This window comes from Populus nigra, chromosome 18 (genome assembly GCF_951802175.1).
Source record: "Populus nigra chromosome 18, ddPopNigr1.1, whole genome shotgun sequence".
NCBI classification, from domain to species: domain Eukaryota; kingdom Viridiplantae; phylum Streptophyta; class Magnoliopsida; order Malpighiales; family Salicaceae; genus Populus; species Populus nigra.
Genome location: NC_084869.1, coordinates 2,211,942 through 2,275,858, shown reverse-complemented (window position 1 = coordinate 2,275,858; position 63,917 = coordinate 2,211,942). Strand labels below are relative to the sequence as shown.

Below are 63,917 nucleotides of genomic sequence, written 5' to 3'. Positions count from 1 at the left end.
TTACTTAACGAAAAATACTCTCCAATCAAAGAAAAATTTAACTTGATTTTCAGGTAAGTATGTTCCTTTCATTTTGAATGAAAAATACTTTCTAAAAATTATAAAAAATTTAAAAATATCATATTAATTTTTGTTTGGTTTTTAAATCGTTTTAATATGCTGATATCAAAATTAATTTTTAAAAAATAAAATAAAATATTATTTTCAAACAATTCATAATAAAATATATTTTAAAAAACAATAACTATCATATTTTTAAAATCTCCATTAAAAACTAAAGCTACTGACTTTATATATACAGTTGCCTCTACTGTGCCAGCAAATGTTTTCTACTTATCACATGCTCAGCCTCTATAAAAACCCTTGTTTACTAACAGTTAGTCCACAATCGTTGTGGAAATTGGATTTTGGCTTCGCTTCCTATATAAAGAACACGTCTATCTCAAGGATTTGATTGTCTTGTGATTGAATCTGATAAGCTTAGGAGAAATTCGATTCACTAGTTTGGAGCTTCATCATTGACATTCGCTCTTCTCTGTAGCTTCGATCATTTCTAAGTTCTACAGTACACTTTGTTGCTTGTGTGTGTGTGTGTGTGTGTGTGTGTGTGTCTAAAAGCAATACAGATTACAAACTTGACATTGGATAAAAAAAGTGATTTAGGCTAAAGTTCTGTATAAAATCCTACATTCATGTCTACCCCCACTTAAACATTAAAGTTATTAAACCGGATTTAGTCATGACTTGATTTAAAATCCAGGTTACCATTCGATTCAAGACTTGTATCACAAATTGAATAAAGTTTTGACTAAATCAGCTATATTATAAATTAACATTTTAAGTTAATTAAGTTTGACAAGAGAAAACTCCTATTTATTTTAATTTGAAATCCAGTTTAATCTTGATATGAGATCAATAGGTTGTTAAGATGATCCGTTGACCAAGTTTAGATTGCAAATCACCGATCATCAAAGTGACATGTTCTATTAATAATATTGATCTCACTTCTCCTATCTGTTATAAAATAATATAAATTATATCCTGAAACTTCACCTAACAGCTTAAGTTATTGAGTTGAGGTGGTTCTTTAACATGATATCAAAGTATTGATGACCAGGTGGTCGCGAGTTTGAATCTCACCACCCTTGTTTATTTGATAAAAATTAGATTAATATGGTTTTTTGACACTATCACCCTATAATATATCAAAGACATTTATAGCAAAAGAAAGTGACCACTCCATCAAAGACCATTATCTAAATCAAACTAGTCATTTAAAATAAAAATCAACAGTTAGAAATAACATGTATCCATAGCCTTAGTTGATAATTTAACGTTTGTGTATTCAATAGATTTTTTTTAATGAAATTTAAATTTCAAAAACTCCAATTTATCTAATTGTTATTATGCAAACGTCCCCACTCTTTATTTCCATATGGAGCTTTTTTTTTGTTTTTTTTTTATGAGTAGAACAATAGGAGTCCTTGAAAATGAAATTGGACAATTGCCTACCAAACTCATAGCAAGCTCTTTGAGAGATTGAGATCTTGAATGTGATTTGATTAAAAAATTATGTTTTTTTAACCATAAAATATCTTTACTTAAGTTTTTAATGAAATAAAACATTAGAATTAATTTGTTTTTGAATAAACTTCTTAAATATCACACAACTATCCATCCATAAAGTGTGCACTTATTAAATAAAAAATAACAAGGTGTGTTATGAAGGTGGTTCTTACGCAACAAGCACATTTCATTTTTCTACCAAAGTCAATATACATGTTTTATAAAGATTTAATGGCCATGACATAAACAAAAATAATCAAAATGACTAGAAGAATAGATAAGATGGCACAAAAGGATAAAAAAAGAGACACTGCCATAAAATTATCTAACACTAATAAAAATACAGATAAAAAAATTTTTATCAGTACTTTCCGATGATTATAACAATAGAATATTTCAGATAAAAATTCTTGATTATAATAGCGATGATATTATTTTCATCTATAAATATCAATAGAATCATTGACAAAATAAAATAATCAAAAAATAAAATATTTTCCATCAATGAATCCATCATTAAAATAACACAACATCAATAAACAACAAAATTACCAACAGTATATCTCATCACTATATTTTGCCAGTAAATCTAAAAGTGTTGTAACCTGCCACATCCTTATTCTCCTGTCCTTCTTCTTCTCCCTCTTTTTCTTCTCATCAATTCAAAACAACAGTTTCTCCCTTCTATTTTAGCACAAATCTAAATCCCTTCATTACAAATTTCAGCTATCCAACATTTGGTAGTGTCAACATCATTGTCTTAATATATTTTTTTTCTAAATATTCCCTATACCAAGTAAGCAAACCTACTTGTTTATATTTTAAGTTAATGTTTTGTTGTTTTTTAGTATGTGTAGTGTAGTTTGATTGTATATTTTAGTGTTTTACAATAATTTTTATAGAGAATTAAAGTTTGATTTCTATTTTAGAGTTTGTTTATGATTTGAAAAATTTTGAATTTGCTTGTAATTTGATGTAATTAATTTTGATTTTATAACTTAGGTGTGTTATACTGAAGAAAATATAGGTTATTTAATGTGTAATAATCATATTTTATTAATTTTATCATTAAGTTGAAAAATTTAAAGAAATTGATTTTTTTTATATAATTAGTTAAAAATGTTTGAATTCAACTAATGATAGATAATTAGTTAAAAATTCACCTCAAAAGTTATATAAAGAAATTTATTGTATAAGAGTCAAAGTTGTTATTAATTTTTCACTTTCAAATTAAAAAATTATTAATAAAGATAGAATTAGATGAACATGTATAAATTATAAAAATAAATATATTTTTAATCAGATATTATGATAATATATCCTTTTTTTTTTTTTTATGGAGACACTGTGATACTTGAGGCCCTTGAGAATGAAGAAAAATGATGATTATGTTCTTACAAATTTGTAGCCACCATCTCGATATAATGAGAAGACAGGTAAAGTACAAACAGGCCAATTCCAAGTCTCGATAAATACTTAGCAAGAGAATTCTTTCTGGGCTTCAACAATGATTGGATTTGTAGGCTTCACCAATGAATAGAGATGTACAATCCACGACAGTAGCCAGCGACATGATCACCCCCTAAAAGGCCCCTATATCAATTTAACTCTCTACTAGTACAAGACACGTGTAAAATCTTTAACTCGAGTTGGAGGGTGCGCCTGGCCCGTGCAGTAGTGCAACGCATGGGCGACGCGTGAGGATCCCAGTAGCAAGCTACTGCAGTGGAACCTCCCCTTTAAAAAATTAATTTAATATCGTGTGGACCTATGGCCCACGTATCAGATATTAAACTGATAAGAACAGATACTACACTTGATCTTAGCCAAAAGGCCGAGAAAGGTATGATTTGTACAATCGCTTCAATTGATTTTTATAGATGCAGCTCTCAACATTATCTTCTGCTTTATCGATGTGGGATACAAGCCCTAGCATCTTCTTCTGCTGCACTATTCTCATTATATCCAATCAAACGCTTTGAGGTTAAAACCTATCATCTAAATTCCTTATTTAATTTAAATTTTAAATTAAATCACTGAAAATGAATTTAAAATAAATTATTTAATTTAATAAGTTTTAAAATAATTTTTTTAAAAAAAATTTAAAACGACATGGATTATAGAATTATTGATTATAGAATTCAATAAGTTTAATAACTTTATTATTTTTATAAATTATTTTTATTTAATTTTATGATAACATTAGCTACTTTCAAAATTAAACATTAACCCTAAAAAAGATATTTATTTGAAATCATGATAACCTTATAGAAAATAAAAAAAAAATCATGAATTTTATTTTCCAACCAATCCAATATTAAAAATAAGTGAAATAAAAATAAACAATTAAAAAAATTAAAGGATTAGAAACTAAAAAACAAACATATCAAGTTCGATGAGTAAACTCATTAAACCCATGAGTTGGATAATCTGGGTCAACATGTCAAACGCACAAACCGGATAATGGACTCCATAAGGATTAATAACTTATTTTTTTTCTAAACTATTGTTTATTTAACTATATGATAACAAATATAGATGATTGTAAAATCAAGTATCAAACTAATACTAAGACTTTTTTTTTAAGACTATGATAACCTAATAGAAAATAAAACAAAATAAATTATGAAACTTAATTTTTAATCAATCTAATATAAAAAAAAATTGAATTTTTTTTTATATATATATAAAAGAAAAGTTAAACTCGTTGTACACGTTAATACGCCTATGGACTTTTTAAAATTTAATTACGTGATTTTTTTCTAAAACTATTTTTTTAACTATATGATTAAAAAAATAGATGATCATATAATCTATTTCAATTAGAAAAAAGAAAAAGAAAAGGTACCCTGATAAATCCGCAAATAGAGACAATCAGAATTATCTCACCAAACTCGCAAATCGGGTTATTGACTCCACCGTGGTTTCCCTCACATCCTTTAATTTTTGTTACTTTATAAAGTTTAATAACATGATTTTTCTTTAAAATTATTCTTTTAACAATATAAGAAAAAATAGACTAAAAAAAGCTAAGTTCAATTAAAACAAAAACTCAAACTCATGAATTAGGCAACTTGAGTTACCTCAACAAAACACTAACCTCAGATAAAAAAAATTTACAAAATTAAATTTTTGACCATCTTAATATTAAAAAATAAAATTGATAAAAATAATTTTAAAAATTATAACAAAAAAAAAAACCCATATGTTCAAGAAATACTGTAACAATTCATAAGTTAGCTTTTATATATATATATATATATATATATATATATATATATATATATAAACAAAGAAAACAACCCATGCCCATTAAAAATTGAGAAGAGCAGATGCCTAGCTAAAAATAAATAAATAAGCTTTAATTTCCATTTATCTGGTAGTTAATTATTAAAAGTTTTACTTGCGTTCGATTGTGACGAGTAGCAAAACACCAATGTCATCAAGTATTGATTTTTTGTTTAGATAAAACCTAATATAGAAAACCAAAATGTAATTGCCATTGGCATATTATTATTATTTTATATTAAAACTAAAAATTTCCTACATCTATTGTTAAATTGACAGTCTTATTTATTAGAGAATTAAATATAACCTAAAAAAAAAATCAATGGATTAATATTTATTTAAAAGAATTACGTCTTTAAATTTCAACACTCATATTTTCCACGCTAACCCTGTCATTAGAGATGAGTAAAAAAAACTAGAAAACCAATTAAACCGAGAAAACTAAAAAAAAAATTAACAAAAAAAACTGAACCATAAAAAAAAATCGATTAAACAGATTAAAATTTTGAAAAAACAAACCGGTTTGGTTTCGATTTTATAAGCCTGAAACTGAAAAAACTAAGCCGACCAAAAAAAACCGAGCCAAAACTAAGCCAAACCCAAAAACCGAGCCAAATCGGTTTGAACCGGTTTACGTTTGGTTTCAGTTTTTTTTAAAAAAAAAATTTAATTTAATTACTTTTTTATATATAAAACCAAATCAAACCAAAAATATATCACCCCTGCTTACTTATTATTGTAATGCCTAATTTACAGAAGGTTCCTCCACTTGTGCAAGGCAACGGCTATTAATTTTGACAACTCCCCTCGAAGATAGAAAAGCTTCAATTAATATATGATTGTTGAATGTTCTTTAAAATATAAATTGTTACGTAAAAGTTTTCTATCTCTTGAAATCATAGAACAACTAATAAAATTCTTATCAATAATTAAAATTGTCTAAATCATCAATCTAGTAAATGAGATTTACAACATACATATTTTTATATTTAATAAAATAATTATAATTATGAATGACATAATTAATAATTTATTAATCAAAAAATTATGTGAAAAAAAATTAATGGTGCATAAGAACTTCATTGGTTTGATATATAATCTTAAATGGTGAGCTGGATTCACCATCTAATTTCTTCAAAAAATAAATATAAAAACCACAGATATAAAATATAAATAATGTATGCAATAAAAATGCACAGCCAGTTGGATATAGCTTAATCCTTGTTGGGTTTCCGTTTCTATACTCTTGTCTTTTCTTATTTAATTCATGCTTTTACTATATTTGTGCTAATATCAATCCAACATATTTTGGTGTTGCCCTTCTGTCGTCTATGCATCAAGTTTCGTTAGAGACGCCATCAACTCATACCGTAATACCGTCCACTGTAATTGCCCTTCTACAGAATTTCGTTAGTAATTTATATTGCTCGTGACTGCCCAAAATCACTGGTCGGTGTGTAAAAAACACTACTGGTCGGTGTGTAAAAAAAATTACTGGTCGGTGTTTTTTTTTTTTTTAATAATATTGCTACATTAACATCCATTTAAAAGCTGATGACAACATACCATAAAGAAAGCACCATGTTACCTGAGCAACTAACATGGTACTGGATATAGTTATTTAGTGCTGGTTTTGTGTTAGAGAAGGACACGTCATCTTGAAAAATAAATAATTACTTTTCTAGTTAATCGAGAAGAAAAAGAAAATGTTGCAGGGAATAATAAACCAAGAAAAACTTGAAAAGTACTAGCGAGCTAGCCGATCCAAAAAGCCTATAAAAGCAGCACTTCCTCCATGCACATTTCCTTCATCACAAGTCTTTGTAACACCTTATGCTACATCGATCTTCCAATACCGTCTTTCGTATTTCGTTCTCACCTCCTTCTCCTTTGTAGACAAAAGCACACTACTTATAGCTAGATTAAATATCATGGGGAAATATGTGGAGTGGTTGGATGTGGCACATTTGGGGGTGAGAATCGCATCAAGGTTCCACTCTCGGTGTCCACAGACCGGCCGGTCGTACTACCACCCTCCATCCGGTTCTGAAGATCATCACCACCATCAAAAGGGTGCCGGGGAGAGTGATCAAGTGCCAGTGGTAGAAGATTTGACCCAAATGGCTAATTTGGGTGTCCATGTGGATAGAGAGTTTGACACTTCTCAAGAAATGCTTTTCTATTCTGTTTTGTAGGTATATCAGTGTATGTATAAATTTGTGTAGTCGTTTTCTTTTAATCTACTTTTTTTTTGTGTGTATTTTCCTGCGCAAGTTTCTTGTATTTTCTTATGCTAGTTTCATGGAGTCAGGGAATTGATAGCACTCCGTAGGAAATATCAGTAGCACTAAACTTTTAGGAATTGTCATAGGTTTTCGTGTAAAAAAAATTCTCAGAATCCTACATTTTTAAGTCAGGATTTTACATTTTTAATGCAAATTTGAAGAACTGAACCATATTTTGTATGATACATGATTAAGATTCAAGTGAATTGGCTACCAAGGATGGATTGGAAAGAGATAAATGCCAAAAGAGAAATGAGCTTTCAATTTCCTTTTACCTGATGGTAGAAAAATAGAGACATTAAATATATCTTATGCTTTGTTTATTCAAGAAATGCTCAAAACAAGCATTACATATTCGATCTCACACGAAATTTTCTTCAAATTTATGTTAGAAACCACGTATTATATTTGCAATACAAGGTAGTAATACCATTGGAACCGAGGCAAGAATCCCAATCTAAATGATCAGGTTGAGGATTTCCATGGGTGCAAACATCAGCTGGAAAGCCCAAAATAGCTGCAAAGGTCCAAACAACAGAAGAACAAGGACATTTTCAGCTACATGTTTCATGGACAAAAAAAGAAAAAAGAAAAAATGTCATCCGAATATCATGTTTAACTCATCTAACTGGCGGGTGATATTGGAAGGGTTGCACGGAATCTTAGAACCCGTTTGTCTACGCTGTAAATTAAGCGATAGCATATTGTTTGATAAATTTATTTCCCATTTTTAATATTTTAAAAGGAAAAACAAGATTTTAGGTGAAGCTGAAACTTACAGAAAGAAAAGATGTTGTTGAAGACAAGATTAGCATAGTGTTGATTAAGTAAAACTTTACAGGGGCTGCCCCTGGGTACAGTAGAGACAGCCAGTGACAAACTCTTACAGGGCCTGTCACTACGAATCCAAAGACACAAAAGTAAATTGACTCCTTAAGTTTGATATTCAAGCAAAGCTGAAAAACCAACATTTTTAGTTTAATCCTTGGAAAATTAAATTTCACCTGGAACATAAACCTTGGAATAGTCTTAAGGGTTCATTAATGTGCATGTGTAGAGACAAGCAAGAAAGTAGAAAGATCAATACCTAATCTTTTGTCTGGTTTATAACATCAACATTGTCGACAATAACTTTGGGGATATGAGCAATCTTCTCCCAATCATCACCAGTTTCTCGGTCGCATCTTTCGGCCAAACGAGGACAGCCTAAAATCCGGAGCTCTTGAAGGGCAGAAAATGTCTTCAGGCAGGCAGGCAATTCAAGGAGTGCTGGGCAAAATTCAAGTTTCAAATTCTTCAAAGTGTCAGCAGATCCTCTAATAAGCCACTCTGGCAATTCTTCCACTGCTTCTAAAAAGCACAATACCAGTTTTTTAAGTTTAAACTCACAGGCTTCTTGATTGGGGAAATTAAGAGCTACACAACCGCTAATATGTAGATCCTGTAATGAAGTTAGATACTTTATACTTGGTGGCAAGGAGTTCAAGCTTGGACAGGTAACAATAAACAATGATCGAAGGGCTGACAGGTTTTCCATGTCTTCAAACAAGCGTTCTAGTTTTTCACAGGTGGCTATCCACAAAAACCGAAGAGATTTCAAGCACCCTATTTCATCTCTTGGCAAAGAAGCCTGTCTAGTGGCTAGCCACAGAAATCTAAGGCTTTCCATGTACCTCATACCTCTAGGTAACTCTTCAATTTCATCGCATCCGCCAAGGAACAGAGTTTGCAAGTTTTGTAGCTTGCAGATAGAATTTGGCAGCCTTTTGATTCTGTGATTCCATGATAAGTCTAGATATCTTAAATGCTTCAATTTGCCAATTTTCTTTGGCAGCTCTTTGAACTGGGACCTGGACAAGTTCAATGCTCGCAAGTACTTGAATCTCGACAAACATGTTTCAAGGATTGAGTTGCTAGTAAGCACATCCTTGTCACTATGAATGAAGACAGTTCGAACCTGGTCTAAATCCTGCGACAACATAGGAAAATCTTGGCGAACTGAGTCAGGATCTGGAATGGATATATGCTGGACACTTTTTTCGATTCTTTTGCTATTTGCAGTCACTACAAAACATTCATCTTGTGCCACTGATAATGCAAGATCATGCATGACATCAAGCATTCCAAACTGAAGAGATCCATACAAATCTCTAAAATCTTGAAGAAAACATCCATACTCCAGCTCCTTCAAGTAAATAGAGCCAATGTCTTCCAATTCTGATTCTCCATCTGAGGATTGAAGTAGTCCATGTGCCATCCAGAACTGAATTAACTCATAATCATTGTACTCGTAATTCTTCGGAAACAACGAGCAATAAGCAAAGCACCTTTTCAAGCACGAAGGCAACTGTTCATAACTTACCCTTAAAGCAGGCAAAATATCATCCTCCTTTTGCTCCACTTTCCATAGCCTGCTATCTCTTATCAGATTCCAATCTCGTTCATCAGTATTCAGAAAGAGTTGTCCTGCTAGAGTCCTCACAGCCAAAGGAACCTCTCCACATTTCTTCACAATCTCTTCTCCAATTCTTAGCAAATTCGGAAGTTGTTTGTCCTGTCCTTCCTTGAATGCGTACTTAACAAACAAGGACAAGCATTCATCGTAACGAACACCTTGTAAGTTATGAACATACTTGGGGGCAGTGCCTATCATGGAAGCAACCTGGTTGCTGCGTGTAGTCACCATGATCCTACTTCCTCTTGCACCTACCCTCAAAAGATCTTTCAATTCTTCCCATTGTGCAAGGTTATCATTCCACACATCATCCAACACAAGAAAATACCTCTTATCTCTTATAGATTCTCGCAAGAGTGTTTGCATTTCTTCCACTTCCATGGCGCCATTGTCTTCACCAAATCCTACCCCACCAGTTGCAGAAATAATTAACTTCTCCATCAACCTTTTCTTGTCAAAGTCTCTGGAGACGTAAACCCACATTTTGAACTGGAAATGCTTAACCACCCTTTCATCATTGTAAGCCATTTTAGCAAGTGTTGTCTTCCCCATACCTCCAATGCCAACTATGGGAAGCACTGAAATGTTTTCCTCATCACTAGGGTGCAATAAAAGTTGAATGATCTTTTCTTTGTCTTCGTCTCTTCCAATTATGTCCGCAGAATGAACAAAGGAGTGAGTTCCCCTCTCCCTGTTAAGAGGACGCCTCTCTTCAGCACGTTCAGTGAGCCGACACTTAACATTACCAGCTGCAATTGCATCTAACCTTTTGTTTATCCGCTTTAACTTTCGGCCAATAGTTGTGCGGAATATAAGAGGGTTAGAAGATGAAAAGCATCGAAGTACCTGAAATTCGAAAATAGATAAAAAACGATTGGGATTTAACTTTTATTTATCCCAATATGATTCTACTAATATTCGTTTTTCCGCTTTAACTTTCGGCCATTAGTCTCGGTTCAGTTTGGACAGCAATCTCAAACAAAAACAAAATCTTCTAACAAGTTGGGATTTAGCAAGTTCAAGTTGTCCCCTAATCTAAAAGTTTCTAGTTTTCCCATGCTGTCTAGCCAAATTTTACAAATTGAACATATGCAGCCTATTCTCATTATTCTTGAACAATTCAAAATCTTAAAAAAAAAAAAAGAATGATTTATTTCGTCATGCTCTCATAAAAAGAAAAGAAAAGAAAAGAAAAGAAAAGAAAATGGACATACATATTTATAGAAATTAGATCGTACCAAGAAAGTTGCAAAATGGGAATCTGATGTCAAATAAATTTAGGTATAATCTATATATTGATCAGGGAAAGAAAATCAAGTACACAGCAAAGAAACTAGCAAAAGAAAATTTATGGTTGTAAGAGGTAACTCACCTTTCTTGTGTAGAAGTTCCCTCGATCAATGACTTGCCTCCTCAAATTTTCAACCTCGAGTTCATCAAGGACATCCTCTGCATCATAGAAGACATGGTTTAGCTGCTTGAGCCAAAGTCTTAGCTCTGGTGAATTTGACCGCTTCTCCTCGGCGTCTATGAGCACATCTTTAATGACTAGCATGCTGTGCTTAAGCTTCTTTAGCTCATCTTCATTGCAACATGCCAATGAAGTCTCCTCATACTCCAAGGAGCCTAACTTCTCCACAACATTTTCAGCTATGTTGAGGGAAAACTCAGTCATCTTTCTATAGGAAAAGGGGGGGAATACAATTGTTTCTCTGGTAAAGGAAGTATGTGAAAATGGTGATTGTCAGGGTCTTGGCTAGTCAATTGCAAATGCACACAAAATTAGCAAGTCAGCAGCTTGTTGCTTTTCCCTATTTTGGTCGTCGCATCGAAGTAAAGCATATTCTAAGCTTCAAAATGCAGAATAGGAAAGCTTCATTATGTGAAGGAGAAAAGTAACATGAAGTAGATGTGTTTTGGACTGTATTACTCGGATTAATACGAGTACGTATTTAACATGCATATCTATGTTGGATTTTGCCTAGTAATTAAATTGAACTAAAAGGAAAAGAAAATTATAAATCTAGAATTTTTTCTATATTTAGATTGGGTTATATATATTTATTGATTATATCAAATTTAATTTTTAATTTATTTATATATTGTTTTGATTTTTTTTAATTTAATCTTTTAGAATTTGATTTAATTTGATTTGTATATCAATTATGATCTTTATATTTTTTATTGTTATCTTTTTTTATTATTTTTTAAATTAAAATTATTTATCTATCAGATTTGGTTTTTATTATTTTAATTTTTATTTATTTTATTTAAAATAATTTATGAAAATAGATTTTTTTTAACTTCTTTTGAATTCTTTTGATATATATATATATATATATATATATATATATATATATATATATATATATAGTACTTTATAAGTTTTGTTTAATACACAATTTAGAGCAATTTTTTTTTTTGAGAATTAATATCCACTTAATTACTTTTATTACAATTAGTGTTGCTAATTATTTTGGTTGGTTAAACTAGAGTTATATATGCTCTTTTTTTACATGAAATTAATCATATCCGTAGACAATATGGCTTGTTGTATTAAATATGGTTTGTATATTTTGAATCGTTTTGATGTGCTGATATAAAAATAATTTTTTAAAAATAAAAATTATTGGCATATATTTCGGCACAAAAAATTATTTGAAAAGCAACCGATGACACACTGCTAAACACATTCTAAGTCTTCCATGCATTATGTCATCGCGTACAAATGTATACTTTTAGACCCTATTATGTGTTTTTTAGTTCATATTTATAATTTTCGACACTAAATTCTTTTCTATTTCTTATTCAGTATAAAATAATAATAATATTTTAATTTTAATAATAATGAAGTAATATTATTTTTTGAATAATAACACAACTCAACTGGATATATAAACTTTAATTTTTTTTATCAATCAAGTTGCTCAATATTAATTAAATGATGACATGAACACTAAAATCTTGTGCACATAAAAATGTGATTACTGTTGTGAGTATAAGCATGAAATATGAGTTTTATTTAATTAAATTTAACATGTCTTAATTTCTTTAAGGCATTTTGTGAGCATGAAATTTGAATTGCGAATCTATATTTCTTATCTTAATTGGTGAAGTGGCATGAATAAATGACTGTATTCCTAATTTTTTATAAGATTTTAGTATTAATTTCATCATTTAACTTGTAAATTTTCAAATTTAAAATAAAATAAAAACATCCATCATCAAAGCATAACAGATCATGAGTAAGTTAAATTATTTTTAATTATCAACTAAGTTGAAAAAAATTAAAGTTGAGAAATCCAAATATAAAATTAAAAAAAAATCATTTACTTAATATATTGTCTTAATATCTACAGATTATAATGAATAGGAAGATGGCACCATGAACTCTTTCATGACAAAGAAGTAATATCTAAAATTGAAGTAATATATATTGTATTAATATCTAAAAATTTAATGACCTAACTCCAGAATTTTTGTTCGCAAAATTGAAGTTTCCTGATAAGAATAAATGCTCCCGGTCATGATCAATATCAGTGCAAGGGATTTTTATCAATGCTAAGTCAAGGTAAATCAGAATTAAAACCTTTAAATTAATATATTGTTTTTCAAGGTTTTTTAATAAATATAATCAGATGTGGCGCTGGAAAAAATATTGTTGTAGGAGTTATATTTTGTAAAACCACTTCAACAAATAATTAAGTGGTAAGAGCTTGTTTTACTAAGCGTTTCAATTGACGCTGTATCTAGTAAAAGCAATAATAAGAATTTTGAAGGGTATAAATTAACTGATCAGGTTTTAAATTTATTTTCTAAAAATTATTAATTTGAATTTTACAAATCTTAAAGTCACTGGAGATTTACATGGTCGTTAATTTCAGGGCCCGTGAGATTAATTAAGGTGTGTGTAAGCTAATCCAAATATCTATGTTAAAAAAAAAATAAGGGAAGAATTTTGATTTGGATAAGTATATTTGCCAAAACTTTTTTTTAAAAAAAATAATTATTGGTTAATGTGGTTAAGTGATCCAATTCTAAAAAATAATTAAAAAAAAACATATTGCTGATTATTATTGCTCTTGTTTGAGTAGTTGTGAATTGCTAGCATTATTTGTAATTTTTTATTGAAACATTTCTAATTTAGGATTCTACATAAATTGATTTCTATATTTTTTTGTAATATATAAAATATGATTAATTTATTGGTTTACCATGTTAAAAAAGAAATGGCGGTGAAGGCAAAACTCAAAATCAGGATCATAATTACTATTTTTTCCTTATGAATTACTATAGCCATTAAAAACATGGCTTAATAAAGAAATACAAATAATCTGTAAAATCAAGAAATTTACAAACAAAACAAAAGACTTGTAGTCAAAGACATGAGAATTAAAACTGGATAAAAGCTATATTCAGGCTACTAGATTAGTATCTCTAAAAACACCTTACTTAGCTAAGCCGTTTTTTTTTTATTATTATTATTAACATGGATATTTGAATTAGTTTACATGTATCTTGATTAATTCTATAAACTTTAAAATTAATAATTATATAAATCTCCAATAATCATCATATTAATAATTATATTACTTAAATTTAAAACTAAAAGAAATAAACCAACATCTACTTTTTTTTAGTTTAACATGGATGTCTGGACCAGTTTGCACGCACCTCGACTAATCTCACAGGCCTTGAAGTTAACGACCATGTAAGCCTCTAGTGACCATCATATAAGTAACTACAAAGCTCAAACCTGAAACCACAAAAAAAAAAAAAATTTTAATTTTAAATTCTTACCATCAGACCACCGCCTATACTTGATTCTTATCTTTACGAACATGTTGAAAGTCAACAGTCGAAAGCCCATTACATGTACTGAAAATAACATTAAACGCACCTTGTAAGCGTCGAGGTGACATACCATTATTATTTTTAAATCCAAGAAAAAATATTATAAGAATTTAACCCCGCAATTCCTTTAAAGGAAAAAAAAAAAAACGTTGTAATAGTCAATACTTATTGATTTTTGAATTGCCAACGCCTCAGCTTCATTAGATTTTACATTACCTATAAATTAGGAGAAAATACAAAGAAATTTTCCTTTACAATCCCTTAGAACACCATTAATTCCTTAAGGTCCCGGTTTTTTTTTTTTTTGCCCAATCAACATTTCATATAAGGATACCTATTAGTGGAGATATCCTAGATGAATCTACCCTTTTTGTTTTCCTATTAGTTCATATAAGTAGACCGTTCGGTAAATATAATAAATCTGATCTATATAGTAAAAACTCTCATAATTATATTTTACCTAAATCACAACCCGATAAAAAATGAAAAAATACACATCATCCTTGTTGTTACCTATTTTTGGGTTCCTAAAAAAATGAGAAAATACAATATATATATATATATATATATATATATATATATATATATATATATAAATATTCAGAAGAAATCCAAAAAATAATAGGAGCGAGAAAAGGATGTTGGAATGCCAAAAAAATGCCAAAATTGGTTGAGGAGATTCAAAAATAAAAAAGGTTGAAATTTGACAGTGAGAGCCCTGTTGATAAGAAAAATTCAATTTGAGGAAGAGAAGTTCAAAATCAGATGTTTGTGGACTCAATTAAATTTTATCCAAGGTTTAATTGAATTTATGGAGAGTTTGATTGCAATAAAATTGATTTCTTAAGTCAATTTAGGTTTTTATTGGAAGAAATTAAAGTTATGGGGTCCAATTATAATTTTGAAGAGTTGATTTGGTCAAATCAGGGGCTTAATTGCATAATTATTGAAGTTTGATGGCCAATTAGAGACTTAATTGAAACAATCCAAAAACAAGGACTAAATCAGAAAAGGCGCTAAAATAAAGGGGTCTAATTACAATTTTTCCGGAGGGCTTGATTACAAAATTACATAAACATCCAAGGATCAAATCGGAAATATTATTTAAAATTGCAAAAACGGCGCCGTTTCGCTCAACCTTGTTCACTGTCTTCTTCAGAAGACGTTACATTGCAGCTGGCAGAAACGGTTGCAAGTTGCAACAGCGAAGGCGGTGATCAAGGGGCCATGTCCACGGCTGATATCTCTCCGGCAGTTACTCCGTCCCTGCGAAGGAAAACGCTTGCATCCTCTGGCTATAAAAGCCAGAGGATGTACTGCACCAGGGGACAGAAAAAAAGAACCAGGAGAAAAAAAGGCAGAGAGAGGAGAGGCTACACTGAAAAAAATAGAAGTGAAACAGCTTAGGGGAAAACATAGGAGGGAGCAGAGAGATATTGGGAAAGCAAAAGGGAGAGCAGAGGAATCAAACCGAACAGAAACAGAGGACACGGTGAAGCAGAGAACCCAGCACCACCATCGTCTTCGTCTTCTCAAATCAGGTATGTTCGATGCCCTTCTCCTTTTCCCTGCAAAATGAGATGATGCATGTTAGTATGTAAAATATAGAAAGAAAACATAAGGAAACCGACACCAGAAATCGCCAGTTACAATGCTCTGTTTTGTTTCTTTTTTTCATTCTCGCACTGCAACAAAGATGGTTAACAGAGCGAAGGTAATTTAATTACCTTCGCCCTGTTCATGTAAGGCTAAAAAATATTATGGTGCAGCTAGTTAAAAGTATGCCTTGCAGTCTAGATGGTCAGCTTAGCCGGCTCTCATCCGAGAGAACCGGTTTCAAGTCTTAACAAGCGAATTCTTTTTGAAGATGGTCACTGGCATGGGCCAGTGACCATGCTGGGCTGGCTGAATCCAGCCCAGCTACGCAGGTTGGCTGGGGTCCAGCCCAGCCATATGGGCCGGGTTGGGCCCAGAAAAAAAAAAAACAAAAAAAAAATATTCAAAGAAATTATTTAAATATCTGTGATTTTTCGTCAATTTTTACTACATTTTAATCAATACCGGTTTGTATTTTTATATTATAAAGATACAAATCCGGTATTAAAATACCATGTTTTCGTCCAGACATAAAAAAAAAAATGTTTTGTTTTCTTCAAAGAAATATTTAAATATCTGTGATTTTCCACCAATTTTTATTGCATTTTAATCAATATCGGTTTGTATTTTTATACTGTAAAGATACAAATCCGGTATTAAAATACCACGTTTTCGTCCAGACATTAAGACATAAAAAAAAAATGTTTTGTTTTCAGGCATACGGCCAAGTCTCTCAAAAATAAAAATCATATTGTATTTTCATACAACAAAGAAAATTCCAAAAAATATGTATTAGCATGCATTTTGGCTTTAATAACTAGTTTATTAAAGTCATGAGAACTAGGCCAATATTTCAAAAATTCTAAAAAAAAATTATTTTTTTTTCTTTTAATATCTGGGGTTATGATCTTATACGTAAGACGTGTTCCGGATATTAAATTCTCTTTGTTGGCATTAGACCGGTTAGGTTTTATTCGATAAGAAAAGGATCTCTTTACTGAAGAGAACTTTTCTTAAGTTATAGACGGACCAACAAATAAAAAACATGACATGACCTTAGATTTTATCAGACAATAAAACAATGCAGCTTACCTTAGGTAGGGCGTATTTGGGGTGCTAATACCTTCCCTTTACGCAACCAGTCTCTGTACCCGATCTCTGAGACCAGTTAGAGTTCCTAGTGACCAAAATATTAGGTGGCGACTCCCATTCCATTTTTCCACTAATAAAAGACAAGAATTCCTTGTCTCCACACATTTTTACATTTAAAATTAGATTTTGAGGGTGGATGTTTTTGCTGCGACGCCGCACCCGTGCGATAATCCTAGTTTTTTTTCCATTAAAAATTACATTATTATAAAGAGTCCAAACAAATCAAATTATACAAAAGAAGAACAAACACCCAACCTTTATTTGCATTGAGCCCCAAACCATACCATTTCATAATAAGAAAAAAAATCATTTCACTCTTATTTTTACAAAAATGACATTTTAAGTCATCATTTTGCAGCATAAGGCTTTATTAGGTAGTTTATGAATGATGTAAAGCTATAATATTATAGAATATTGAGAGTCGTCATCTAATAATTAAAAAAAATTAGAAATCCTAAAATATATATTGGTTTCAGAGATTCAAGTAAGGGGTTTGTTATACTTAAAAAAATAATGACACCATCCTTACAACATCTTTTTTTTAATGAAAGGTTATTTTTATTATACGTTTTTTTTAAATTTATTTTTTAAATTATCATTAATTATCCTAATTATTTTTTAGTTTTTTATTTAATTTTTAATGATTTTTAAAAAAGATGATATTGATTCCTAAAAATAAAAGACTTATCGATTTAGTTATTTATAAAAATCTTAACATTGATCCTTCTAAAAAGAAAACCTGTCGTTTTGGGAACTTTAAAAAATAGGCATTACTTCCCTAAAAAAAAGGCTTGTCTTTTGCAAGGTTTTGATATCGATTCTTAAAAAAAAAAAAAAAAACTTGTCACTTAATCATTTTCTAAAATGAGTATTAGACCCTGGTAAATACTAGAATTAAGCTTTGACCTATTTATTTTTGTTGGTTGTTAAAACAGGCTTGATAATTGTCATTCTCACTCAACGAGCTTAATAAATCAAGTATACAAATAATTATATATATATATATAAAATTAAGAGCTTGTTTGTTATTATGGTAGCGGTTACTTTTTAAAGTATTTTTTACTTGAAAATTTATTAAAATAATATTTTTTATTTTTAAAATTTTATTTTTAATATCATCAAATTAAAATAATAAAAAAATAATAAAAAATAATAATTTTATAACAAATAATATTTTAATTGCATTGGCAAATTATACAATATACTAAAAGGACTCAGTGTTCCTGTTACTATTTACATAGATACAAAGCACTATGTATGTATTGGAGCAGTGTAATGAAAGCTCATTTCTTGACACAAAGAGATGCAAGGACAACAGAGGAGGGGTAAGGTTGGGTCTGGATGCTTTCAAGCCCAACTACATGTGTGTTAATAAAATAATATGTGTTATAAATATTATTATTTTTACTATAACTCAAAGTATTGATATAAAAAATATTATTATTTGTGTTGTTTTAATATAATTATTTATGTTATAAACATTATTATTTTTATTATAATTCTAAATATTCATATAAAAAATAGTATTATTTGTATTATAAATATTATTATTTTTATTATAATTAATAGTATGAATATTAAAAATATTATTATTTGTGTTATAAATATTATTATATTTATTATAATTAATATTATTAATAAAAAAATTAATAAATTTGAAAAAACAATTATTATTAATATTAAAAAATATTATTTTTTATATTATAAATTTTTACAATAATTTTTATAAAAATAAAAAATAAATCCATCGCGTAGCACGAGCATCAACTAGTACCCTTTAAATAAATATCTATAATCATTGTTCGGGGGTTTTGAATTGATATTTGGAGTGGAAAAACACCAAAAATTGCTGGTAAAATATGATTGGACCACGTGGAACGCGTGTGTACACACGTTGCCTAATTATTTTTTCGGATTGGATCGCTCGTGCTCATCACACGCCTAATTAGTAAAACTGCCAGCAAAAGAAAAGAAAGACCATGAACATCGAATTGATTTGGGGCTTTTTTCTTTGTCTAGGCTTCTTGCTTTCAGGGGGCAGCTGAGAGAAGGTATATGGGTCTTTTGGGTGTTTAATCGAGAGGAGCTTTCGCGGGTTGGGGAGGAAGAGAGCTAGGCTGCCATGGGTGGACCGTGGTTGGTTGTGACCATCAGCTTCGGCAAAAATAATGGCGCTGCATTGGTAGCTTGCATGTTGTCACGGGTGGGAAGAACTGTGGTGGCGGCTGTGAGTTCTTGTCTAACGGTGGGAGGCTGGTGGCTGATGTGATTGTTGGGTTTTACGGGTCTGTGGTAGCTGTTGAAGATGTGTTTTTGAGGAAGGTAGCGGCTGAGAGAGGATAACACTGTTGTGGCTGGGGTTGCCAGCGAATAGGGTGGAAAAGCAGCTATTATTGATGATGGGAGTGGGGAGGTGTTGTTGAAGGAGAGGCTGGTGGTCTACGATGTAAGGGAAAGCCAAGGGTCACTGGGTTCTGGTTGGTCTTGTGTGTGTGAGGCCTGTGGGAAGAAAAGTGAAGCACCGACGGTTTGATGTGGCAGTGGAGAGACGAGAGAAAGGTGGAGCTTTTGATGGCGAGTGGTCTTCGATCTTGGTGGTGGTTTGAGTTGTTGGGTTATTGGCAGTGTGGGTTTTTGATAGAAACTGGTGTGGTTTGGGGATGAGGGTGGCTGGTGCGGGTGACTAGTGGAGGCAGTAAAGGTGGAGGCTGGGCTTAATTCTGTGGCTTGGCTTGTTGGCAGTAACTGTGTTTTTTTTTTTTTTTTATGAAAGGAAAATGGGTAAAGAAAGTGACAGTGGGCAGTGTTTATTGTGGTGGTGGTGGTTTGTGTTTGAGAGTATGGTTTTCGGTGATGGAGGTTTCTGGGTTTGTGATAGTGAGGAGTGATTGATTACTGTGAGAGAGCGCGGCGTGTTTTTGTGGTTCAGTGGGAGGCCATTTGCTTGAGAAGAGGCTGGTATGGATTCAACACTGCCGTGGGGGCTGCTGGTGATGAAGATGGGTTTGATATTGTGGCTTTTGGATGTTGAAGGCAGTGGTGGTTGAGAGGCTGGTCCTAGGTTCCCCCGGTGTTGTTTCAGTGGCCTAAGAGGCTGGTGGTGGTTTTTTTTGGAATTCAAGAGGCTGTTGTTCGTCCCCCGGGTAATTGAGAGGCTACTGATTTTTAAATCCAAATTGATGGGCACAAAATCCATATGTTCACTAATTTTCTTTCAAGCCTTGTGGATTCGACCTTCCCAAATCACGGATTCCACCAACATTAGATTTTGATCTTCTTGATTTTTATTTTTATTTTCACAAGTTCTCTTAATTAGTGATGCAGTTGGAAATAATATAAGAAAGAAAGGAAGTACAAAAGTAATACAAAATAATTCTAAACTTTATTTCTGATTTTTTTCTCTTTAAATAGTCTATCCCCATAAGTGATTTACAACTGCTTAAAAATCTAAAAACTGACCTAAGTAACTAGAAAATCCAAAAATAAAGGGAAATCAAGGCAATAAAAGTACTAAACAAATTAAATTCGATAATAAAAAAATAACAAAAGTGACATAAACACCACCTTATGGACTTTCAAACCGTGGTAACTGGGCCTATTGCATTTCCTGGAAAAAAAATCAGCATGCCCCTTTATAGAACGTTATAGGTTTTTTTCCAGGTCAGTCACCCTATGTGACTCAAGCCTTTTCTTAGACTTAGCACAATATTCTCTTCAATTCACAAATATCCATTTAAGGTTATTCACATACCTTAATTATAATAGATTTATAATTGACTGATCAATTGGAATCGAATGCCTTGGAGTTTGGTGTGAGCAAATTACAATTTGGTAGCTCTTGTTCACTTGGTATATTATTCATATAAATTATAGACACACACAGTAGTACAAGTAACAGAAGAGTTGTAGTCACTGTAACAGCAAAGAAATACATAAAAAAAAAAAAACCAAAATGTAACACCATACATTACATTCAAAGCTGAGATAGAAAAACTTGGAAATAAGATAACACAAGGCACGCTCTTCGACACAGTCACTCTTGCGAACATAAACTGACAGATATTAATATTGCACCAATCATATCATGCACTTGTGATCTATTTATGGCGAGAAAGAGCCACTGCAGACAATGAGATTAGCAGTATGAGCACAACTACTCCAATGAAGGATCCAATCAAGGAGCCAGAGATACGCTCGCAGAAGGAGTTGAATTGTTGGCAGATGGCAGACCAATTTGTCCTCACATTCCCTTGGTGTGCTAAGTACACAATAGCTGCCGCTGCAGAAGCTCCGGCGGACAAAAGACCAAGCATTGCCTACATGATGGTAACCTCAATTCCATTAGAAATCTCGTGATGCTTAATCTTTGTGTAGTTTGTGCCTTGACAAGCGAATATTGTTTTGTTTTCAGATAGTCCGTGGTTTAAAAGTTAATAATACATTTTATGTGCTCGCCACTGTTTGCTTGGCTATTTGAAAGCACCCATAATTGTCTATACTTTTATAGAACTTTTTTGTTCGTGCATTAGAAAATAAGTTTATCTTCAGGAATTGCATGATAACTTATAATTAAGCTTTAGTGTTATACCGTATCAAGGATGATCAAAAGAATTCTACTGTTTTGTGCTTTGCTCCTCACAATGTTGAAGATGGAAAATGGGAGAGAAAAAAGCAGATAGGCGCTTACAACGCCATTGGCAACCACAAAAAACCTGTTGACAGGGCAGTTTGAAAATATTTATCCATGCAGTAAATATAAACAAGAAAAAAAAAACTCTTATGAACAGTGAAGAACTAATTATGCATAATATCAGAATTCTTACGTGAACGTTGGAAGATCATCGTACTCGGCCCTAAACCGAATAAACTGTGTGAAGAAAGGAAGTGTTTCATTAGTTGTTGCCATGGAAATGGCACTCCCTAGGGTACCAATGAATGCAAGTATCCTCAAGATGAAGTCAAGTATAGCCACCCCTCTGTTCATCCCGGCTTTGGGGGCTGAACTCTTTCCCTCAGTACCGAGCTCAATGGGACCTGCCTTCATTTTGGCTAGAGGGAAATGAGATGTTATAGCACTTCTAGAGTGTATAAAAGGGATCGAAAGCTTTTAAGAGAGGCCTGAGCACTTGCAAATGTCTTGTATGTGCATAGTCGAGAAGACTGAATAGGGTATTTATATGCATGGCAGCAATATACAAATATAGTAATATATGGTTGGCCAGCTGTTATTGCCATAAGAGTTCCCTGGCCAAGCCAGCATTAGGGTTGTTTACAAAAGAGATACCACCTGCCGTACTTGCTCTAGCATTACTAATTAAATGTTCCTTATATTTTGAGTATATGGGGTCTGAGGTCACTACGTCCCCCTCTACCAACTCCACCAAACCACATGCTCGAAAGTGGCTTATATTCGAGAGCTTGCTTCTTTTTCTGCATTCCACCTGGTGGGAGCTACACGGAGTTTGGGGCGGTTAACATTATCAAGAACAGAGTCTAAAGGAAGCGACACTTGTAGATTTATTTAGTTATTGAATCACAAATCATTCGGTGAACCTAGCTATAGATGTTAGAACAAATCCACTGACAGCCGTACCTTTTTTTTTTGTGGGCATGATTATGTATAGTTATAATTAGATTATGAATCCCAAGTTAATTATTGTTTGCTTTTCTTGATAAGTTGTCAGGCTTTATACCTATGGCTATGGACACCCTAATGACTTGTTAACATGCAAATATCTCTAATTAATGGTAGTGACAAGTGGACATGTAGTTGGTGTTCGATTGCAAAAATCATCAACGAATCCACTTGGTTGTAAGATTAGTCACCAAAACAAAACGAGAAGAAGAAGATTTGTATTCATATATATCGTGGATTTATCTAAAAAAAAAAAGGGATGAAAATGGTAATCAAAATCGATGGTTAACTATTCAATCTGAGCTTGAATAGTTAAGATTTTTTAGTTAAAAAATGATTATGATTCAATTACGATTAATATAATCGAATTATTGATTTTTTATTATGGTTATAAATATAGTTTTCATGATAAAGAGAATAATATATATTTTTTATATTTAGTTTTGAAAAATCACAATCATGTCAATAATGATTATAAATAACTAGTCAAATAATTAAATCATGTTATTGAGACATTTTTCCATGTTGGAACAACCTCTTTATGATTGTTATTATCATGTACGGATATTCTTATATAAACCTTCAGAATATCTTTTATATGGAAAATCTATTTAGAAAAACTAACATTATCGAGCAAGGATATGCAAGTTTTTTCGTTTGTTATATACAATTAAATTACAAATATGCCCTTGGGGCAAAAGAAATAATCCATAGAATTAAAGGCGTTTGGGTCTTTTTATCTCGGGTTACATTGTTGGTTTGATTAAGGATAATAATATCATTTCACATTTAATTAATATTACTTTAATTAAAAAAGTTGTTAGTGCATATTATAAAAGAACCAATATATGAGAGGTGCCTTTTATTGGTGAATAATATTCTTTCGTTGACTCATTTGATTTTTTTTTTTGTCTTTTTCTTTTTTTAGTGGGATGTGTGAGCTTACAGTGACTAATTTATTTCCAGTGAGCCTTCCTTTCTTTCTTCATTTCTCTCTCCTACCCAAAAAAAATAAAATCTAATTCTCAATGTTATTGATGTTTCAAATTTAGTCGTCCTTCTAGTTTTGATTTTTATTTTGATCAATTTCTCTTTTATTAAAGTTTTATTTATCTTCGATTCTAATTTTTCATACATAATGTTTTTCAATTTGATCATTCTTTTGATTTTTTTTGTTTTTTTATCAAAGTTTTTATGTAATTCAATTTCACCTATAATATCAAGTTTATGATTTTTTTTTAATAATAGTGGTGGTGGTGGTAATAGTAATAGTAATAGTGATAATAATGTTAATAGATGATGATACCGCCAATAATAATGATAATAATAGTAATAATAATTGTTCTAATAATAATAATAATAATAATAATAATAATTACCATTAACATTACTACTACTACTATATATAGTAATAATAATAGTTGTGATAATAGTAATAATAATTGTAATAGTAATAATGATAGTAATAATAGTGATAATTCATCTTTCAGCGTTAGATTTATTATTTTTCCATGTATGGTGGTTCCGGTCTAATGACCTGGTTACGGTTTGAAAAGTTGATGTGGCCTAATGGCCTATTTTTTACCTTATTGTTTTTTTTTTTGATTTCATCATTTAACATTAGCTTTTTAAATAAAAAAGGCTTTGTGATTTTCTTAATTTTTTTTTATTGGATTAATCCAATCTCATCACTTGGGCTAATGTTTTGCAGGTTAACATAAATTGACTTATCCATTATTACTTACATATCTCACACTACCTCAAATTGACTTGATCTTAGTTTTTTGTGTCTATTTCTTTTTCAATAACATTTTTTTTGTAGGTTATCGTGGTCTTTTTTTTTAAATTTTATACGTTTATTGTCATTGTCAATTTTTTATCATCTAATTAAAATAAAATGAACTTACTAAACCCAATCAAGATTATAACTCAAGTCATTTGTTTTTTATTTATCTAAAATGTGTTTTACAATACTGTTCAAACATCATCTTTTCTGCAGAGAGAAATACAAACCTACAACATATAATGTGCTAGTATCTAGTATATTTCTATTGTTAATGTTCTTATTGATATTTGTTAAATTTTGTTCACTTAGATTTCTTTAAAAATAAAATGGATGTCAATATCAAATAAATAAATAAATAAAAATGGATGGTTAATGGTTAATTGGATGAATAACTATAAAATATCATGTAAGTTACATTACTTATTTTGTTTTAAATTACTATTGGTCTGTCATGTTATTCTATCAATAATCTATTTATAATACTCTTCACTTTAGTGTTAGTAAATGTTAGGTAACAACTTGTTACAAATCCACTTATCTTGACCCATTTTAAGTTGAGTTCTAAAATAAACATTGGACCAACACAAATAACAAAATTAGGTTTCAACCCTTTAATTCAAAATTAGGCACAAGAATAGATTTCAATCCTTTTATTCAAAACTCTTGTTCACCCTTTTTTTTTTTTATTATTATTGTTATCCATTTTCTTCCGTTTTAAAGGATATAACCCTAGTATTTGAGAATTATAATTTTTATTCACGCTATACATTACACGCCACAAACTCCAAAACCTTCGAGAGTATTTGAAAACATGATCCAAATTATATTTTTTAAATTTTGAATTTTATTTTTATTTAAAATAAATTTTTTTATATTTTCAGATTATGTACCGAGGTTAGAATTGATTTTTAAAAACATAAAAAAAATATATTTTAATATATTTTTAAATAAAAAATATTTTAAATCATAATTGGTACATTCTGAAACACACCCTCACATACTCAGTGGAAGCGCAACGATTTTGGATTGATTTTCTCATCCGGGAAGCTTGGAGGTATGCTTTCTTTTTTATCCATTTAGCAGGACAGAGAGCTCGCTTTTCGTGAGGACTGAAGATGAACGAGAACGGCTGTCGAGGAAAAGTTTTTAAGAGAATAGACCTAGAACATATGTTGGACACGAGGAGATTTTGAAGTGGCCGACATGGAATCTAACATGTGTTCTTTGGACATTTTCACAGGTTTTTAGCTCCCTGTTTCCATTCCGGACAATAGAGTTGTTAAAACTTGGAGTTTTGAATTTGTCACTTTCTATCATAGGTGCCAACCCCCTGAGCGCATGTTTGGTTATTTTTAAAAAAAAAAATATATTACAATTATTTTTTTAAGATTTTTTATTAGAATATCAAAATTATAAAAATGACTAATTTGTATTTTTTAAAATATAAAATATACATGAACATAGCATCATTTAATCCGAGAATGAGTTTTAAATCATTTAAAAGATATTTAAAAATATAATAATAATTGTTTTTTTTAAAGTATTTTATATTTTAAAATACATCAAAATAATATATTTTTTTATTTTTTAAATCAATTCATTGAAACAATTCAAAAATATAAAACATAATTGCAAATACCGCATTAATCACCTCATCAACTTGTGAGCTATCTGGTCAACTTTGATCAACATTACTATTGTTTTATTTATTGATATTATCCAACCAAGTTTAAACTAAATTTAACGAAGTCCACTGAGTCACTGGCTGAAAAGAAAACATATATCAATATCTATCGCTTGAAATATGAAAACCAATTCCCATGGTGGAAAAAAACCGCACTTGAAAGATCCGGATGCACAACATTTCGAGGAGGGGAAAAAAATAAAATGAAAGCCATGATGAAGAGGATAAACTTATCAGACGCAAGATAAACTTGGTTAGATATTAGGATATACACAATCAAAACAAATGGCATATCAACAAGTAAACTACTAGTACTATCAGCGCCCAAGAAAAAACCTTCTACTCAAAAAGGATCTGCAGCTCAACAACAATTCCAAATCTCAACAGCAATAAAAATTGGCACTGGATCATGCTAGCACCTTTCTCAACATCTCCAGATATTCGTGGGAAGAAATCCGCAAAAACAACAAAGCTTCTTCAACCATAATAACAACATGGCTTCCACCATTTATCTAACTGCAAGAAAAATCTCAGGCTTTTACTTCAACCCCTGGCTAACATCACATCCAAGTGGTCCAGACTACCATGGGATGAAGATCCTTCCAGCCCAAAAGCTTTCTTCCCATTCCTATCGCTGTAAAGATCTTCTTGTTTATATGGATGGTGCTTGTGGGCAACCTGATGCAGATGGAGCATCGCAATCATGCTAATTGTGAATAAAGCAGCATTGCCCAATAAGCCACCAACATGATCCAATTTGAGGGATTTCTTTGCAAATTCAAAACTCGAAAGGAGAACTTTGATCACTGTGTTAGGCCTCTTCCCTTCACGCCTAATCAGGTTCTCACCTAATGGGCTTGTAGGAGAACCATAAAGGTTTTCAGGGGACACAAAGTGACTTGCATCATGTACATCCCCGACAAATGCCAGAGCTTCTTCAATTACTTTGTACTTCTTACCATGGTGTTCAGCCAATCTCATAGCCAGAATAATCCTGCTTTGTTCTAGTCGAGCAATTGCAGCGTCTATCTCAGCCCGCTGATGTATTTGTACTGTCTGCATAACAGAAGAAATGACATAAATATCCAATGATGCATGAGTATGAAATGTGAAGCAAAGAGTTCTACCAACATAAATTGAAGCATAAGAAACAAAAGCCAATATACTTGAGGGAGCATCACTATTGGCACCTAGAACAACTCAACCAAGCACTGTCCCAAACATTCTTCTCATTGTAGGACCAGATGACTTCCGTTTACTGTAATCAATCTTGCATGATTACCAGTTCTGAGTCACTCAATTCTCTTTGGGACTACCAATTGAAGCTATGCTATCCCCAACATCAGCAGAGCTTATCTATCTAATTACAATAAGTCAGATATGTTTAGCCCCCCCAACTCCCCAGAATAACTGACCATTTGTGATCTGAAATGATTTCAGAAGGCTTTATTTGACCAGGCACTGCTCAAAAAAGTCCCTTTTGCCATTCAGATCTTCCTGGAGTTACCACTTCAACGCAGTCCTTAACGCTCACATCTTCTCCAGTACCTCAATAGGTCCACTATATTCTTCTGACAGCACTTTGACCCACTCAGACCCTAAAAACTAGATTACTTTTGCTGGAAAATCGATGCACCATCGACAAAAGGGAACCTACTCCTTCATTGCAACCAGAAAACACAGAGCCGTGTCACGTTCTAACTATTTAGCATACCATCAAGGACAAAAGGGTCCTCTCCTCCACACTATCTCAAAGCATTCTTAACTGTAAAACAGTTGTATCCAAACAAGTTGTACACTACTTCTAGTCTTATTGAGTCTAGAAGGAACCAACACAATAATTATCAGATGCGGCTCACTTTCTCCAGTCCTTTCACATAAGTTCAACTCATTAAGCACCCCACAATATCAAAGCATGTCAGCAATCCACAAGCCTTACAACCATCTAATTACAATTATAAAATAAAGAGCACTCTTTTGCCTAAATTTGATTACGCTAGTCTGGTTCTCATAACAACCAATGCAGGCTAAATTAACAGGAAAACAAATATCAAAATTAAGTCGCAACCAAATTTATCAAACAAGCAAAATGATCAAAATCACTCAAATTAATAACAATAATTTCATGAATTCTCATAAAATTAATTACCAAACAATCAATAAATAGAAACCCTGGATTCAGATTTCTCTCCCTCCACCAATAATTTCACCAACCAATCATACCATACCCAAAAGAAACCCACCAAAAGAAAAACCCCAAAAAAAAACTTTACAAATTCCCTTCATTTCCGACAAATTACTCGAAACCAAATAAAACCCACCAATCCAAAAAAAAAAATCCCATAGACCCAAAAACCAAACTCACATGAAAGAACTCCAATTGATCTTCAAGATTCTCGAGAGCAGTCCGAATAGAGTTAAGACTCTTGGCCTCTTGAATGGTCGACAAGTCGTTCCCATCAACTCGAAAATCCTTAAAAAAAACGAACCCAGATGCCCGATTGTTGCTGTTGCTGCTGTTGTTGTCTTCAAATCCGACATCGCTTTCGTTGTTGAGCTTCTTGTTGGTGGTGGTGGTGGTTTTGAGGGATTTGATTGAGTGGAGGAAGTGAGAGCGTGAAATTGAGTGAATAGCGTCGCTCAATTTGTCGTGTAAGTCCCATATTTTTTCTAGGACAGCTTCTATTTCTTCGAGCTCCATGTCCCATTTCATTTCATTAGAGAGAAGAAGAGAAGAAAAAGGGAAGCAGGTAATCGAGAGGGAAAGAGGTTTTTTACTTGCACTCCAATTTTGGGTGCACTTAAATTTTGTAGGGGGGAAATGATTTTTGGGTGGGTTGGGGTTAGATAGGGCCCATTTCTTTGTTTAACCAATTTTGACCCATGCCTCTTTTAGCAAGTGCTTTATTAAAAACAAATAAAAAAATAAATTTTTTAATGAAAATATTTTTAAAATGTATATTTTACTGTAATATTAAATACAAAATATTAACATATTTTTTTATTTTTAATATTAATACATCAAAACTATAAAAAATCAATAAAAAAACATTAATTTAATTTTTTAAAAATAAAATACACTCAAAAACAAAAATTATTATACTTCCAAACACCAACTTAATCATTATCTCTTAAATTGTGGTGAGTATTTGTTGAGACGGTATGATTTATATTGAAAAATTAATTTTTTTTATTTTAAATTAAATTAAAATAAATGAAAAAAAAATACTTATCAGTTTAATTTTAATTTGATTTTATATTTAAGTTCAAATTGAATTAATGAACCTTAGTTGAGCTAATTTTTTACTGCTTTTGATTCACATTGCCTATGTTTTATAAAAGGATCTTTAGTTTATAATAAATTTTTTTAATTGGTTTAGTTCAATTTAATTTGGTTTTTTAAGTTTTTAAAATTTAAACCCAAACCAAACTGTTTTTTATTTTCTAATTGAATATTAAAAAAGTAAAAAAAAAACCTTTGAGTTCGGTTTTTATCTTATGAATTATTATAGAAGGAGACTTACGAACTTATATAATGTAATGTGATGGCACAGGCTGTGCAGTAAACCTAATGTGTGTTTATATAATTTTATACATTAACAAAATAATCATTGATCAATTTTGATTTCGACCGACTTTTATTCAATTTGATGAGACAATTTGTACATGGCAACGCTAAGAGGTGTGTTTGGTATTGCATTTTGAAAATATTTTTTTAAAAAATTTATTTTATTTTATTTTATTTATTTTAAATTAATATATTTTTAATATTTTTATATCGTTTTGATGTACTGATGTTAAAAATAATTTTTAAAAAATAAAAAAATATTTGATATATTTTAAAATGAAAAGCATTCTGAAAAATAACTATTACTACATTTTCAGATCAGAGTATATTGTTTTTGTAGTTTATATTTTATATTATTATTTCAGCATAATAGATTATGATGTCAACCAATATCACCCTCTATCACGTTGTTAGTTATGATTAAGATTACTCTAATTAGCGATAGTTGAAGATGCAGCATGATTACTCTTTTGTATTTTTAAATTATATATATTATATATATATATATATATATATAGTCACACTCAGTGTTTCTAAATGAGCACTTGATATTTATAATTTTTTTACTTCACCATTTTTCTTTATTGTTTTTACAATTTTGTCTTGGAAAATTCTTTGGATTTTGAATTGCTATAAGAATAATTGATAGTTGATTATTATATTTTATTGATCTCTTATATTTCACAAGTGGGGTGAAGTTTCTTGAAATAGTATCAAATGGTTTAGCCAAATAACATCCATAGCTGTGGAGATGCTAGCAAGCATGCATGAGGCATTGCTACTAAGTAACTAGGTTAACTATGATTAACAAACATAGATCATGTTATTAACTTATAATTTTGTCAATAAAAGTAATTGACTCACAAAAATAATTTTCTTAATTTATATCATATGTGATTGCCAAGGCTCGATTCTAGCAAAGGGACCCACATTTGTTTATAAAAAAAACCTATTGTTTTCAATGTTCTCTTCTTCTGGATTTTTAAATTGATTTTAGCTAGTATCAGATATTGTTTGGGAATATGGATGGCATGTGTTTTTTTAGAATTTGATTTTTTTTTGTTTAAATTTTTTGTTTAAATTGATTTGATATGTTGATGTTAAAAATAAATTTTTAAAAATAAAAAATATTTATATATATTTTCACGTGAAAAGTCTTTTAAAAAATAACTTGTTACTACAGTACCAAATACCTTTTTAGCCAAGAAAATAAATACAGTTTTAGAGCTGATTTTAATTAGAACCCAACTAGTTTGTAGTTAAGAAATTGTTGGGTTGAAGGTTGTCTAAGTTGGTGGTTGTAATGGGTGTACAGGCCAGCTTGTGTGTATCTCGACTAATCCCACGAGCCTTAAAGTTAACGACCATATAAGTCTTCAGTGGTCATCATATGAGCAACTACAAGATTCAAACCTAAAATTATAGAAAAAATCTCTTCATGTTAAACTCTTATTATTCATAAGAATCTAAAATTCTAAATAGATTATTTAGTCTGATATGATGAGACTTTTTGGTTTTAAAGTACTTTTTTGTGAGGTGCGTCGTGCGACACACCTCTTAAACAAATACACTCGTGACTATACTGTGTGTGTGAGAGAGAGAGGATTGTAGTTGGGTTCGAGGGTTGAAATGGAAATTATAGAGGTTATGGGCGAGGATAGAGGTTATAAAAGTGGTGGCTATGGAGTTTGGCTGTACTGTGAGCTTGGTGAGATTATAGTTTTATGGTTGGAGATAGAGGCCGGTGGGGGATCCAAGGGAAGGAAAGGTGGCGGCTAGGTATGATGTTTAGAGGAAGAAGATGTGTGAAATGGTAGTTAGGCTATTTTTTTTATTTTATTTTTTGTATTCAATGAAAAATTTATAATATTTATAATAAATATTTTTTACTTGTTAAATAAAAAATAATAGCAATTTTGTAAATAATTATGTATTTTTTTGTTATTTTTTTTATGATGTTAAATGTTAACACATGTATAAAGTTCATGTTGTAAATGGTAGTTTTCTACACTATAACGGATAATTATAAAATGTACCAAACTAAAAGGTATTAGGGTTATTTTTCCTTGCTAATATATTGATTTTGAAAATGTATTTTTGTCAAATAATTGTCATTAATAAAATCAGTTTTTAATTAAAAATAAATATTTAATTTTCCAAAAAAATTAATTTTTTTTCACATTAATTTTTTTATAAAATTATGATTAAAATAAGATATGATAATAGTATAAGCACATAGAATTAGAATATTAAATTAGGAGGAAAGAAATGATATTAATACAGGGTGAACTCATTAGCTTTGGAATAAGTTCTTTAATCCAGTCAAAATCATACATTTAAAATATTATATTTGATAATAATAAATCTTCCTTAGAAATTAAAAATTAAAAAAAAAACTAATATTATATCAACCACACAGCCAAAAATAAAAGTCTAATAACCAAAGCCAAACAAACCCTAAACACATACTTTCACTTTCAGAAAAGACCGTCAACCAAACGTGGCCTAAGCAAAGACGCTGTGTTTTAATTCTTTTCTCCCTCTCTTCGTTTTCCTGCTCTCCAAGGAATCAGGAAGAACACAAAAATCCCGAAAAAATGCACTCTTTCCTTAAATAACTCCGAAAGCCCATTATTTTTTGAGCTCCAAACATCTCTTTAATCTACATTTTTTTTCTTCCTTTTTGAGATGATGGGGTCAGAGATAACACGAAATCAATGGGAAATAAACAATGATAGCAAGGGGCATGATTTATCATCGATGGTGGTTCTTCATGGCAGTCATGACCACGGTGGATTGGCTGAGAGAGGCTTCTGTGATGCACAGGTGCAACGACAACCGATTGGAGCAGCAGCAGCTGCAACAACAACAGATTGGAATTTAGGGATCGGAGAAAGAGTTTTGTCTGCTGCTGGTGCTGCTTTTCTGTCTGCTATTATTGTTAACCCTCTTGATGTTGTCAAGGTAATTAATTTTTCAGTGATTTATGTTTATTTTTTTTATTTTGTTTCATGGGCTTCGGTTTTTTTTTTTTGGATATTTAGGTTTTTAAATGAGGAATTATTTTGGCATTTTTTGGTTGTTGATTTAAGTAAATTCTACTGGTTTTTTTTTTATAAGATTCATTGGTGTTTCTTGAGTGGAGTTTCCATTTTTTCTGAAGGGATATGTTTTTTTTACATTTGATGTTAGTTTTAGTAGTTCAAAAATTGAAATGCATGGTGATTGCAGAGTTGATTCATGTTCTTTGATTTGCAGACAAGGTTGCAAGCACAGGCAGCTGGAGTTGCGTACTCACACCCACTAAGTAACATTATAAGTCGAATGGCATATTTTGGGCCAACCATGGTATGTATGGACTTTTTTTCGGTATTTATAAATTGTATAACTATTATTTTTGGCACAGTCTGCGATTGATTGGGGGTGTTGGCTCAGATGTTTGCTGATCTTAGGTGTTCGCCATCATGTACACGTGCTGGGGTTCATGGAACAGTGTTGATTTGTCCTCCAGATTGTTTTCAGTATAAGGGAACTCTGGATGTTTTCTACAAAATCATTCGACAGGTTGGTGGTTTCTTAGTATTTTATTAAATAGAATTATTTAGTGTTATATATGGGTGAAAGAATAATAATAAAAAAACTGCATGATGGGACATTGAAATCCTTGTATGTGTATTTTGCAGTGGAAAAATTTGCATCTCAGATGCAATTAATACAAGTTTGACATCGTGTTTGGTGAAGCAGTTGCAGGCATGCATATTATCCTTTATTATTGTGAAATGATTGTGATATGCATATGCAACTCTGGTTTATATCCATAATGACTTCGTTGTTTTAGTTTGCTATGGCTTGAACCACTATCAGTTGTGTAATTGGAGGATGAATTTGCAGGAAGGATTTGCGAGGCTGTGGAGAGGCACAAATGCTGGTCTAGCCCTGGCTGTGCCAACAGTAAGTCCCTTAATCACTGAGGTTATTTCAGTTGAGAGGTGGCGCTATTGTGATGTTAAAATATTTTATATTATGTGAGCTTTCAATAATATTTATTCATAATTCTGAATGCAGGTTGGGATCTACCTACCATGCTATGATTTATTTCGTAATTGGCTGGAGGATCTAACTGCCCAAAATATTCCTGGTGCCACACCTTATGTCCCTTTGGTAGCAGGCTCATTGGCACGTTCGTTAGCTTGTGCAACTTGCTACCCTATCGAACTTGCTAGAACCCGCATGCAGGTAGAAAAAATGATTTCTTATATTTATACTGTCTGTTTTATATTGGTAATGAATCCCTCTATCAGGTGCATATTCATCCATCTTTTACACACCTCCAGTACTGTTATGGAGGGATGCTATAAGTATGCAGATTCCAAGCTCCCTAAGCTACAACTAATAGTTAATTAGTTTCAATGTGACGCTAGAAATGGAACTATTGATGTCACCTGTTTAAGTAGATGATGATTTACCCTTGTCGACATTTTGTATTTTTTTTTGGGTATTCTAAAATGTTGTTTGAACTCTATCACCCATTGTAATCTGGATTGGTACCATAAGTTGGAAGCATAGAATTTGAGATTATTTCTGTGTGGCTTCATATTTGTGTTTCTGTGCCTTCTCTCTTTTTTTTCTTAAATTGTTTTTGTGAATGTTTGTTCGTTTAGATGAATTACAATTTGGTGCACAGTTCTTTGTTCCCAATTCATTATGTGGACAGCAATTTGGCAATTACTGTTTTCCCAGATTCCATATGGATATACGACTAAACATAATTTCAAGGGATGTTATTTGAAGTGTTCCTTGATGCATCAATCTATTTTGTGACAGAAAATGTTGAACCAGGAATTCCACAATTTCAATGATTTAGTCTATGTTTTGTCACCCCAGACATTGTTTAAGAAACTAACTCTATACTATGAAATTGTGTTTGCTTTAATACTTGATCCTGGATGGTTGTTTTCTTTTCATGGGAGCTTATTATTTAACTTTTTTGTTGCAACAACCATAGGCATTTAAGGCAACTCAAGCCGGTAAACCTCCCGGAGTTTGGAAAACACTACTCGAGGTCCTCTCCCATGTCAGAAGTACAAACAATGTTCAAAACAGTAAGGATTCTTTTATGGTTGCATACTTTTAGATCTTCCTTGGATTGGAAATTGAAGGTAGTGTAATAAAACTATAAGAGATGTGTATCCTGTTTCACCCCTCATCTGAAATATCACCTGCTTTGGATGACTGTGGCCTCAAACTCAGCTTTGTTACTAGTAATGATTGGTGAGGAATAAAGTTCACTGGCAATCAGTATCTGTGCTCGGGAGAGAGAAAAAAAAGTCTTTTGCTGCTGGCTGGCATTGTTTCATTAAAATTCATACAAAATCCATACCGCTTACAAGAAACCTATGAAAAAGTCTTGAATACTGAAAGGACAATGTAGGATCCTGTCAGAAAAGAAAAAAAGGATGAAAATGAAGGGTTGGAGATCAAAAGTCAAAACATGTCCCAGTAAATATATAATGCAGAATCAACTTGTTGTTTCGGAACTACTTATTGCTATAATTAACATGGTTTCTTGCAGCAGCAAGAGGCTACCGCTTCTTGTGGACAGGCATGGGAGCACAACTTGCTCGTGATGTTCCATACTCAGCAATTTGTTGGTCAACCCTTGAGCCAGTAAGTGCGTCATCTTATTGGGAATTTTCTTTTTTGGGCTAATGGATTTCAGATGTAGTTATAGTCTATATGCTGCATATTTTGCTGAGAAATGGCAAATTCTTTTTTCTATTGATATAGATCAGGAGAAGGCTCCAAAGTTTGGTTGGCGAGGAATCCAATGGTTTGAGTGTCTTTGGAGCAAACTTTTCTGCTTCTTTTGTCGCAGGAAGTCTTGCTGCTGCTGCTACATGCCCTCTAGATGTTGCAAAAACCCGCAGGCAGATAGAGGTTAGGTTATTTCTTCTCCCTGTCCTTCTGAACGCAATTTTAGGCAGATTTTAGCCTCCATTCATATGTGTTAGGGTGTTCCATACATATTGTAATTTAGGGCTATGGAATTCTGGTTCTGAAGTTCCTAGAGCTGAATCCATTTGGTTATCAGTATGGGAAGGTTTTATACCAGCTAGAGAAAGCGGAATAAGCATAAGCAAACCAGCCAACCCTGTGTTCTGTTCTATAGTCAATAATTCACTTTAACCTGCTGCTGAGTATGCCCTGCAATCCCAGGTGCTGGAGTGAGAGACTGGAGGAAGCCTCTGAACCTCCGCTCTAACCCTCTTGCCTATCCTTTAGCCTGCCCCTTTTGAGTTGACCTCTCGCTAGGGGGTCATTATTTGAGAAACAACTAAAAGTAAATACTGCGTTTAAATTATTATTTTGTTTCATGAAAGCCAAACGAGAACAAGAGGAACCAACTGAAATAGGTTCCAGATTGTGGCTTGAGAATTGAATTCATGCACTGCTATCTTGACCAGTGATATCTAATGAATTTGATATCTTTTAATTTTTAGAAGGATCCTGTCAGAGCATTGAGGATGACTACCCGGCAAACATTGATGGAAGTTTGGAGGTATCTTCCTAATTTCATGAATTTAGTTTTTGATTAAAACCCATCTTCTTCATTAATCAATGCCAAACTGTTGTTAGGTTCTCTTTGTAGGCTGGTACCTGGTGGCATGCAAACCACTTGATTGCATTGCCATGACAGATCTAATGAACTTCACAATATGTTAATGAATATTGATTTCACTGGAACAGGGATGGAGGAATGAGGGCACTGTTCACAGGTGTTGGTCCTCGTGTTGGTCGTGCCGGGCCATCTGTTGGGATTGTAGTTTCATTTTATGAAGTTGCGAAGTATGCTCTACATCACCAATATGCGACTTCAGAATAAATGGGGATTGGTGTCCTCCCAAGTTTTTTGGTTCTTGCGGAAGCAATGTTTGGTGACGGCATGGGAGCAACACTTGACATTGGAAAAACAGCCAGTAGTAGCTTATGTGAATAATATACAAGCAGAGAAGAAATGCAGTTTAATCATGTTTTAGGTGCTTTTCTCTAGGCCTGGAAGAGTAGGATTGAATCTTTCTTTTGATCATCCATTTTTGTCCATAGCGTCTACTGCTCCAAAGGAGGAGAAATTTTGATACTTCGGGAAATTTTCTCCCAGCAAATTTTTTTTCTGAGTTGACCTCAGTTTACAAACTCTCTTCCATACTTCTTCCATCTATTTTCTTACATTTCGAGTTAGATCACTAAATGTTCAATCGTTGAGAATTATGAAGTGTGAACGGGAAGAACTCAGGAATTTGAAAGAAAGTTCATATCTCGAACACAAATGATTATGGCTTATGAACTATGAAGTGGCTTTTGCTGGAGTCCGGCACTGGTCTGATTTTAAAATGTTTTTTATTTGGAATTATATCAAAATAAAAATATGTTTTGTCGTTTCTCTGTAAAATATTTATTTAAACGAGGGCTTCCAAATATATTATAAGAATGAATAAGAAAGGTATAATAATGCTATGAATGATTTAATATTGAATACCAATGATAATATTAGTAAATGTGCTTTAATATGTTTTTTTAAATTATTTTTTACATGAAAGAATATTAAATTGATTCTTATTTAGGTGTTTTTTTTAGTAATTTTGATGTTATTTTTTAATATATTATTAATTAAAAAAACATTATTACAAAAACATTGTGCGAATTACCAAATAAGAGTTATCAACATGTCCTTAGCTGATCTAATTATATGGGGGAAATGCTAAGAGTTTTTTCTTTTCTTTTCAAAATAGTACACGTGGCAAAAATAAAATGCAAAGGAGCACATTTAGGGGAAAAAAACTAGGAAAGTAATGCAGTTCAGCTGGTTGAATTACTGAAAATAGAATAATCAGTTAAGATTTGATAGATTACACTATTTCTAATAATGCAACCTTAAAAAAATTAAAATAATTATGCTATCAAGAGTATAGCACAATTTAAAAATAAAATAAAATAAAATAAAATTATGAAGGTAGTGTTAATTAAAGGGAACATCACAGCCTTCACAAATATAATGGCCAGTAGCTCCTATTATATCGATTTTAAGACAAGTGAATAAAATATTCATTTGTGCCAAAATTTACATAAAATCTAGGGGTATCCATCTTCACATGCTAAGGCAAAGAGCGAATTATTATTGTCAATCTTTAACCTATAGTATGTTAGAATAATATTGATGTTGGTAAACCAAACACAGCCCATCATGTCTTTATATTTCATTTAGAATTCATCACAAATTATTGAGAAATCAGGAAATATGAAATATAAATTTTGTTCTCAAATATTATTCATATTTCTTCTTCTTCTTTAGCAATGAAAATTAATTTAGAATTGAAACTGTCCTCCAGTTGCACACAAATTTGTTGTAATATTAATAAGTTTATTTGTTATTGTGATAGTTGTTGGTTTTTAAAATGTTTTATTTTAGAAATATAATGAAATAATATATTTTTTTAATTTTTAAAATTTATTTTTGATATCAGAAAATTAAAACGCTCTGAAAAAACAAAAAATTAATTTAAAGTAAAAGATAAAAATAATATTTATTTTTTAAAAAATATTTTTTAAACACAAAAACTTATATGACAAAATTTTCTTCTGGAAGGCCGACAGACATATTCCTTCAAGTCTCATCAAATTACATATGGAAATAATTAGAACACACCAAGCATTTTTCTTAGAAGAGAGAACATCAATGTTGTCCCACAGAGAAAAAGGCAAAAAAAAGGAGATTGATTTGACGTTACATCCAAAATAATGTATGTGCCTTAGTTTGATGAATAATCATCAGTGAATAAGGTATGTGAGCACCAACGCCACAAGCATTAGAATACAAGCTACTCCTTGGTCTATTGCAGCGCCTGCAAACACAATAAAAGAGAGCATAAAAGGATGAGTTTTATTTTTTTATTTAATTTCTGGATATTCAATAATCTTAATCAAAGGTATATATATACTCTTTTAAAGAAGAAACAGAAAACAAGGTAGAAATATAGTTATGATCTTGAAAAAAAATAAAAATTCTAACATAATTAAAACACCATGAAAATTGAAACAAATGATTTGATTAATCAAATTCAGAACTGAGATGCCAATGAACTTGTAAAGGGAAAAATTAAAATCCCATATTAAAAGAAAATAAATCTGGCTAACGATTGATGGTTTTTAAATTGAGCAAGAGAGGGGGGGGGGTCAAATTCTAAAAACAAATTTCAATTTGAGAATTGACATTAAATCATTTATTAAAATAAATCTAGCAATTTAATATTTTGTTTATTAATTTATATGTCAAAGAAATTAAGATATTGGCAAGGAGAGACTCACCATCGCTTGTGGGTGATGGAGCAGGAGCTGAAGATTGGCCATGAGCCAAAGGCATAGAGATTGCAAAAATAATGGCAACAATGGCAACAAAAACTCCAAATGAAATGTTTGAAACAGCCATTTTCCTCTATCTCTTCCTTCTTTGTTACTACCCAAAAACCCTCTCTCTCATAAAAAAAAAAAGATTGAGAGAAAGAGAGAGAGAGAGAGAAGAGACAGAGAATATTGGAAAAATCAGAACCAATATGCAAAAAATGGTGCTGAATGTAGAGGGACGTGGGAATGGTATTTATATTGAGAACATGAATACAGGGCTTGTCCCCATTTTTATGGGATCCAACATGCCCTATGGCCTTCAATTCTCTATGCCATTTTCTTTATAGAAATTCCTTGCAATGCCAAGCTGTTGTGTTTCACTAAAGAAACAGAAGAAAAGGTCAAACAGGCTGTATGCCCTTCTGTTGTTGATGTATTTGGAATCTTCAATCCTATTTTTGTGTACCAACTACCACTTGAGAGATTATATTTAATTTAGTGTCAATTTTTAGCATAGAAGGTATGATGATGAGTGACATTAATGTTACTAACTAATGAAGAATTTATTTGAGAAGCTTTTTGAGGTCAAAATTAATATAGTTATGTCTCCTTATATGGTGAACTTGCTGCGTTTTATTTAAATTATAGATTTAAAAATATTTGTTTAATTAACATATATTATCGTGTTTTTTTTGCGTTAAACTTTGTCTTAAAATTTTGATTAAAAAAAATCTATAATCTATAATTTTTATTAAATTTTAAATCTCACCGCACGTTGGGAGGAGCTGATTTTGTTAAGATTGAACATTCCAACCCTTAAGAGTGGTGCTCAAGAATAACTTTAACGTTTAGGAATGCGGTTGTGGTTGTGTTTTTAAAAAATTGATTTTTTTTTGTTAAAATTTAATATGGTTTGTATGTTTTGGATCGTTTTGATGTGCTGATGTCAAAAATAATTTTTAAAAAATGAAAAAACATAATTGACATGTATTTTGACACGAAAAGTTATTTAAAAAGCACCCACAACTGCACTATCAAATACGCTCAATGGCAGCCACGTGAGTGTAGAAGATCCCCAATTAGAAATCTCCTGATCTCCTTCCTCCCCAGAATCTAACGTAATTCTAAACGACGTTGAAATTCAGAATATCAGATGCAGCAATGATTTTGAGCAGAGAGATTTAAAATAATAATAATAATAACAATAGTAATCTTCTTAACAAAGTTCTAATTTAGCTGGACAACATAGAAAAGGCTACTTATCTTATCATCAACATGGTATGGCACCAAAGCCATCCAAACCCATGTTTTACAGACCTAAAACGCAACATTTCAGCACTATTAAGACAGACATGATACTTATAAACGATACAAATCTGGATTTGTTGCTTGATATGTATGATCTCTAGCGAGGCCAAAGAAAAGCTCCCATGGCAAACTTCCTTTTCTGCTCAACATTTCCAACCATAGGAAGTCCATATTCTGTGAGTAAGAGATCGAGTTGCCCCTCAGGCATTGTCTCATACTCTGATCTTGAGTACCTAGGGTAGTGCAAGGGCATCTGAAACCCTCCACACCTCTCTTGCTGCTCCTTCACTCTCCCTCCTGCCCTAAAAGTAATTGATTCCATGCCCTTTCTTTCTTGTACACCATGCATGATCTATGAAGGTGACCCTTTATAGGGGAGCTCATGAGACTTGAGAGCGAGATTATTCAGTGAAATTCATAGTACTATGTGCACTCAATAAAATTTGGAGTGACGTTGAATAGCATTTCCTTGGTCCAACGCATCTTGTACTAACAAAACCATACCTACTTCAATGCAAGGATACCTAACATATTGTCCCTTTCCAATTCTTTCAGCCACTTGTCTGTGACATGATGGGTTGGATCCGTGATCCATAATCCAGAGCAGGAGAATTCACCTTGTGTGTGATCACTCATAAAATTGCAGTCTCGCATGCTATAGCAAGACACATGAATGTTTCAGAAAGGTGGTCCTTCGATTAGGGATTGCTGGAATTCCTTGTTCTTGCTCAAAACTTTGACGGACACCATACTTTCTTAAGCTTTTCCAGCTAAACACTAGACGTGAAGCCTAACCCAGATCAAACATCATACTCAAGCTTTTCTAGCTGTAGTTATTAAACCCAGGTCTGCCCATAAAACCAGAGACAAGGAACCTAACCTGGATCTGAGTTCTAGTTAAATCGAACTAAACATTCACACAGTTAAACCCATTTAATCTAATGTCTTGTGTAAAAATACAAAATATTGCAGTTTTAATAAAACATGGGTTGGCCCAATAACCCAATAACCCGAACCTTTTCCAAGTCAATTATTATTTCAGATCTAATAACTATGTTTTGGACCCTTGCTATACACGGTTTAACTTATACTTCTCAAGTCAAAGTGAAAAAGAACTTACACCTGATAAAATTGGCACTCTTGATCAATTTATTGTCCAGTATCTAAGGTTTTAGCTAGGTGAGGCCTGATGGTCTAGAAATTTTAAAACCAACAATATATTAGTCCTCGCAATCACAATGGAGGCCTTAAGTTTCACTGTATCATAAAACTTATTAGCCAGCTTTAATTTTAGAAGAACAAGTACCGATAAACTTCACCAAAATTCTTGCCTTTTTTCTTCTTCCCGCGTCTACTCTAGAAAATGTCCTGCGGGAAATGATTTAAGATGTTTGAAAGAGAAGATACTTCTTGAACATCATCCCCACCAAACATTTGGAAACTCCCCCAGTGTCAGAACTCAGAACTGAATAGCCACCCATATCATCAAGAGGTTTGGAAGTTCATGGAGAATCATAACATGGACGAGTAATACAACAAGATGACTCCAAAATACTCTCTCCTATACAAAGTCTGAAGACTCAAACCTAATTAATTAGGACTAAATATGAACGTACGTAAATTAATTATCGAAGATAGAAGCAGTGGACGTTCTGCTAACACATGCAAACCTACAACGGCATAGTGTCAGACTGTCAGTATTTATATATGCTTATAAAATGATACATAGACTTCACAAAAACCAGAAGGACCAACCTGATAACAGAGGATGGAAAATAAAATAATACTTTCTCTGGAATTTACTTATGCCAGGTCTATCTTCCATGTTAATTCTGTTTCTACGTGTTTGATTGACTTGCCTGGTCATGAGGGAGGAAAAGAGGATCCTATTTGTTCTTGTAGATCTGAAACAAATGCTTAGAGTAGTGACTAGCCAGTTTTCGGCACGGTTTAAACCCTTGAGAGAAATTAAAAATATTTATCTAAGTCTGCAAGCATATCGTCCTCAAACTCCCACTCGATATGATGGTCCTTGCTCCTTTTTATTGGAATAAAGATAGGTATGGTATAAAATAAAAAATAATAATGCAAACATCCAAAAAAACTCAAGAATAAGAAGATGATTAAGAAAAAAAATATATTTTTATTAAATGTTTATCTCTATATTTTCTTAGCTATTCTCTTCCTTTTGTACTACTGAATAATGGTAAGTTACAAGGCTTTTTTTTAATAGGTATAAAGTTCTAAATAATCAAGAAATTAAATTAATACAAGGAAATCATAATCTAAACAAGAATTGTATTCTGCCGATTGAACCGGTCGACTATTTATTTAATCCAACTAGTTACTCAGTTTCAACCGGTTGACATGTTCTCAACCGATCGATTGGTTCAATTAATTTCTAGAAATCAGTTTACTTTCAACACCCCTCCTTAAACATGATTTCTTCATAACTCCCAATGTATTTCTCATCTTGATAAAAACATAATTTTTCAGTGGCTTTATAAAGATATCTATGACTTGGTCTTGTGTCTTCACATACTTGACTTTAACTTTTTTGTTTGTAATGGAATCTTGTAGGTAATGAAATCTTGTGTCAGTGTGCTTACTTATATCATGAAATATTGAATTCTTTGCTAATTATATCCCAACAAGAGTGAGAACATAAGTTTGATACCAGGAAGCGTACTTGTTGGGAGGGGCAACCACGAACCCCGAACGAAATTAGTCTCACCCTTTAAAAAGGGTGTGAGGATACCCGGGTTAGCATAAAAAAAATTATGAAATATTGAATTCTTTGCTAATGTAAAGACTGATTAGGTGTCCACATAAATTTTAATATGTTTTTCTTGTGACATTCACAATTCCTTCAACAATCTTCTTAGCCATATGGAATGACAAACACGTGATGTAATAGCTACATATTCAGCCTCACATGTTGACAAAGTGATTATAAATTGCTTCTTTGAACTCCATGTAAATGTTATATCTCCCATGTAGAAAACAAAAATCATAGTGCTCTTTCTATCATCCATATCCCCAGCTCAATCACTATCACTGTAATCCACAAGTTTAAAGCTATTAGAATAACCATAGAATAAGCCAAAATTAATAATATCTTTGATATATCAAAGAATTTGCTTCAATGCTTTGAAGTGTGTCATGGTTGATGTCTCCATAAATCTACTTTCAAGTCTTACTAAAAAAAAATATCCAAACGAGTGGATGTCAATCATCTTAAACTCTCAACTAAGCTTTTGAATGTTGTAGAGTTTATCTTCTCTCCTTCATCATTCTTTAACATCTTTACTCCATACTCAACTAGAGTATTTACTCTTACATAATCCTCCATCTTGAACTTTTTAAGAACCTTCTTTGCAAATTTCTCTTGATTTACGAAGATTCCATCTTTTCATTGTTTGATTTCAATCTCTAAGTAGTATGACATGAGACTAATGTTCATCATCTCAAACTTCTTAATCATTGCTTGCTTGAAGTCTCCAACTATCTTTGAATTATTTTCTGTAAAGATCAAGTCATTCACATACATATATACAATAAGAGTATCACCACTCTATTTGATCTTTACATATATAGCATATTTATAAGGGCATTTAATAAATCGATTCTTTAAGAAATATCCATTAATACAACTATACTAAGCCCTTGAGGCTTGCTTCAATCCATACAAGGATTTGTTCAACTTTAATACATTGTCTTCAAGTCCCTTCACTTCATATCTCATATGTTGCTCAATGTAGACCTTCTTCTTTAAGAAAACCATTAAGAAAAGATGATTTAACATCAATTTGATTGATTCTCCATCTATATTGGGCAGCAGTGGTAATAATTAATTGAATGGTCTCCAATATAGTAACTAGAGCAAATACTTCATCAAATACTTCTTCTTTGGCATTTTTTTTTCTTTAAAGATCCATTTGACACCTATTGGATTTGTTCCTCTTAGTCTAGAAATCAATTTCCATGTATCATTTTTCTCAATTGATGCAATCTTCTCATCTATAGCAATTATCCATTTTGCATCTTTTATTGCTTCTCCAAACATTATAGGCATGTAGCAGGGTGATAATATATTGTTACATCATCATCAATATGATTTGTTACCTTATATAAGTCATCAATGCCCCTCATCTTTCTTGGTGGACTTGATGGAGTACCACTACTTGAGCTTTTACTAGAAGAAAAAGAAGAAGGAGAAATTGAGCTTATTGGTGTTTATAGAGTGTAATTGTAGGTTCTTGATGATATCCATATCTTTCCTCCTTTTCATCATGAATCGATAGGAAGCCATATTTCTCAATATCATCTACCTTCGAATCTCATACTCCTTTTTCATTAAACTTAACATCTCTATTAATCATTATTTTCCCTTCATTAGGGTTGTAAAACTTGTATCTTTTAGACTTTTATTCATAACCCACAAAGATCATCTTTTTGCTCTTGTCATCTAGCTTGGTCTTTACTTGATCATCTATATGCACATAGTCAATGTTGCCAAAAACTTTCAAGTGAGAAACACTTAGCTTTCTTCCACTCCATACTTCTTATGAAGTCATGTGATTCAAGTCTTTCATAGGAAAACTATTTAATAAGTAGATAGCATAATCTATAGCTTCGACAGAAAGCTCTTTAGGCATCTTCTAGGTTTTGAGCATGTTTCTTGCCATGTTGAGGATGCTTCTATTCTTTCTCTCTATCATGCTATTTTGTTATGGGAATCTAGACACCATTAGGATTCTTTTTATACCATGATCTTTACAAAACTCATTAAAATCATTAAAAAAACTCACATTCTATCTATCCTAAGTGATTTTATATAATAAACACTTTCTTTTTCAATTAATGCCTTAAATTTTTTAAAACAACTAAACACATTTTCTTTTAAGAAGTATACCCATGTTTTTGTACTATAATCATCAATAAAAGTAAAAAAAAAATAGATTTCTACCAAACAAACATGCATGGTTTGATAGGACCACAAACATCGACATGTATTTCTTGTAAGGGTTGACTTACTCTTGATGTAGACTCCTTCAGAAAGCTTTTATGAAATCGCTTACCCACTAAACATCATTCATACAACTGATTTGGATATTTAATGGATGATAAACCTTTCAACATCTTTAAGCTATCAAAGTTGACATGTTCAAGTTTCATATGCCAAAGCTAAGTCTCATCTTTCACATATGTAATTAGGTATTTAGGCACATCCATCTCTATGTTTAGCAAGAATATTTAATTCTTTGTCATAGATACCTTTGCAATCATAACTTCTTTAACATAAAGTAATGTCAAAGTATAATCTTTCATCTTAATCTCATACCCCTTCTCCAACAATTGTCATGAGCTTAATATGTTACTTTTCATTATTAATATATAATAGACATCACTAATAAATTGACGACTTCCATCTTTCAATTTAATCAAAATCATAAATTTTCCTTTGATGACAATCTTTGAATGATTCATAAAGGTGACATTACCTCTAATTGCTTCATCAAGCTTCATGAACCTAACTTTATCTCCACACATATGGTTGCTGGCTCTATTATCTATAACATCAAATGAGGTCATAATTAATCCTAAATTAATCCCCAAACAAAACCTTAACAAATTACAACTATGTTTGGTGGTTTTTCAAGGTGTGGTTAGAATCGTCTTGTCGAGATCTTTCTAACGGTACCGAGTGTGTTGAAAATGAAGCTCCAGTGTGTTCCTAGTAACTCATTCTTTCTTGGCCATTGGATTTTAAATCTCATTTCTTAGACATTAAATCTTCATAAAATTTTGGGTTGACTTTTTAAACATGTTAATTAAATCAAGAGAGACATAATTTTTTAAACAATTATTATTCCCGATGTCATAACCCAATTTTTGAATAAATAATACAATGGATAAAAATATATTTGAGAATAGAGTTAAGACAACACAAAATTTGAAGTTTGAGGATGTAATTATTAAATTTGAGAGTTAATTGGTCAATAATGGAAGAATTAATAAGTTGGAGACTTTAATTAAAATTTTGAGTTAGTTTAATTAATAAATCAGGTGTTTAATTAAAGAATTAATGAGTTTGAGGACTTAATTAAACTTTGATTCAATTAATTAAAGGAATCAGGGATTTAATTAAAGAAATACTAAAGTTTGGAGCTGATTCAAGGAAGATTGCTAGAAAATTAAAGTCCAAGGACCAAATTGAATAGTCCAGAAACCCAGGAATGTTATGTAAATGGCGTTATAACTCAGGGATTCAAATTGAATCTAATCCAAGGGCACAATTAGAAATTAATTATTACTGATTAAGATCCCAATTGTTGAGTTTAAAACGTTCAGGGGTCAAAATGAAAATGTCCATTGCTGCCGAAACGTTGCCGTTGCTGGTGGAACAATCGTGTTCATCTTCTCCATCCCGATTCAACAGGCTGAAAATCTACAACGGATTCGATCCAATCGTGGATCACGTCTCTCGCCCACGATCTCGTTCGTGGCAAATAACAGTCCTGCAAAGGCAGGACTGGTTAAAGGAGGCAGCTTGGGAATCTCTATAAAAGGGAGAAGAAAACCTGGAAAAAGGACCGAAAGACAGAAGCAAAACCTAGAAAAACAGAGCAATCAACCCAGAAAAGAGAGCACGTAAAACACAACCCAAAAAAAATACAGAGTAAAGAAGGGAGAAAAATCAACCAAAAAATAGAGAGCAGAAATACAGAGCAAAAAAAAAAAACAAAACACTGAAACGAGAAGGAAAAGTAAAGGAGCAGGACAGATAGCAGCATTGGCTTTCCCATTGCTTTCGTCCCTGCAGACAAAGGAAAGACCCGGAATCAGTCAAAGAAAACTCATAGCAGACTGACATCATCTTCGTAGTTTTAAAAGCTAGTGGGAAAAGAAAAGGAAAATACAGACAAGTGAGAACAGAAGGAAGAGAAAGGGAAGCAGTAGGCGGGAATCATCATCAGCGTTGTAAGCATCTTCGGTCTCCAGAAGCAGGTATGCCCGTTTCTTCATTTTTTTTTACATCTTCATTTCAAATTGAATTGTTACAAGAACACTATGCGAAGGTAATTTAATTACCTTCACACAGCATTCATGCACGCGTGAATTCACTTCACGCGCGCTTTTAGTTTTTTTGCCCAGCCAGGTCACTAGCTTGGGCCAGTGACCGGGTCGGGCTGGCTGGGTCTAGCCCAGCCCATGTGGGCTGAGCTGGGCCCAGCCCATGTGGGCTGAGCTGGGCCCAGCCCAAAAAATAATAATAAAAAAGATGTGTGTAAGTATAAATAAAAAAACAAATATGAATTTATTATTTTTATTCATTGATGCCAGAGTCAGAATAAAAATACGGATTCAAATTTATTTTATTGTATTTTATTTAATTACATAAAAATGAAAAATATGCATGCAAAAATAAAATAAAATAAAATAAATTTATTGGTTTATTCACTGACGCCAGAGTCAGGAATAAAGATACTGATGTAAATTTATTTTATTTTATTGTATTTTACTTTTATTTAGTTACATAAAAAATGTGTATGCATAAAAAATAAATTTATTTGATTTGTTTATTCACTGACGCCAGAGTCGGGAATAAAAAAAACTGATTTAAATTTATTTTGTTTTTGTGTGATACGTAAAAATAAATTTATTTGATTTGTTTATTCACTGACGCCAGAGTCAGGAATAAAAAAAAACTGATTTAAATTTATTTTGTTTTATAGCTACGTTGTATTTATCAACGCCAGAGTTGGAAATATCCGTAGTTAAATATTCACTGACGCCAGAGTCAGGAATATTACACGCAAAACCACTGTAGCATAAACCAACAAAACATTAGCAATTTATGACAAAGTCAGCAATGCAGCCTGCCTTAGGCAGGACGCTTAAGGGGTGATAATATCTTCCCTTTTGCGTAACCAGTCTCGGACCATAGAATCTCTGTTGACCAGTTAGGGTTCCTAGTGACCATAATACTAGGTGGCGACTCCTTAAACAAAGATCATTCACCATCAAAGAATAGATGCCAGAAATCCATTCTTTCCATGAAACATTTATTTTTAAGGCCGCCGCGATGTCGGGTGCGACAGAATGGCGACTCCACTGGGGACCAATGGACTAAGCTTTGTCTTTGATTTTTTTTATATAATTGCTACAAATGCTTGTTGTGTTGTTTGGTTTTTATTTTATTTGGTTTATTTTATTTTATTTATTTTCACAGCTTCAGCATCCATATTTATTCATGTCATCATACATATATTGGATATGGATTTATGCCTTCACACACCACGCATTTCATAATAAATATCTGCTATATCAACTTTAAGTTAAGTGGGAGAGTAGCGGTACCCCAATGGCTTTAGCCTGGGTAAGACTCGTGAAACCATCCAACTTTCGCTTGATTGTTTACTCGATAGTGGTTGGTATGCCTAACTGATATCATTCAGGGCCTCTATCTTCACGCTACTTGTAAGCCTCATATCAACCTTTCGAGGAAGATCACTAAGCATGCGAAAGACCTTTCAAGACTAGATAGAAACCTACCTCGAGCATTTAAATGACTAGAACCTACCATTTAGGTTGTTCCCTATGTAAATTTCACTAAGGCAAGCTTAACGTATAGCATCTTCATTACAGGATTATTTTTGGGTGACATAATGGCCGTTAATCGTGAAATCACAACTGTTGAATATGGGCTCGAATCTGAATCATTGCATATGACTGAGGGAGACTGCCCTAGACTGGATGACAGTGGGATACCGCTGCTAAAGGATGTGAGATGCATAATAAATGATGCCAGCCGTTTGCTTCCATTCACTAAATATTTGGCCGATGAGACAGAATTTACTAAGATATATGGGAGAGTTTTGCATCTTCTGAATGTTCCAGTACTGCCATTAGCCATAAAAGCCCTAATTCATTTTTGGGATCCTGATTATCGATGTTTTACATTTGGGAATGTCAATATGGTTCCTACCATTGAAGAATACGGTGTTTTGACAGAATTCCCTGAGGATATCCATAAGGTTTACTTTCATCAAAAGATTGAGAATACTATAGAGGAGCTTGCTAAGCTATTGGGAATCCATCTAATGAGCTTATATAGAGAAAAAAAAAATAATTCTGGGGGTTTGAGATGGAAACGGCTAGAAGAGCTGTTGATTGCTAAAAAGTCTAATCCTGGTGCTAATTTGGAGGTACACCGAATATTGGCTTTGGGAATATTTGGGCTGATTTTGTGTCCTTCGACTGCTGGAATTATCAGTTTAGAGGCAGCTAATCTGTTTGTTAAATATGAGAAGACTAAAATTAATCCTTCTGCTGCGATCTTGGCTGAAACTTTTTTATCTCTCAATCATTGCAAAAGGATTGGAAAAGGTTCTATGAGATGTTGTGTTCCATTGTTGTTCATTTGGATGGTAAGTCATATACAATCCGAGACACCAATATTCCGAAATTTTTGGTGGTTTGATCAAAAGCCACTCGAGTTATTTGTATCAAGTGAATGGGAAAACTTTTCTGAAGATGATTGGAGGGTAAAATTGCAAGGAATTCCACAAAGCAATTTTAATTGGAGAGCTCCTTGGATGAAAAATGTAACATACCTAATGGGTTGTGGGAAGAGGCCTTGGGTACCTTTGATTGGAGTGACTGGATATATTAGTTATACGCCTGCTTTGGTTGTAAGACAGCTTGGGGGCATACAAAGCATTCCAAGAACAGTTGGCTTAGCTCAATTCACCGGAGTCTACAAAGGTGCATATAATGAGATGCTGGAGAGCATTAAACATGATTGGTGATCTTTGGTGCTAGTTAAAAAAGAGATCGGTGTAAGGAATCCTACGGTTAGTGAAAAGTATCCTGAATGGCGAAATGGAGGGGTCATTTATGTGACAGAAGTTTCTAAACCCATGGGTATTCGAAGGAAAAGAGTGAACTGTGAAGAAGAATTAAGAGAACAAGTAAAATTGTTACAAGCTGAGCTTAAAACAAAGGAAGAACAAAGAGTGTCCTTGGAGTAGCAGTTAGCCAAAGAAAGGGCTGTAAGAAAAACAGCTGAAGAAGAAAGGGACTCTGTGGGTCAAGACTGGATAAAGGCAAAGGATGACTTGAAGACAATTAATAAGGACATGACATATTATATGGCAAAAGCTAAGCATTGGGAGGAGTTAGTTATCAAGACACAAGCTGCATTGAAAATACATCGGGCAGACGTAGTCAAGCTTAAAGACCAATTGGGAAGAGCTGAAATTGAAATAGTCAACACTAAACATGCGACTAAAATTCATGAAGAACTAAGAGTGGAGTTAAATGATTACAAGACTGAGGTAGAAGCATTAAGATCTAAGCTGGACAAAGAAAAATTGAAGACTGTACAGCTTATGGAAAGCCAAAAAATGATAGAACAACATAATCAAACATTGGATGCTGCCAATAACTTTTTGTCTAGAAACAATTTGATACATACTGAGAGGATAAGGGAACTACAAGATCAAGTTGATCAAGCAGCTGCAGAAGCCCATTTATTATGAGTGGAAGCTCGCCAAGTGGGAGGTGATATAATAAAGTATCGAAGAAGCTTGGATAACACCGATCTTTTCTTAAAAGCAATAGCTAATAGAGGCAGTGTTTTTTCTCCTGTAATAGATTAGATCAATTTTTCATTGTAAGCTTCTGAATAAGTAATAAAGGGCTGAGACCTACATTTTCAATTCAAAAATATGCGTATATGGCTGAAAGCCCAAATGTCAAAAAGCTAAACAGATCTCTTCTCGGCATCACAACAATGATATCAAGTTCAAGCTCAAACCACATATCCAAAGAATGACGACCATATGTCACCAATGAAAAGCAAATCCATATCCAATATATTGCATTCATATTCATGCATTTCATACATTTGCTTATAAATTGTCATATTCTACATATAGCAGGTGAAATATAGGTCCCCAATTGAAACATATCCATAATACTCGTTTACGGAAGAAAATGGAAAATGAAGAGAGAACTCAGTTAGAAATTCAACACCAAAAAGAGTTGGAAAGCCTGAAGGAGGATGTAGCAAGGCTTACCAGCTTGCTTGAACAGGCTTTGAGGCCTAGAGCTTGAGAAGGAACATCTTCTCAACAAACATTTACACCCCAGCTTCCGCCTCCCTTTATTCCGCCATTTGAACCTAACATGCTGCTCATTTCTTACCTACCCAATCAGCATATCCAATGAGGGTCCCCCATGCAGTTTTGACAGAGGAAGAACCTCAAAGGAATAAGATAGTAGAGGAAAATGGTTATGAAAAGCTAGCTGCTTTAGAAGAAAGAATGAAGGCAATGGAAGGGAATAGTTTGTATGATCCGGTGAAGGCCGCTGAAATGTGTTTGGTGCCTAATGTGGTTATTCCCAGAAAATTTCATGTACCAGAATTTGTTAAATATACTGGAACTCAATGCCCGATCACCCATCTTAAAGCATATTGTAATAAGATGGCTGAGGTAGTCCATGATGAGAAGTTATTGATCCATTTCTTTCAAGACAGTTTAAGTGATGCTGCTCTTGCTTGGTATATGCGTTTGGATAATACCAAGATCAAAGGATGGAAGGATTTGGTTGATGCTTTTATTAGACAGTATAAGTTCAATATGGATGTTGCCCCAGATAGATCAAGTCTGCAAGCCATGGAAAAAGGCAATAAGGAGTCTGTAAGAGAATATGCCCAAAGGTGGCGTGAATCAGCCGCGCAAGTAAATCCTTCATTGTTGGAAAGGGAGATGACTGGTTTATTTTCCAACACTTTTAAAGCCCCATACTTTGAATACTTGGTAGGTAGTGCTGCACAGAATTTCTCTGATTTGGTTGTCATAGCTGAAAGGATCGAACAAGCTGTTCGGACGGGTAGAATCATGGATCCTACTGAAAAAAGAGGTTTTGTTGGAAAAAAAAAGAAGCAGAAATTCACAATGTCGAAAGGGAAAGTGGAGGAAAGAAAACCTACCAAGATAATTACAGTTTCAAAGCCATTACACCTACCCCCTCCATATCCAACATAAAATTCACCTCACTTACCAACACCCAGAATAACCTAGCAAATAACCAAACCAACAATACCTACCACCCAAGAAGAAATTTTCCAATAAACCAAATAGAACTTCCACCACTACCTATACCTCTTACAGAGATGTATCAGAGGTTGCTCAGTATTGGCCAAGTAGCACCTATTCCTTTAACTCCTTTACAACCACCATTTCCCCAATGGTATAAACCTGATAAAAAATGTGAATACCATGCGGGTCTCGTGGGACACAATATTGATGGATGCTTTGCATTCAAAAGAAGAATCCTTCAACTCATCAAAGCTGGGTGGATTTCTTTTGATGAATCGCCAAATGTTAATTCAAACCCTCTACCAAACCATACTTCTGGAAGTGGAGGAGTTAATAGTTTGGAGATATAAAGGGGAAGTAAAGCAACGTTAAGGGTGACTATGGATAGATTATATGGGATGTTGAGGCAAACTAATTATCTGAAGACACCAGTCAGAATACAAGCTGTAGGGGATGCTAATGAATATTGTAAATATCATCAGCAGTTTGGGCATGATATTGACTCGTGTGAGGAGTTTCATTTTGAGGTAGAAACTATGATGACATTGGGAATATTAAGATTGATGAAACCCAAAGAAGATGAGTTAGTAGGAACAATGACTGGTTGTAACAAGAAAGTGGAAGTTTGTAGATATATACCAACTGAAAGGGGTCCGCCAAAAATGATCCTAGCCAAGCCTATGACTACTGTCGGTGGAAGCTATAATGCCCAACCCTATAATTATAGTTATTCCTTTCACAACACAAGTCCTGCCCCTGTTTTCCATGCCAAAATAGGAGGACTCACTCGGAGTGGGAGATGTTTTACTCTTGAAGAGTTGGAAAACAATAGAAAGGCTAAAGGAAAGAATATGGTGGAATTGGCAAAGACAGATGAGGTTAATAAGCCAGTAAGTGATGAAGAGGCTAATGAATTTCTGAAATTGGTGAGGCATAGCGAATATAGCGTGGTTGATCAACTAAAGAAAACACCCGCTAGGATTTCGTTGTTATCATTAATGTTGAGTTCAGAATTGTATAGGAACGCACTTCAGAAGGTTCTTAATGAAGCATATGTTCCTCAGGATATCACACAAGACTCCATAGAACATTTGGTGGGTAGGATTCAAGCCACTAACTACCTCTATTTTACCGATGATGAGCTGGATCATGAAGGGACCGGTCATAATAAACCACTGCATATCATGGTAAAATGCAAGGATTGTGTGATTGCAAAGGTGCTTATAGATAATGGATTTGCTCTCAATGTATTGCCAAGGCATGTACTTGATAAAATGCCAGTTGATGCCTCTCACATGAAGCCAAGTACCATGACTGCAAGGGCATACAATGGGTCGCCTAGACCAATCATTGGAAGTATTGATGTTGAACTAATCATTGGCCCCCAACCATTCCAAGTCATATTACAAGTAATGGATATTCATCCATCATACAACATTTTGCTAGGGAGACCTTGGATCCATGCAGCCCGAGCTGTCGCATCTTCTTTACATCAACGGGTCAAGTTCATCATCAATGGGAATTTGGTGACTGTGAGAGCTGAAGAAACTTTGTCAATGATGAGAAATGTATCGATCCCTTACATAGAAACTGAAGAAAGTAAGGATGGAAATCTGCATGCATTTGAAGTTGTAAATGTTGAATGGGTACCTGAAAATACGATACGAAGAAAGCCAGAAATTTCTGAAGCAGCAAAAATGGTTGCTAAATACTTCTTGAAGCATGGATTATCATTTCAATATGACCTAACTACCGGAATGCCTGAGAGGGTTAGTGTGATAAAAATGAAATGCACCGATCAGAGGTTTGGCTTAGGGTTTAAGCCTGGAAAAGCAGATTTTAAAAGAGCAGCTGAAATTAGAAAAGAAAAGAGAGTAGCTCGGATTGAAAGAAGAGAGCCAGATGAAGATCGAATGGAGATCCCACCTATCCATGTAACATTTCCAAGAGCTGCGTATGTGATAAAAACTGAGGATTATGAGGAGGGGCTAAGAAAAGAATTTAGTGGTGCTACTATCAATTATCTTGAAAATGTTAGTGAGCAAGATGTAAAGGAAGAAGAGAGTCCTCATGAACAGCTACCACAACTAACTATTGGTGTTTTGGAAGATGGCTCATCCGAATTCGTAAGGAAGCTGACTGAGGGAGAAGAGTTGGAAAATTGGGAAATTCATGAATTCCCAGTTGTTTTTTAAAAGTAATGTTTGTTTGTTCTTTATTTTCATTATTGTATTGTTTGAACAATTGTGCCTTGCCAAAATCATCGTGGCTCAAGAGATTGGCAATAAGGTTTTGTTGTTGAGCCCATCTATCCTTTAAAATTCAATGAGATCATGCATATTTTCTTTCAAACATGTTTTCTTGTTCTTTGTTTATTTATTTACTTTCCCAGAATTATACACTCATAACCGAAACACTTTCCACTTTCAGGAAATCTGAAAGCGGATTGTCGTTAAACTCACAAACTCAATGCACTGTGGATAATTGGCCTAACTTTGATGAAACTATAATTGCTATGGATGAGGAAGAGTTGGGTGAGGAAGACATCAATGAGTTCGCAAGGTTAGTGGAACAATCTGATCGCACATGGAAGCCTGCTAAAGAAGAACTAGAACTGATAAATGTGGGCACCGAACATAATAAAAGAGAGTTGAAAATAGGGAAGCTAATCTCTGTTGGTATAAGAAGTGAGTTGGTCATTCTTTTTCAAGAATATGTTGATGTTTTTGCCTGGTGATATGCCAATATGCCTGGTCTGGATACTGATATTGTGATACATAAACTACCTTTGATAGAGGGTTGTAAGCCGATTAAGCAAAAGTTGAGGAGGACAAGGCCTGATATACTAATCAAAGTGAAAGAAGAGATAACGAAACAGTGGGATGCTGGATTCTTAGAAGTTGTCGATTATTCTCAATGGGTGTCCAATATTGTAGTAGTACCCAAGAAAGACAACAAAATCAGGGTATGTGTGGATTTTCGAGATTTGAATAGGGCAAGCCCGAATGATGATTTTCCTTTACCCCATATAGATGTACTTGTGGATAATGCTGCTAAGAGTTCTACTTACTCTTTTATGGATGGTTTCTCTGGGTATAATCAGATTAAAATGGCTGAGCAAGACAAGAAGAAAACAACATTTGTTACTCCGTGGGGAACATATTGTTATAGAGTTATGCCATTCGGACTAAAAAATGCTGGAGCAACTTATCAAAGAGCAATGGTGACACTATTTCATGACATGATGCATAAAGAAATTGAGGTCTATGTGGATGATATGATCGCTAAGTCTAAAGATGAGGAAAATCATATCCCAGCTCTAAAGAAATTATTTGAAAGGTTGAGAAAATATCAATTAAAGTTGAACCCTGCAAAATGCACATTTAGAGTGAAGTCTGGGAAGTTATTGGGATTTGTGGTAAGCAATAATGGTATAGAGGCTGACCCTGACAAAGTGAAGGCTATACAAGCTATGTCAGCTCCTAAGACTGAGAAAGAAGTTCGAAGCTTTTTGGGGCGTTTAAACTACATTGCCCGATTTATTTCACAACTTACAGTCACTTGTGAACCAATCTTTCGATTACTTCGAAAGAAAAACCCCGGAGTATGGGATGAAGACTGTCAAGAAGCCTTTGATAAGATCAAACAATATCTGCAGAAACCACCACTATTGGTGCCACCTGTGCCTGGAAAGCCTCTCATTTTGTATTTAACAGTGACTGAATCAGCAATGGGCTGTGTGCTTGGCCAACATGATGAGTCCGGGAGAAAGGAGCAAGCCATCTACTACCTTAGTAAGAAATTCACTGAATGTGAATCTCGTTACAATATGATTGAGAAGCTGTGTTGTGGTTTGGTATGAAGTGCGAAAAGGCTCCGACAGTATATGTTATACTATACCACTTGGTTAATTTCAAAGATAGATCCTCTGAAATATATTTTTGAAAAGCCATATATGTCAAATAGGCTGGCCAGATGGAAAGTGTTGTTGGCTGAATATGATATCATCTACAAAACAAGAAAATCCGTGAAAGGAAGTGCAATCGTAGATCATTTAGCTGATAACGCCATTGAAGACTATGAGCCATTAAATTTTGACTTCCCTGATGAGGATGTGTTGGTAATAGAAAGAGATTGGTGGACCATGTACTTTGATGGTGCAGTGAATGTGTCTGGTAATGGAGCTGGTGCTGTAATAATTTCTCCAGAAGGAAAACAATATCCCATCTCCATTAAACTGCAGTTTAGTTGCACGAACAACACAGCTGAATATGAGGCTTGCATTCATGGATTAAAAGCTGCATTGGAACTGAAGATAGGGAAATTAGAGGTATATGGAGACTCTATGTTGATAATCTGTCAGACAAAGGGGGAATGACAGACAAAAGATGAGAAATTGAAACCATATCAAGAATATCTCTCCAAATTGGCTGAAAACTTTGAAAAGATAGAGTTCAATCATTTATGAAGGGATAAGAATCAGTTTGCGGATGCTTTAGCAACCTTTGCCTCTATGGCCATGATCGATTGTGGTATCAGAGTACATCCTATAAGCATTGATATCAGAAGTTCTCCTGCTCATTGTTGTTTAATAGAATAAGAAGTGGATGGCAATCCTTGGTATGCAGATATAAAAAGATTCATCCAATATCGGGAATATCCTTCTGAAGCTTCAAAGACAGATAAGAAGACTCTGAGAAGAATGGCAATGGAATACTTTATAGATGGAGAAATCTTATACAAAAGGTCATTTGATGGGACTTTATTAAGGTGTCTGAACAGATCAGAAGCCAATAAAGCCTTGTATGAAGTGCATGGAGGAATTTGCAACACCCATGCAAATGGACACATGATGGCAAGACAGATGCAAAGAGCTGGGTATTTTTGGATGACTATGGAGAAGGATTGTATAGAATTTGTTCGAAAATGTCATAAATGTCAGGTGTATAGTGACAAAATCAATGCGCCTTCATTGCCCTTATTCAATATGGTGTCACCTTGGCCATTCGCGATGTGGGGGATAGATATGGTTGGGCCTATTAATCCAAAAGCCAGCAATGGTCATCGGTTTATCTTGGTTGCAATTGACTATTTTACAAAGTGGGTAGAGGCCTGCTCATATGCTCATGTGACTCAGAAGGTGGTCAAGCGATTCATTGAGAGAGACCTAATTTGTAGGTATGGTTTGCCAGAAAAGATAGTAATTGATAACGCCAAGAACTTCAATGGGAAGATGATCGTGGAATTATGTACTAAATGGAAAATCAAGCATTCTAATTCATCACCTTACAGATCAAAGATGAATGGTGCTGTTGAAGCTGCTAACAAAAACATAAAGAAGATTGTCCAGAAAATGGTGGTTACATACAAAGATTGGCAGGAATGGCTTCCTTATGCTCTACATGCATATCGAACAGCAGTAAGGACGTCAACTGGAGCTACACCTTATTCACTAGTTTACGAAATGAAGGCAGTAATGCCGTTGGAAGTAGAGATTCCTTCTCTAAGGGTCCTCATGGAATCTGAGCTAGAAGAGGCTAAATGGGCTAAGATACGATATGAACAACTAAATATGATCAGTGAGAAGAGATTAGCTGCAATTTGTCACCACCAACTGTATCAAAACAGGATAGCAAGAGCATATGACAGAAAAGTTCGACCAAGAGAGTTCAAAGAAGGAGATCTTGTATTGAGAAAAATCCTATTACTACCTAGTGATAGCCATAGCAAATGGGCGCCCAATTATGAAGGTTCCTATGTAGTAAAGAAGGCATTCTCTAGAGGAGCATTAATACTGACAGGAATGGATGGAGAAGATTTGAGTAGGCCAGTGAATTCCGATTCTGTAAAGAAATATTATCCATGATTGTATAAGTTCTCATCAAATCAATAAAAGTTTTGCCAAGAAATTCACTTTGCATATCTTTTCTCTCTCTCGTAAATGTTTATTGATATCGAAGAATCAATAAATACATCCTTGAAGCCTTGCATGATCTCATAGATTCAATTCATTACTCTTACCAAAATCAGTTTCCCTATTGGAGTTTTGAAAAATTGATCTGGCATTTTGATTTAAAAAATAATTTGATGTTTATGCAAAAAAGATATTTTTGACATTCTACTTATAGAATGACAAGTGAATCAAGCAACTCCTTCATAGAAGTGACCAAACTCTAAAAAGAAATAAAAAGAAATGAATAAATACCCTTACCCCATGACTCTTGAATCATGTGTTTTTAAATGTATGAATAATGGTATGTTGTGAACTTGTTGCTCATAACTCATGAAATGCATCTTTGCAAAGACTAAACTATCACACTAGATGAGGTTAAAGTTTATTGATCATAGTTGCTTGCGCTTGAAATGAGGAAATGCCATCTTTGTTATTTCTTTCATGTTATGAAATAAGTACATCCCTTGCAATCCCCTTTTGAGCCTGAATAATTTTTCTTTCATAAAAAAATCCCGACTAGGATCACATCCCACACTGGGGGCAAGTGAAATTTCAATGATCAAGAAAGATGATAAAGCCGTGAGAAAGCTAAAAGTCAAAAGAGCCCAAGAAACTCAAATGCTAGGGGGCATGCCCAAATCACAAGAAAAAGTGATATCCAAGATAAAATGAGTATGCTCTAGCAACGCAATGAAAAAAAAAGGGCAAATCAAAGAAGAGTGGCAAAAGAAAATATGAATGACGGCAAGAGTCAAACTGTTGACAGTGTTCCTCAATCTTTGAAACCCTGAAACACTCTTTGAGCCTTATGAATCCTTTTCTTTCATAGCCAAAAACCACAACCTACGTTACATGCCTGTAGAAGTCCTTTCTAATCAAGCAAACAAGCAACCTGGAACAATAAACAATGCTCTCAAAATGCAAAGAATAGCTTTTCATGAAATTCATGGCATCAAGAATAAACTACTCATTATTATTCATGCTGATAAAAATAAAAGTTCAAAAAAGAGATGTTTTTCTCATACAAAACCTCGAGTTTTTTCTCGAGCCCTTCACTTTGAAACAAAAGGTCATCTCATGACGTATTTTCACCAAAGACCTCATTGCCAAACACAAGAGCAAATAATCTCTTTTCCAAGAAAGAAAATAACCAAGGAGTTGCAAGATTTCAAAAGCAAATTGTTTTAGACCCACATCAAAATAATTTTTGTTTTCAAAATGCAAGATCAAGATTTCAAGATTCATTCTAGACCCATATTCCTTCACCAAACTGAAAATGAGAGAAATGAGAGAATGACCTCTTAAAACCATTATTTGTCTAAGTCGTTGACAGAGCACACTCGGGGGCAATGACCAATACAAGGGGGCAACATTATGTTTAGAAGGAAACATTCTAGAAAAGGAGATGTTAATTTCCTTTAATAAGACAAGGGGGTATTTTGGTTTACAAAAGACAGCTTGATCCTTTCCGCAAGTGACACCGAATGTTTTTAGCAGTGAGACGAGGGGTAATGAATGATCCTCTCAAAATTATTTGACGAGTCAGAAAATCTTTAGCAAGCAAGTGGGTCATGAGGGGCACCACAAAGGTTAAGTTGTGCAAACAGATCTGGAAAAAGACTTATATGGGCTAACTCGAGTGGGTTAGAAAGTTAAACGACAAAGATGACTCAAATCAGATAAGCAAGATCTCACCAACCAAGTAACGAGAAGATTAAGAAGAAATGGGAACCTATATTTCAAATCAGGTAAAGATGCATGCATATTATATAACTCTAAAACATTGAACACTGTGCCAAGAATTGAAAAACTCTTTTGAGTGCGCCTTCGAGCCCTCACCTCATTTCTTTTCAAGTGCGCCTTCGAGCCCTCGACCATCAAAGGTAGTGCATCTTCTATCCTACCTCCTTTTGAGTGCGCCTTCGAACCCTCGCCTTATTTCTTTTTGAGTGTGCCTTCGAGCCCTCGACCATCAAAGGTAGTGCATCTTCTATCCTACCTCCTTTGGAATGCGCCTTCGAGCCCTCGACCATCAAAGGTAGTGCATCTTCTATCCTACCTCCTTTTAAGTGCGCCTTCGAGCCCTCGACCATCAAAGGTAGTGCATCTTCTATCCTACCTTCGTTTCGAGTGCGTCTTCGAGCCCTCGACCATCAAAGGTAGTGCATCTTTTATCCTACCTCCTTTTCGAGTGCGCCTTCGAGCCCTCGACCATCAAATGTAGTGCATCTTCTATCCTACCTCCTTTTGAGTGCGTCTTCGAGCCCTCGACCATCAAAGGTAGTGCATCTTCTATCCTACCTCCTTTTGAGTGCGCCTTCGAGCCCTCGCCTTATTTCTTTTCGAGTGCGCCTTCGAGCCCTCAACCATAAAAGGTAGTGCATCTTCTATCCTACCTCCTTTTGAGTGCGCCTTCGAGCCCTCGACCATCAAAGGTAGTGCATCTTCTATCCTACCTCCGTTTTAAGTGCGTCTTCGAGCCCTCATCTTATTTCTTTTCGAGTGCGCCTTCGAGCCCTCGACCATTATAGGTAGTGCATTTTCTATCCTACCTCCTTTTGAGTGCGCCTTCGAGCCCTCACCTCATTTCTTTTCGAGCGCGCCTTCGAGCCCTCGACCATCAAAGGTAGTGCATTTCCTATCCTACCTCCTTTTCGAGCGCGCCTTTGAGCCCTCGACCATCAAAGGTAGTGCATTTTCTATCCTACCTCCTTTTGAGTGCGCCTTCGAGCCCCCACCTCATTTCTTTTCGAGCGCGCCTTTGAGTCCTCGACCATCAAAGGTAGTGTGTTTCTTAACCGTATTTCCTTTTGATTATGCCTTCGAGCCATCTCTATCTTTCAAGTGCACCTTCAAGCTCTCATCCTAATGTCGTTTGTCAATCTATTATTTTCAAAGTTTTCAAGACTCTCAGAAAAGCGAAACTTCATTTTTGTCTACTTTTCTTTATAAATCTACTACTCAAAGCCAAAAAGAAAATAATTTTCAAATGACTTTGCATCGTAAATATTATAAAGAGGGGGCAACTGTCATAACCTAATTTTTGAATAAATAATACAATGGATAAAAATATATTTGAGAATAGAGTTAAGACAACACAAAATTTGAAGTTTGAGGATGTAATTATTAAATTTGAGAGTCAATTGGTCAATAATGGAAGAATTAATAAGTTGGAGACTTTAATTAAAATTTTGAGTTAGTTTAATTAATAAATCAGGTGTTTAATTAAAGAATTAATGAGTTTGAGGACTTAATTAAACTTTGATTCAATTAATTAAAGGAATCAGGGATTTAATTAAAGAAATACTAAAGTTTGGAGCTGATTCAAGGAAGATTGCTAGAAAATTAAAGTCCAAGGACCAAATTGAATAGTCCAGAAACCCAGGACTGTTATGTAAATGGCGTTATAACTCAGGGATTCAAATTGAATCTAATCCAAGGGCACAATTAGAAATTAATTATTACTGATTAAGATCCCAATTGTTGAGTTTAAAACGTTCAGGGGTCAAAATGAAAATGTCCATTGCTGCCGAAACGTTGCCGTTGCTGGTGGAACAATCGTGTTCATCTTCTCCATCCCGATTCAACAGGCTGAAAATCTACAACGGATTCGATCCAATCATGGATCACATCTCTCGCCCATGATTCGTTCGTGGCAAAAAACAGTCCTGCAAAGGCAGGATTGGTTAAAGGAGGCAGCTTGGGAATCTCTATAAAAGGGAGAAGAAAACCTGGAAAAAGGACTGAAAGACAGAAGCAGAACCTAGAAAAACAGAGCAATCAACCCAGAAAAGAGAGCAAATAAAACATAACCAAAAAAAAATACAGAGTAAAGAAGGGAGAAAAATCAACCCAAAAACAGAGAGCAGAAATACAGAGCAAAAAAAAAAAAACAAAACACTGAAACGAGAAGGAAAAGTAAAGGAGCAGGACAGATAGGAGCATTGGCTTTTCCATTGCTTTCGTCCTTGCAAACAAAGGAAAGACCCAGAATCAGTCAAAGAAAACTCATAGCAGGCCGACATCATCTTCGTAGTTTTAAAAGCTAGTGGGAAAAGAAAAGGAAAATACAGACAAGTGAGAACAGAAGGAAGAGAAAGGGAAGCAGTAGGCGGGAATCATCATCAGCGTTGTAAGCATCTTCGGTCTCCAGAAGCAGGTACGCCCGTTTCTTCATTTTTTTTTACATCTTCATTTCAAATTGAATTGTTACAAGAACACTATGCGAAGGTAATTTAATTACCTTCACACAGCATTCATGCACGCGTGAATTCACTTCACGCGCGCTTTTAGTTTTTTTGCCCAGCCAGGTCACTGGCTTGGGCTAGTGACCGGGTCGGGCTGGCTGGGTCTAGCCCAGCCCATGTGGGCTGAGCTGGGCCCAGCCCAAAAAAAATAAAAAAAAAGATGTGTGTAAGTATAAATAAAAAAACAAATATGAATTTATTATTTTTATTTATTGACGCCAGAGTCAGAATAAAAATACGGATTCAAATTTATTTTATTGTATTTTATTTAATTACATAAAAATGAAAAATATGCATGCAAAAATAAAATAAAATAAAATAAATTTATTGGTTTATTCACTGACGCCAGAGTCAGGAATAAAGATACTGATGTAAATTTATTTTATTTTATTGTATTTTACTTTTATTTAGTTACATAAAAAAAGTGTATGCATAAAAAATAAATTTATTTGATTTGTTTATTCACTGACGCCAGAGTCGGGAATAAAAAAAATTGATTTAAATTTATTTTGTTTTTGTGTGATACGTAAAAATAAATTTATTTGATTTGTTTATTCACTGACGCCAGAGTCAGGAATAAAAAAAACTGATTTAAATTTATTTTGTTTTATAGCTACGTTGTATTTACCAACGCCAGAGTTGGAAATATCTGTAGTTAAATATTCACCGACGCCAGAGTCAGGAATATTACACGCAAAACCACTGTAGCATAAACCAACAAAACATTAGCAATTTATGACAAAGTCAGCAATGCAGCCTGCCTTAGGCAGGACGCTTAAGGGGTGATAATATCTTCCCTTTTGCGTAACCAGTCTCGGACCATAGAATCTCTGTTGACCAGTTAGGGTTCCTAGTGACCATAATACTAGGTGGCGACTCCTTAAACAAAGAGCATTCACTATCAAAGAATAGATGCCAGAAATCCATTCTTTCCATGAAACATTTATTTTGAAGGCCACCGTGATGTCGGGTGTGACACCCGATATTAGTTGTGTTCAACTATTATTCAAAGCAACAATTGTGTTTAA

At 33.4% G+C, this 63,917-nt stretch overlaps 5 protein-coding genes and 1 non-coding gene across 9 annotated transcripts; 1 reads left to right on the top strand and 5 right to left on the bottom strand.

Annotated features, from left to right (window-relative positions):
- Positions 1-3,217: 3,217 nt before the first annotated feature.
- Positions 3,218-3,413, bottom strand: LOC133679022 (U2 spliceosomal RNA). The gene has a single exon (XR_009836086.1). It is a non-coding gene; the product is annotated as a U2 spliceosomal RNA (small nuclear RNA).
- Positions 3,414-7,421: 4,008 nt separating this feature from the next.
- On the bottom strand, positions 7,422-11,417 carry LOC133678495 (disease resistance protein RGA2-like). 2 transcript variants are annotated; one of them, XM_062100801.1, is made up of 3 exons: positions 10,967-11,416; positions 8,227-10,440; positions 7,422-7,656 (listed from the first exon to the last, which is right to left on the bottom strand). In XM_062100801.1, exons 1-2 carry the CDS (start codon positions 11,267-11,269, stop codon positions 8,227-8,229), a joined length of 2,517 nt encoding a protein of 838 aa, XP_061956785.1. In that variant the 5' UTR covers positions 11,270-11,416; the 3' UTR covers positions 7,422-7,656. The 2 variants fall into 2 exon arrangements, with proteins under 2 accessions (XP_061956785.1, XP_061956786.1); XM_062100802.1 differs by lacking the exon at positions 7,422-7,656 and having other exon boundaries at positions 8,110-10,440; positions 10,967-11,417.
- A 9,585-nt stretch (positions 11,418-21,002) lies between these two features.
- On the bottom strand, positions 21,003-22,354 carry LOC133678134 (casparian strip membrane protein 6). The gene is made up of 3 exons (XM_062100340.1): positions 22,020-22,354; positions 21,785-21,908; positions 21,003-21,512 (listed from the first exon to the last, which is right to left on the bottom strand). The coding sequence occupies exons 1-3, from the start codon at positions 22,238-22,240 to the stop codon at positions 21,294-21,296; spliced, it is 564 nt and encodes a 187-aa protein (XP_061956324.1). The 5' UTR covers positions 22,241-22,354; the 3' UTR covers positions 21,003-21,293.
- Positions 22,355-26,517: 4,163 nt separating this feature from the next.
- On the bottom strand, positions 26,518-29,110 carry LOC133678090 (plastid division protein PDV1-like). Its single transcript, XM_062100284.1, has 2 exons — positions 28,667-29,110; positions 26,518-27,357 (listed from the first exon to the last, which is right to left on the bottom strand). The coding sequence occupies exons 1-2, from the start codon at positions 29,012-29,014 to the stop codon at positions 26,845-26,847; spliced, it is 861 nt and encodes a 286-aa protein (XP_061956268.1). The 5' UTR covers positions 29,015-29,110; the 3' UTR covers positions 26,518-26,844.
- A 3,214-nt stretch (positions 29,111-32,324) lies between these two features.
- LOC133678120 (mitochondrial carrier protein MTM1-like) lies at positions 32,325-37,063 on the top strand. Of its 3 annotated transcripts, none has more exons than XM_062100320.1 (10): positions 32,325-32,833; positions 33,128-33,217; positions 33,305-33,433; positions 33,761-33,820; positions 33,935-34,105; positions 34,875-34,971; positions 35,445-35,536; positions 35,657-35,806; positions 36,370-36,428; positions 36,617-37,063. In XM_062100320.1, exons 1-10 carry the CDS (start codon positions 32,558-32,560, stop codon positions 36,750-36,752), a joined length of 1,260 nt encoding a protein of 419 aa, XP_061956304.1. In that variant the 5' UTR covers positions 32,325-32,557; the 3' UTR covers positions 36,753-37,063. The 3 variants fall into 3 exon arrangements, with proteins under 3 accessions (XP_061956304.1, XP_061956305.1, XP_061956303.1); XM_062100321.1 differs by having other exon boundaries at positions 35,442-35,536; positions 36,373-36,428; XM_062100319.1 differs by having other exon boundaries at positions 35,442-35,536.
- A 1,436-nt stretch (positions 37,064-38,499) lies between these two features.
- LOC133677803 (arabinogalactan protein 41-like) lies at positions 38,500-39,687 on the bottom strand. The gene is made up of 2 exons (XM_062099927.1): positions 39,233-39,687; positions 38,500-38,769 (listed from the first exon to the last, which is right to left on the bottom strand). Exons 1-2 carry the CDS (start codon positions 39,351-39,353, stop codon positions 38,696-38,698), a joined length of 195 nt encoding a protein of 64 aa, XP_061955911.1. The 5' UTR covers positions 39,354-39,687; the 3' UTR covers positions 38,500-38,695.
- Positions 39,688-63,917: the final 24,230 nt, after the last annotated feature.

Coding starts and splice junctions, on each gene's coding strand:
- LOC133678495 (XM_062100802.1), bottom strand. CDS start 11,269: ATGACTGAGTTTTCCCTCAACATAGCTGAAAATGTTGTGGAGAAGTTA. Junction 10,441..10,966: donor GGAACTTCTACACAAGAAAG/GTGAGTTACCTC, acceptor TTCGAATTTCAG/GTACTTCGATGCTTTTCATC.
- LOC133678090 (XM_062100284.1), bottom strand. CDS start 29,014: ATGAAATGGGACATGGAGCTCGAAGAAATAGAAGCTGTCCTAGAAAAA. Junction 27,358..28,666: donor ATCAATTGGAGTTCTTTCAT/GTGAGTTTGGTT, acceptor TCTGTTATGCAG/ACAGTACAAATACATCAGCG.
- LOC133678134 (XM_062100340.1), bottom strand. CDS start 22,240: ATGAAGGCAGGTCCCATTGAGCTCGGTACTGAGGGAAAGAGTTCAGCC. Junction 21,909..22,019: donor GATGATCTTCCAACGTTCAC/GTAAGAATTCTG, acceptor CCCTGTCAACAG/GTTTTTTGTGGTTGCCAATG. Junction 21,513..21,784: donor TTTTGATCATCCTTGATACG/GTATAACACTAA, acceptor ACCATCATGTAG/GCAATGCTTGGTCTTTTGTC.
- LOC133677803 (XM_062099927.1), bottom strand. CDS start 39,353: ATGGCTGTTTCAAACATTTCATTTGGAGTTTTTGTTGCCATTGTTGCC. Junction 38,770..39,232: donor TCCATCACCCACAAGCGATG/GTGAGTCTCTCC, acceptor TTGTGTTTGCAG/GCGCTGCAATAGACCAAGGA.
- LOC133678120 (XM_062100319.1), top strand. CDS start 32,558: ATGATGGGGTCAGAGATAACACGAAATCAATGGGAAATAAACAATGAT. Junction 33,218..33,304: donor CATATTTTGGGCCAACCATG/GTATGTATGGAC, acceptor GTGTTGGCTCAG/ATGTTTGCTGATCTTAGGTG. Junction 34,106..34,874: donor TTGCTAGAACCCGCATGCAG/GTAGAAAAAATG, acceptor CAACAACCATAG/GCATTTAAGGCAACTCAAGC.